This window comes from Mandrillus leucophaeus, unplaced genomic scaffold, assembly GCF_000951045.1.
Source record: "Mandrillus leucophaeus isolate KB7577 unplaced genomic scaffold, Mleu.le_1.0 Scaffold44, whole genome shotgun sequence".
NCBI classification, from domain to species: Eukaryota; Metazoa; Chordata; class Mammalia; order Primates; family Cercopithecidae; genus Mandrillus; species Mandrillus leucophaeus.
In genome coordinates this window covers 2,429,953-2,486,927 of record NW_012104698.1, presented here as the reverse complement: position 1 = coordinate 2,486,927, position 56,975 = coordinate 2,429,953, and the positions used below count along the sequence as shown (strand labels likewise).

Below are 56,975 nucleotides of genomic sequence, written 5' to 3'. Positions count from 1 at the left end.
CAAATGTCCATCAATGATAGACTGGATTAAGAAAATGTGGCACATATACACCATGGAATACTATGCAGCCATAAAAAAGGATGAGTTCACGTCGTTTGTAGGGACATAGATGAAGCTAGAAACCACCATTCTGAGCAAACTATTGCAAGGACAGAAAACCAAACACCGCATGTTCTCACTCATAGGTGGGAATTGAAGAATAAGAACACTTGGACGCAGGGTGGGGAACATCACACACCAGGGTGTGTTGTGGGGCAGAGGTAGAGGGGAAGGATAGCGTTAGAAGATATACCTAATGTAAGTGATGAGTTAATGGGTGCAGCACACTAACATGGCACATGTATAAACATGTAACAAACCTGCACATTGTGCACATGTACCCTAGAACTTAAAGTATAATAAATAAATAAATAATAAAAGAATACATATATTAATTGTCCATTATCTCACCATTAATAAATAACACTGTTAACATTTTGATGTGTTTTTGCCCTTATGTGCCCAATTGCACACCTACTTGCCCTCCTACTCCCAGAACCTGCATCCCTTTGTCAGCATCTCTGGACATTGGAATCAGTTCTTTCAGTGTGCATAGCAGGTAAGAAATGTCAGCGAATTAATGCTCCTTAGCACCCCAAGGGCAACCCACAACCAATAATTGATGGGAACGGTTACATAAATACTCTAGCTTTCTCCCCGCTTGGATAGAATAATTCTGAGGTTCTACACTGTTATCCAATATTCCCCAGTCAATTTCACCTCAGCTGCAGCTGCTCACAATGATATCTTAGTTGAAAATACAAAACATATTAGTTTTTCTCGCTTCCTGGTCTTGGTTCCCCACTCTTCTCTTGGTCTTTCCTGGACCAACCTCCACTATACAGTACTGTCCAAACCAAATCTATGGAGGAAAAGAGGGAAATTCAGGTGCTCATAGTTAAAATACTGCAGTAACCCTCTCCAGGTAATAAAATATAGCTATGATTCATCTTTGACTTAATATTATAGGTCTGGAGGAGATGTAAATGCTATGAATTGAGACAATGTTTTAAAATTATCTTATATAGCTGTGAGTCTTTACAGTTTTCAAGGTTACAATGTCAATGGTAATAAAAACGTACAAAGCCAAAACATTTTGTGTATACTTCTCTTATTTTCAAATAATAAACTATGTGGTAAGGCAATAAAGGCTTGCTATTTGTTGTCTTGAAGGTAAGGTTGTACCTATAATTTCCCATTTCATGGCTGAAGATTGTGGGAGAAAGATCTATTTCTTCATTTGAAAGATGGGACCACAAATACATAAGAGAACACATATGAAATGCCTTTCACTGTGTATGGTAGACAGAAATTAATTCATATACACAAATCTTCTCTTCATTTTCTTTGTGGAAATTATTTAGGGAATGCTCTCCTATTCCACATTCTTTTGCCTTTCCGGGAATACCATTAACCCTGTATTCTTGCATGAACACGTTGCAAAATGGAATGGCAGGAAGAAGTGATAGGATCTAGTGGGGCAAAGTTCTGCATTTTCCTCAACTGTTTAGATTGTTTTTACTATTATTATTGTCATTTTTAGCAAATTTGATAATCCACTTATTTCTCCTTTATACTTTGTGACTAGCACTGTAAGAAAAATCAGTGTGTTTTTCTCTTTGGCAATATGATATCTCATTGTTCACAAACTCAACTCATGTCTAAGAGGAGAAAGTGATAAGCATGAATGACCTAGTCTGGAAGTAAAAGAAATTTGTTGAAGTCCATCACACACCTTGAATCCATGTCTCGAATTTTAGGCTAGTAGGCTTGGAGTCCAGTTGTCTTCATTCCTCTTCTACCACATCCATGGCCACCGAATTGACTCACAGCCTTCTTTCTTGCTCCACACAAATCTGCTCTCTGCACAGGAGACGTAGTGAGCATTTAAAATGTATATTGCATACTATTTTACTCTTCTGCTTAAAACTTCTTCTAGGGTCAGCATTAAGGATCTAATTACATTTCAAATGACCTCAAAGCTCTTACATACTGTACAGTCTGACCCTTGTAGACTTTTACAATCTCTGCTCATTCTACCCTTCCATTCGCCTGCCCTATGTCAGCTACCCAATTTCCATTCAGGTCTTCACATCGTTGAGCTAGCTGAATCTGAACTTTTTTTTCTCACTTAGTACTGTGGTGCATGGCATGCAAGAGAAATCACAATCAATATTTTTGAATTAATGGATAAACAACTAAACAGTAAAGTATTTGAAGATGAGAAGGATTTTCAAATAAAAACTTGTCAAGAAATTGAAAGGGAGGATTTAGTACATTATCTGGAAAAACAGTGGATATTGCTAAGGCTTTTCAAGGGCCTGCATCTTCCCACACTGCCCCTGATTAGCCTGGAAATAAAAGTGGTCTGTTGGGCATGGTACAGAAAAAAGCTTCATGCATACATTCTTCCAGGTCAAAATATCGGGGCAGCTGTGCTGATTGTGTTTTTATTATGCATGTGATGTATACCATTGTTTGATGTTAGTAGTTTTCTGATCTTTCAGTTACTGTGGCACATGAAGTTGGGGAAGGTGACCAATGACTGCAATTCAAAGTAGTTTTGCCATAATAAAGTGTAATCTTGCTTATTTTTCTTATCACTACCATTCAGACTATCAGTACTACACAGAGAGGAAGGTATAAGGACAAAAAAAGTAGTTTTGAATTTAAACCACATCATTTAACAATAGATGACCTTGAGCAAGTTATGTAACTTGTTAGAGCCTCAGATTCTTCATCAGTAAAGATGTTTGCAAAGCCTGAATTATGGAACTTAGATTCTAGTTCAATATCATTCTTATAATCAATGCTCAGCAGTTATTTTTTTCTACTATTACTTTGTTTCTGCATTATTGCCATTACAATGACAATAAGCTGGTGGTCTTTGTGGGTCTGCAAAAGCCTACAATGAAGTTTCCAAGGTTTACCTAACAGTGACATTTTTTGGAGGATGGCAACCTGGGGAGACATGACTATTCTGGAGTGAAAATAACAACCCATGCATTAATTTAGCAACCATTTGTTAAGTGCCTTCTCTGTGCTAGGCATTCTCCCATGTGGCAGGATAAAACAATGAACCAAACACTCAAAGGTGAAAGATGAGGATCCAGTTTCATTCTTCTACATGTGACTTGTCAATTATCCCAGCACCATTTGTTGAATAGGATGTCCCTTCCCCACTTTATGTTTTGGTTTGCTTTGTCAAAGATCAGTCTGATGTAAGTATTTGGCTTCATTTCTGGGCTCTCTATTTTTTTGCCATTGGTCTGTGTGCCTATTTTTATGCCAGTACCATGCTGTTTTGGTGACTGTGGCTTTATAGTATAGTTTGAAGTCAGATAATGTGATGCCTCCATATTTGTTCTTTTTGTTTAGTCTTGCTTCAGCTATGTGGGCTCTTTTTTGGTTCCATATGAATTTTAGGATTGTCTTTCTAGGTTTGTGAAGAATGATGATGGTACTTTGATGGGAATTTCATTGAGTCTGTAGATTGCTTTTGGCAGTGTGATCATTTTCACAGTATTGATTCTACCCATTCATGAGCATGGGATGTGTTTCCATTTGTTTGTGTCATCTATGATTTCTTTCAGAAGTGTTTTACAGTTTCCCTTGCAGAGGTCTTTCATCTCCTTGGTTAGGTATATTCCTAAGTATTTTATTTATTTTTTTGTAGCTGTTATAAAAGGGGTTGAGATCTTGATTTGACTCTCTGGTCACTGTTAGTATATACAGGAGCTACTGCTTTGTGTTCATTAATTTTGTATCCTGAAACTTTGCTGAATTCATTTATCAGTTTTAGGAGCTTTTTGGAAGAGTCTTTATGGTTTTCTAAGTATACAATCATATCATCAGCAAACAGTGACAGTTTGACTTTCTCTCTACTAATGTGGATGCCCTTTATTTCTTTCCCTTGTCTGATTGGTCTGGCTAGGGCTTCCAGTACTATGTGGAATAGAAATGGTGTGATTGGGCATCCTTGTCTTGTTCCAGTTCTCAGAGGGAATACCTTCAAATTTTTCTCATTCGGTATTATGTTGGCTGTGGGTTTGTCATAGATGGCTTTTGTTACATTAAGGGATGTCTCTTCTATGCTGATGGTTTTAATCATGAAGGGATGTTGGATTTTGTCAAATGCTCTTTCTCCATCTATTGAGACAATCATGTGATTTTTTGTTTTTAATTCTGTTTATGTGATGTATCACATTTATTGACTTACATACGTTAAACCATCCCTGCATCCCTGATCTGAAACCCTCTTGATTATGGCAGATTATCTTTTTGATATGCTGTTGGATTCAGTTAGCTAGTATTTTGTTAAGGATTTTTATATCTGTATTCATTGAGGATATTTGTCTGTTGTTTTCTTTTTAGTTGTTGTTGTATCCTTTCCTGGTTTTGGTACTAGGGTGATGCTGGCTCCATAGAATTATTTAGGGAGGCTTCCCTCTTTCTCTATCTTATGAAATAGTAACAATAGGATTGATATCAATTCTTCTTTGAATGTTTGATAGAATTCAGCTGTGAATCCATCTGGTCAAGCTAGATCAAAGACTGAAATCCAGGACTTGAAACCATAAAAATTCTAGAAAATAACATTGGAAGAATCCTTTTAGACATTGGCTTAGGCAAAGACTTCATGACCAGGAACCCAAAAGAAAATGCAACACAAACGGTTATAAATAGGTGGGGCTTAATTAAACTAAAAAGTTTCTGCACAGCAAAAGAAACAATCAGCAGAGTAAACAGACAGCCAACAGAGTGGGAGAAATTCACAATGTATACATTTGACAAAGGACTAATATGCAGATTCTACAAGGAATTCAAACAAATTAGCAAGAAAAAAGAACAAACAATTCCATCAAAAAATGGGCTAAGGACATGAGTAGACAATTCAAAAAAGAAGATATACAAATAGCCAACAAACATATGAAAAAATGCTCAACATCACTAATCACCAGGGAAATGCAAATCAAAACCACAATGTGATACCACGTTACTCCTGTAAGAATGGTCATAATCAAGAAATCAAAAAATAACAGATGTTAGCAGGGATGCAGTCAAAAGGAACACTTTTATACTGCTGGTGGGAATGTAAACTGGTACAACCACTATGGGAAACAGTGTGTAGATTCCTTAAAGAACTAAAAGTAGAACTACCATTTGATCCAGCAATGCCACTATTGGGTATCTACCCAGAGGAAAAGAAGTCATTATATGAAAAACATACTTGCACACACATGTTTATAGCAGCACAATTATCAATTGTAAAAATATGGAACCATCTCAAATGTCCATCAATCAATGAGTGGACAAATAAATTGTGAGATACACACACACACACACACACACACACACACACACACACACACCACAATTATATATATAATTATATCTATATACTACAATTATATATATATATACACACACACACCACAATCTATCCACTCACTGATTGATGGATATACATATATATATATGAATGCCATTCAGCCATCAAAAAGAACAAAATAATGGCATTCACAGCAACCTGGATGGAACTGGATACATTCTAAGCGAAGTAACTCAGGAATGGAAAACCAAACATTGTGTGTTCTCACTCACAAGTAGAATCACCTAGGAGGATGCAAAGGTACAAGAATGATACAATAGACTTTGGGGATTTAGGGAAAGAGTACGAGGGAGATGTGGGATAAAAGACTACCAATTGGTTACAGTGTATACTTCTTGGGTGATGGGTGCACCAAAATCTCACAAAGCACCACTAAAGAACTTATGTAAACAAACACCACCTGTTTGTCAAAAACATATGCGAAAAAATAAATAAATAAATAAATAAATAAGACACTCAAAGCCCTTGTCTTCATCAAGCTTGTCAGTTAGTGAGCTAGGCAGATAAGATAAAATAATGTAAATGAGTTGCTTAGAATAAAAAATAAATCAGGGCAAGTGAGTAAAGAGTGACAATGGAGGCACGGGAAACTGCACCCTGAATAGGCACTATGTAAGTGTGAACTCAGAGGATGGGAGGGTGTGAGCCACAGAGATTTTAGAGGAAAGAGCTTTCCAGTAATGATCCTGAAACAGGAAAATGTTGGCATGTGCAGAGGTAGCTTCAAGCTTGGTGCAGGCTGATGAGAATCAGGTGAGAGCCAGTGTGGGAAGACATGAAACTGGACGGGAAGGCAAGATTCTGTATGTTGGGATAAGGACCCAGATTCCATTCTCATTGGGAATCCTTTGAAAGTTTTCTAGTCAAGAAGGGCCATGATCACATTTTCACCAGGAGCACACATTAGCCCACAAGAAGCACATGTGTGATCTGTTTTTCTTCCTATTTACCTCCCCATTAGAAATTGACAAACAAGGCTCTTATTCTAAGACTGAAAATAGTTCATGATTTCACATTATTATTATGTTTTGCACCTAAATATACATTTAAAGCTCTCAGAGGGTGATTTATGGGTTACTTCTCTTGTGAATCATTTTCTTCTACACATTTTACAAATAGGCAAGCTAAACTGAAATAAGATGTTAACTCTATTTTTAGGCAATGCTTTATCTGCTTTTTAAAATTGGGGTTCTTCTTTAGCTAAGCTATAACTTTCCATTCATAGGTCAGATGGTCATAGGTTCAAGTGTGAGTCTATTACATACTACTTGTGGAATACCTTGGGCCTGCGTATCACCTGTGTAATAACGTGGACAAGCTATCTAACCTTTCTTCTTCCTCTGAGTAATGGGGCTATTATTACCTACATTACTGATATGGAGCTAACACATTGTGTAACACATAATAATAGATGGCTCAGACCTTTCTCTTTCCATTTGAATCTAACGGTTTTTTTTGTTTTGTTTTGTTTTTTTTAAACTCTTATTTTAGGTTCAGGAGCATATGTGCCACTTTGTTATATAGGTAAATTGTACGTCATGGTGGTTTGGTGTACAGATTATTTTGCCACCCAAGTAATGAGCAGTTTTTCTGAGTCTGAGTCTGAGCATGAGTCACTATAAAGATTTGTTTGAATTTGAGAATAGTAAAGGCTGACAAAGGAAAATGATCAAGCACGGTGTAATAACCCTTGATTGTCTTATAATAACTACAGAAAGGTGTGCTCAGTACAACCATTGTCAGACAAAATATTTTGATCAAAGTCCCAGTCTGAAAGATTAGTACCTTCTTGAGAAATGGGCTGTGAATTCACCAGGACTAAATGAAGATAAAGCTTTCTATGGTGGCAATAGACCTTGCTCTCATAGTTCTGTAGCTGGACATAGCTCAGTTCTGACAGATGGTACTGGAGGGAGGCTATCAGTGTTAAAAAAGTTATTTATTTACAGCTACAGGCTATAATTGAGGTCGTTTAGTCTTCTGGTCTCCAGCCCACATGGGAAAGTGGTTAATTTGCAAAGTGGGAGAGTGGGCATCCCTGTAATGTTGGAAAAAACACAGAATTTCCAGGAAGAGGTCATGGTTCGTATTCTATTTCTGAGTCCTTTATTATGTACCTGATCTGTCTTTGCCCCTACCCCCGGAAGCCTCATAGTTCAGATCTGGCTCTGAGGTCCGCACAATCTGTCCAATTCTAATGCTCCATATGTCTATGAGAATGTTATTAAAAGTTACCCAGGTAATATGCAAAAATAATGGTGGATGTTCAACCCTGTAGTGATATTTAACATCTTAGAAATCTTTTCTTTAGGCTGTGACATCTATCAAGAAAGATGACAGTTCTGAAAAGCAATTAAGGTGAAAGAGGATTTATCAAACTTCCTATTAACTGCAAATTCGTGGGATGTTTGAAAGTTGTGAGTGAACTCTTAAGACCGTGGTCACGGGGTGGCCTTTAATGTGAAATAGATCTGTGGCTGAATTATGTCTTTAAGACCTGGCGTTTTAATGAGGTTTTATCCCATGTGAGCAGAGACAAGGAGGCCAGCAAAAATGCTATGTCTGCTAGACACTTGATAGTTTTTGTTCCGGGGAGAAGTGGTTAGGCTATGTTCGAGCCTACACAATTTTAGGCATTCTTCTGTTTCTTGAAGTACCCCAAAGCTTTCACGTGCAGGTCAACTATCTCATGTCCTCCAATGCCCACCTATATCTAAAGATATAGAGGTAATGGACATTTCCAAACTTATGGCGCCACATTGCCAAATCATTTACTTTCCTGACATTTCAAAGTGATCTTCTACCTTTGTGACCTTTAGAACAATAGATTATTTATGTAGGCATTTCAGAAGATGTACAGAAAGTTTAAATTACTGAAGCATTTTGTGGGCTGATGGGGACATGGGGAAGACTGAAGTGTGAGAGAAATGGCGATTCCCTTTCACTTACTTTTGAAATGGCTTAAATCATCACCAGAATAAAGGTTACACTAATAAATGTCTCATTTGTTTTAAATTCTCTGAAATGTGAACACTTTCATGGAACATATAAAATCATATACAGTAAATGGGCTGTGGTGAGATACTATGAATTGCAGTAATTCCTTTTCAGAGTTGCTCATTTATTCTCCTTCGCCTTGACCAAGTTCTAAATTGGAGTAGAGTGGGGGTGAGAAATACAGAGTGGCAAACACTGATATCTCTGAGATCAAAAATACTCTTAAAATGCAGAGTGATTCAAAATGTGGTTTTCATTATTAACATGGCATAAAAGAAATGATGTAAAGTGACCATCTTGTTCTTTCCAACATATCCTTCCATCCTTTTCTCCTCACCCATTAAAAGTGAATACCAAACTATAATTCCCCAAATATGCCGTGCCTTTGCACATGTCTAAAATGTCCATTCCCTTATCTTCTATTTATCCTTGGAAATCCAACTACTCTTAGAAGCACTATTGCAATGCAATTAATCAAAGCTTTTGCTAAATTAACTGTATCTTGGAATTGCATTTTCAAGCTGCATATTTTAATGCTTAACTGTGTGGGTTCTAAAGTCAGATTGTCAGATTATAAACCTTGGCTTCATTATATATTTGCTGTGCAACCTTGACCTTAGGTACATTTCTTAATCTACCAGTGTATCTTATTTATATCCAAAATATGGAAATGTAGTTTGCCAGTCCACATGGCTTTTGTAAGGATTGTAAAGGTATATACTAAAAAATTTTAAAAAGCAGTGCTTGACATACAGTGTTCAATAATTGTTAGCTATTGTTGTTGTATCTCTGTTATTGCATATGTAATACAACATCAAAATTAGGTGAAACCCACTACATTGGTAATATTTCACTCCTTAATACCTTCCCTGGAAAAATAATGATCTTTTGTACTACTCTAATTCAAGATCATACTGTTAATCCTTTGGCCTTGTCATTTGTACCAGTGCTCACTGCCTTCCAGCCTTCATTCATCTCTCAAGGAAATACGGACATTGGTTTCTTGATTTTCCATGCAAAGGTAAATCCAGTTAGGGAGCAGCCCTGTTTTATCATTTTTCTCCAAACATTACAAAGTAGGATTTCGATTCTTTGGAATATTTTGATTATTCCACAATTCTGCTATAACTAAATGGCTTACATGTTCCATAAAATTTGTCTTCTTTCCAACAAAAAAATTTTTTAAGGTAGAACTTAGTCTGCAACATTTTTCATGAATCCATCTGTTCAAAGCATTGTTCAAAGTTATGCATTGTGCTAAAACTGTGACTCATAACAGGTATGTATAGTAAGCCTAGAGCTGTTAGTGGTCCCCTTTGGTACTTCGAGAAGGTGTCGCTTTTAGAAAATAAAACAATAAGTCAGTAGAAATCAAGCTATGCTACAAGATAGAAAGAAAATACATCTCTGAAGACATCGTTTGAACACCCAGATCAAGTTATGTCACTTCCCATCTTTACGACCTTTAAATAATAATTCTTGATATCAGTAGTGTTAGTGAGGGCCATAGTAGCAGTACTTTGCTCATACTAGGTTCTATGTAGGGTCTGTCAACGTACGCTGGAATAATACTTCTCGTATACCTGACAAATTTCCTCATTTTAAAGGGATATAAAAATCGGGTATTTTCATTCTTCATATATGTTCCCAGTCCATGGTATATTCCTGATGCCACTTGAGGCATTGGGATACAGCAGTGAACAAGGTCTATACACTCTTGGGCCACACATTTTGGATGTATGTGACAATCCATGGGTCTGGCACATGGCAGAAATACAATAAAGATAGGTCCTTTCCCTTTTACTCCTTCTGAAATTATCTGGATAACTTAATACCTTTGTTATAAATCCAAAAATTTATAACCTGACATTCAAGAAAATGGGAATATTTAGCCAAGAAGGTGGAAGATATTCTAGAACACAATAGCCATCTTCGATTATTTGACACAATGTCACATGGTAAGAAAGTATACTGTCTTATAGAATTAAAAGGAAATAAATGATGAGGAACAACTAGAGACACATCATGGCTTCATATAAGAAATTCTTTTTTACAGGCATGAACATGTTCTTCATGAGGTCAGGAACGATGTCTGTCTTATTTCCCATAAATTTTACGCTTAGGACAGGAGGGGCACATGATGAGCTTCAATAGGTATCTGTTGAACAGAGTAATAAGAACTTGGGAGACTGAGAAAATGAATGATATAAGGCAATAAGCTGCCTCTTAAGGTTGCGTCTTTCCATTCACTTGAGTTTTCAAAAAGCATTTGGGCAACCTTGCCATTAAAAGTCCTCAGTAGCTGGAATGTAGAATCTGATTAGGGCTAAATGACCTTAGGGTCCTGTTTGCGATTCAATGCTTAGAATCCTTTTTCTATGATTCAATACCTTGTCATAGGTTATCCTCTCTCTCTCTTTTTTTAAATTTGCCAACACGGAGTTCCCCTCCATTTACATCAGCATTACTGCGTTGTGCTCTATTAGTTTCTTAATCTCTTTGCTAATTCCCATATGTTGCCGCATCATTTAATTAAGGGTCATGCTGCTGTGTGGCTGGGGCTCAAACAACGTCCTTTCCTGCTGCGAGTACAGCCAGGCTCTTGGGAATGTGGAAGGACTCGCTCCACGTGGATTTTAGAAAACCTGGTCCAGCTTACATTTCTTGAAAATTTTGCTGTGAAAGGGATTCATGCATACATCAAACACAATCAGAATCTTGGAACTGTTGTTGTTTATTCTGTAGTTTTTCAATCAGAAGAAGAAGAGTAAAAATATCCCAAAATAATAGTAGTGTTTTGTAAAGTATCTGATAGAGAGGTGGGAAAAGACCAGAATCCAATAAAAGGTTTAGTCATCTGTCTACTAATGGCATGACTTTGGGAATAGGAGTAGTTTTTCAGCACTACAGATTTCTCACCAATAAAATGAAGATGAGACAAGCTATAATTTTATTTTCTCTTACTATTTACAAATCATTCTACCAGATATTTTCAAAAATTAAATTGAATCCTTCAACAATCCCAAAAGGTAGGTTGAAGATGTGTTTGCATTGAAATTTACAGAAGCCCCGTTCTATAGACTAGAAAGTTGATATAATTTTAAAAACTGTATAGTGTAAAATGCTCTGTAAATTGTTGAATAAAACTTTAATTTCTTCACAAAATGTATAAGAATTACCTAATCTACTTTAACACCACACATACATAAAAAACCTGATAACATAGCTCATTATTTTTCTACACACTTACAAGAATTCTTTAAAAACAGAATGTTTCATAAAATCATCCAGAAACAGAATCTATTAAGTGTCCATGATATTTCCACTACCATAGTAAACACTGAGGAAAATGAAGACAAAATACTAAGCCTTCTAAAAACGCTATTTCAGGTCATTAATAAATGAGATGATCATTCTCTATATTACTTAGACTACATCTGGAATAGTGTATGCCAGTTGGGTTCATCCCAAATTAAGAGAGTAATTTTGTTCTTGGCAACCCTTCAAATGTTTTCAAAGGATCTGAAAATCATAAACTATAAAAAATATTTGAAAGAACTGGCATTTAACCAGACAAAGGAGAAACAAACCCTCAAAAGCGTATGACGGGCTTCCAGTTTGAGCTGGAAGAGCTTGGGTGTCATCAGTTCCATCCTTAACAACAAGAAAATGCTGGGCAAATTGAAAAACAATCATCTTTTGGGGGCTATTGTGAATAGAGTTAGCAGGACAAACCAATTTGAAACCTGGAGAGATGGGCAAATACAGAGAATCAAGCCAGGATCTGCTTACCTGTAGCAGAAGCTGCTGAAGCCACAAAGAAGTAGAAACATTTAAAGGGCAATTCTGATCAACTGCTAGAAGTTGACAGTGGACTAGTTTGGGGAGGGCCCCACATATTCATGGGCTTTACGTTCGGGAACATTACCAAGTGCTCTTGGTAAAGATATAAGAAAGATCCTCACATGGCCCTGGCAGGGGGAGGAATAAAGAATAATTGTGACTATGCCAAAATTTTTATTTATAACTCTCTAGGCAAAAATAATTTATCAGAGCCTGTCCTAGAGACATGGGAAAAGGGAATTCCTCGCCATGCAGCCACATAGAGTCTCTTCATATTACCTGAAGAGAGTAGAGGGGGCTATATATGAAGAAACATCTTAAGAAACATCTTGAAAGTCATAGGTAAGAAAAACAGACCCACTAAAAGATTTAGGTTTAATTAAAAGATTATATAGAAATTCCCTGCTCCAAACCTTACCACCATATCAACAGTGGATAACAGTTAAAGGAGCTGCAAGAAACAGACCCTCGGAAGAGTATTTGGGGAAGTTCAAAGTCAAGAAGAGAGACAAAAACAATGATACTAAAGGAAGTTAAAGCCTCTGAACTGTACAGCACCAGCAAACAGTAAACAAAGCCCAACTCCTAGCCAGATTCACAAAATCCTAACACTTGAGGCCTATGTTCTCCAGTTCCATGTTACCCAATATAACATGTCCAGCTTTAAACATAAAAAATTATAAAACACACAATCTGAAGAAACAAAATAAACATCAGAACAAAACTCAGATAAGATATAGATGTTGGAATTATCAGGCAAGGAATTTAAATAACTTTGATTTATATATTAAAGGCTTTAACAGGAAAAATAGGTAAGCTGCAAGAACAAATGGATAATATAAACAAGCGAGAGGAAAAACTCAAATAAAGAATCAGACGGAAATGCTGGAAATCAAGCACACTACAACAAAACTCAAGAGTGCCTTTGATGAGCTCATCAGTAATTAAAAATGGCCAAAGAAAAAATTAGCAAGTTTAAACATTGGTTAATGGAAATATCCTAAACAGAAATGCAAAGAGAAAAATAGATAAAAAGTACAACAGTATCCAAGAACTATAGGACAATTTCAGAAGCTGTAATATAGGCATAATTGGAATACTTGAAGGTGAGGAAAGAAAAAATGGAGTGGAAGAAATATTTGAAGTAATAATGAACAAGGACTCTTCAAAATTAATGACACTAAACCACAGACCTAAAAAGCTAAGAAAGCACCAAATAGGCTAATACTCTCTCCCCCAACAAAAGAAAGCCTATATTTGGGGATGTCATATTTAAATCCACAAAACCAAACACAGAGAGATAATCTTGAAATAAGTCAGTTGGTGGGGGTGGGGGAGACAAGTTACCTATAAGAAGAACAAGGATAAGAATTACAGTAGACCTCTTGCCAGAAATCATGCACTCAAAAAGACAGTACAGTGAAATAAAATGTTGAAAGAAAATAAAAACACAAATCTAGAATTCTACATCCAGGAAAATTGTGCTTCAAAAGTAAAGAAGGAATGAAGACTTCCTCAGGAAAAAAAAAAAAAAAAAAAAAAATTAAGGAGTTCTTTGTCAGAGACCAGACTTGCCAGAAATGTTAAAAGACTTCCTTCAGGCAGAAGGAAAATGATACAGGTTAGAAACTTATTGAAAATGCATATTGTAAACTCCAAGGCAACCATCATTTTTGTGAAGAATAGTATCAATAAAGGAGATATAACAGAATCAAATAAAATGCTGTTAAAACAAGAGAAGGCAGGAAAAGTAAAAATTTTAACAATGTAATGGAGAGAAAATAGTTACAACATATTTGATATTTATCCAGATATGTCAATAATCCTTTTAAATGTTAATTATCTAAATGAACCAATTAAAAGACAGAGATTAGATTTTTTTTTAAAAAAAAAGGAAACTCACTAAAAGAAACTCACTCTAAATGGAAAAACTCTGATAAGTTCAAAGTATATAAATCAAGAAAGATGAGCCACATTAATACTAATCAAAAGAAAGCTGAGTAACTATTAATTTCAGACACAGCAGACCTCAAAAGAAGGATGATTATCAGGAATAAAAAGGGGCCCTATATAATGGTGAAGTGATCGATTCTACAAAATTACAAAATAATCGTAAATGTGTCTGCACCTACCAACAGAACATCAAAATATGTGTGGCACAAACAGATAAAACTAAAAGAAAAAATGGACGAACCTGTGATAGTTGGAGATTGCAACACCCATTGTCAGCAAGTGTTAGATAAATCAGTCAGAAAAAAAATCAATAAAAGTATATTTCACCTGAAAAGCACTATTCACCAACTTGATCTAATTGATTCTTATAGAATATGTCTTTGAACAACAGCAGAACACACATTCTTCTCAGCTTGCATGGAACATTCACTAAGGTAGACCACATTTTAGGCACAAATCATATCTTAGCAAATACAAAATTATAGAAATCATGTACTATCTTTTCTCAGTCTACAATGGAATTGAATTATAATTCAATAACAGAAATATAGCTGGAATATCCCCAAAGGTATTTGGAAATTAACTAACACACTTCTAAATAACAATGGTCAAAAAGAAGTGTTAAGAGAAATTTTAAAATCTTCTGAAGTAAGTGCAAATAGAAACATAATGTATCAAAATGTATGGGACACAGAAAAGGCAATGCTTAGAGAGAAATTGATAGCATGAAATGTATATATTAGAAAATGAAAAATAATTTAAATCAATAACTGAAGCTTCCACCTTAAGAAACTAGTAAAATTAGAGCAAGTTAAGCATAAAGCAAGCAGAAGAAAAATAATAAAAATTAGAGCAGAAATTAATGAAATTGTAAACAACAGAAAACATCTGCTGAACCAAAAGCTGGTTGATCAATGAAATTGGATAAACCTCTAACCAAGAATAAAACAGAGATAACACAAATTATCAGACATAAAATATCAGAAAGTTTAAAAATGATTTTTTCTACTGATCCAATGAGCATTAAAATGAAAATACAAAAACACTACAAGCAATTCTATGCCCACAAATTTAATAAATTAGTGAAATGAACCAAATCCTTGAATGACACAAACTATGAAAACACATACAACAGAAAGACAATCAAAATCAATTATTAATAATCTTAAAAATAAATTACCAGACCCAACTGGTTTGCATGGTGAATTATAGGAAACAAGCAAAAATGTGGTACTAACTCTCCTCAATCACTTCCAGAAAATAAAATTAGAGGGAACACTTTCTGACACATTCGAAAATATCAGTAAGTGTTGGCGAGGATGTGGAGAAAAGAGAATCCTTGCACACTGTGGGAATGTAAATTAGTATAACAATTATGGGAAACAGCATGAAGTTTCCTCAAAAAATTAAAAACAGGTCTGTTTATGACCCAGCAACCCTACTACTGGGTACATAGCCAAGTGAAATGAAATCAGAATGTCAAAGAAATATTTGCACTCTCATGTTTATTGCACCATTATTCACAGTAGCCAAGATATGGAATCAACTTAAGTGTCCATCAGTGGATGAACGAGTAAGGAAAATATGAAATTTATACACAATGGAATACTATTCAGCCTTAAAATGAAGGAAATCCTGTCATTTATGACATCACGGATGAACTTGGAGGACATTGTGCTGAGTGAAATAAGCCAGGCACTGCAAGACAAATACCATGATCTTGCTTATGTATGAAATCAAAAAAAGTCTAACTCACAGAAGCAAAGTAGAACAATGGTTACCAAGTACTAGGGAGGGAGTGGAGGCAAATTAGTGAGATGTTACTCAAAGGATAAAGAATTTTGGTTAGACAGGAATAATAAGTTCAAGAGATCTATTGTACAACATGATGACGATAATTAATAACAACTGATTATATACTTGAAAATTACTAAGAGAGTAGATTTTGTGTTTTCACTGCAAAAATAAATTTGCGAAATGATGGTTTTGTTAATTAGCTTGATGTAACCATTTTACAACATATACCTATTTCAAAACATCATGTTGTACACAATACATAATTTGTATTTGCCAATTAGAACAAGAAAAGAAAATGTTTTAAAGTGAGCATTTCCCTAATACCAAAACGAGATAAAGACATAACAAGTAAATTAAATACTAATATCTCTCATGAATACAAATACAAAAATTATCAATAAAATATTTGCCAATTGATCTAACAGTGGATAAAAAGAATAAAGATGCCATAACCAGTTGGGAGGTAGTCCAAGCATCCAAGTTTGCTTTAACATTCAAAGATTAATAAATGTAACCAATGCAACAGGCTAATGAAAAAAAGTACATGATTATATTATCTGAAGCAGAGAATTTGACAAAATCCAGTATTAATTCATGAGGAAGACTCTTAGCAAACCAACGACACAGGGAAACTTCTTCAACTTGATAAGAACACCTACAAAAACTCTGCTGCAAACATTACGGTATTGGCAAGAAACCAGATGCTTTCTTGCTTAGATAGAAAAGAAGGCAAGATGTTTCCTGCCACTATTCTTATTTAACAGTGCACTGAATTACTAGCTGGTACAATAAAATAAGAAAGAAAACAAAAGTATACAGACTAGAAGGTAAGAAAGTTTTCTTCGCAGATGATATGATTATTTATCTAGAGTATCCTTCAAAAATCAAGACAACAAAACTTCTGTAACCAATGAGCAAGTATAGAAGGAGACAGGATATATGGTCAGTGTACAAAAGTCAGTTGTTTTCTATATACCAGTAATGAACAATTGCAATTTGAATTTTAAAATTATCATTTACAACAGCACAAAAATATGGCATATCTAGGTACAAATCTAAGAAAATACATATAAGATACATATGGGGAAAACTATAAAAATATTGAGAAGAATATAAAAATATCTAAATTAATAAATACTTCGACTGAAATAAATAGATATTCTAGATTCATGAACTGGAGGAATAAATCTTGTTAAGATGTCAATTTTTCCCAACATGCTCTAAAGGGTCAAAGCAATCTCAATAAAACCCCAGCACACTCTTTTGTAGATATTGAAAAACTAGTTATAAAGTTTATATGGAAAGAGGAAAGACCTAGAATGTCCAACACAATACTGAAGAAAAACAGAGCTGGGAGATTTACACTACCCAATTTCAAGACTTATTAAAAAGGTAGAGTAAATAATACGATATGCTATGAACTAAAGAAAAAACAACATATAGAAGTATGGAACATAAAAGAGAGACAAGAAATAGACTCACAAAATATGGTCAATGTATCTTTGATGAAAGAGTAAAGGCAATTCAAAGAAGAAAGGATAGTCTTTACAAGAAATAATCCAGAAACACTGAACACCCTATTAAATAACAATGATATACAAAATAATATTAACAAACCTAGAGCCAGACATTAAACCTTGCACAAAAACTCATTTCAATGAATCACAACATCTAAGTTTAAAATGAAAAGCTCTAATACTTTAAAAAGAAAGCATAGGAGAAAATATACACCACCTTGGGTTCAGTGGGGGAAGATTAAAATACAATATCCGTAATACACTATATAATAGAAAAACCCATAAATAGAACATTATTAACATTATGATTTAAAAACTATCTGCAAAAGATTCTATTAAAGAAACTAAATACAAGCCATAGGCAGGGAGAAAATATCTGCAAAAGACATGTCTAATGAAGAATTTGTATCCAAAGTAGACAAAGAATTCTAAAAACTCATGATAAAAATAACTAAAATATAGATAAAGGATTTAAGACACCACCAAAGAAGATATACAAGTGGCAAATGAAAGCATATGAAAAGACATTGAAAATCACTTGTCATTAGGGAATTAATTTTTTAAAAAATGTGATACCACTCTCCACCTGTTAGAATGGCTAAAATCCAAAAGCTTAACAATAGCAATTACTGGTGAGGATGTGAAAGAATGGGAACTCTCATCCATTGCTGACAGGAATGAGAAATGGTACAGCCACTTTGGAAGATAGCTTGGCAGATTTTTACAAAACTGTACAAAATCTTATTATATAATTCAGCAGTCATACTGCTAGGCATTTACCCAACTAATTTCAAAATTTATGTCCACACAGAAACTGGCACATAAATGTTTACAGCAGCTTTATTTGTAATCATAAAAATGGAAGCAACTAAGACGTTCTGCCAAGAAAGAATCGGTAAATAAACTGTGGAGCATTCATACAACAGAATATTATTCAGAGATTTAAAAAAAATGAACTAACAAGCCCTGAAATGACATGGATGAATCTTAAATACATATTGCTAATCAAAATAAGTCAGTCTGAAAAAGCTATATACTATACTATTGCAGTTATACGACATTCTGGAAAATGCAAAACTACAGAGAACATGAAGAGATCAGCGCTTGCCAGGAACACAGTGGGTGGGGAAAAGGAGAGGGCTAAATAAATAGAACACTGAACATGCTCAGGGTGGTGAGCCATTCTGTAAGCCACTGTAATGATGACTATAATGATGAATATACTTAATATATTCACATTTTCAAAAATGAATATACTTAACCTATGCAAATTTAAAAAAAAAAATTAAGAGGCTGGAGAATCCCAAGATCCAATGTAGAATGTGACAAAAAACAATTCATTACAGATTTATGAAACAACCTCACTGAAGTGGGTGGTGGGATAGGTGGAATAAGTTGCTGATACAAGTAACTTTAAATGTGAATAAAGTCTGTAGGACTAGAGGCAAAAGGAACTGTACATAAGTACTATATTCTAGTTGATAAAGTTGCTCCCCATAAGTGTACAAGTTAATGGTTCTAAAACCACTGTGTCATGTATACTGGAATTGAACAATTAAGTACATGGATGGCAGAGGTAGAAGCAAATTTTTTCACTGTCGGAAAGGGATATTGCAGATAAGTAATGGAAGATGAAAAGAGCATTTTATGTAGTAATGGATCTGAATTGGAGACCTCAGTATAAACTCATGTTTAGCTTATTATAGGCACAGAAATACTTGCAGGTATGTGTGTGTGCCTGGGTTAGCATACACACATACCTCCTTGCTTTGTCAACTAAGAGGTCCTGGAAGCTGTGATATCTCAGTAGCAATGAGCACATCCAATACTCAGAACTTGGTTTTTAATATCATTATCCAATAAAAAGAATGAGGATTTCTCTGAGAAATGTCTAATTTTATGACTGGGATAAGACATATACAAGATGAACTCGGAACATCTTATAGATCCAGAAGGTAAGGAAGTGATAAATACACACACACACACACAGTCACTAAGGTATGTGAAAGGGACACAAGAGCAAACTGAAAGAACTCACAGTGACCAAAGCTGGAACAATTTGAGCAACATCATAAAGTAGTGATGAATTATAATCCAAAATATAATATAAATGTCTATAAGTCTAAACTGATATAAATGATTAAATAAATAGATAGTAAATGGGAGACAGACAAACCTCCAACGCAGAAGAATTGCAGTTTGTGAAGACACTTCACCTTTAAAGAAGCAGAGCATGTCTCCTCACTCAAGTGTTAATTACATATAACAACTGCCTTCCAAAGAATACAGTGTGGAATAGGAGAAAAAAAGAATAACTTTCCAATGGAGACACCTGACAAACACAACATCTACAGGTGATTAATATTAACATCAACTGTGGTAAGTCATGTTGAAAGTATGTGCCCTTGATATGATGTGATGAGAATGGTATTTTACTTCTATAATCTTCATTTGAAAACCCAAAACTCCAGTCGAATTATGAGAAAAGCTTCAGACAAATCCCAATTGAAGGACAGTCTACAAGATAACTGACCAGTAATTCTCAAAACTCTCAAGGTCATTATAAATAAAGAACGCCTGAGAAACTGTCACAGGAAAGGAGTCTGAAATAACATATTACTAAATGGAATTTGGTATCCTGGATGGGATCCTGGAAGAAAAAAAGAGACATTTAGGGAAAAATCAGTAAGCCTGAATAATGTATGAAATTAAGTTAATGATAATGTATCAATATTGGTTCATTAATTGTGACAAGTGTACTATTCTAATATAATGTTATAATAGAAGAAACAGAATATGGAATATGTAGACCGTCTCTGTATTATATTTACAATGATATTTGTAGATATAAAAGTGTTCTAAACTTTAAATAACAGAATATGGCAGCTGTCTTCAAATACTGGAGAGGATCTCACATGAAAACAGTTGTGTTCTCCACTGTGCTTTCCAAGATTAGATCTAAATTAATGTGTGGTCACAGTCCAGACATATAACAAAAAATGACAATTTCACATCGCACACACACACATCTTTATTTAGAAAAGCTTGACCCAGATGGTAGTGAGATATCAGAAGAATTTTTTAAAAGGCTGGATGATGAACAGTGATGTGGTACTATAATTCTAGCAGCACATGGATATTATATTACTGTCTATTATGGCCTGTGGGCTGGCCACCTGTTTTTGTAAATAAAGTGTTATGGGAACACAACCATGATTGTTTGTTTATGTATTATCTATGGCTGCTTTTATACTATAATGGCAGAGTTGAGTAGTGATAACAGAGTATGACTTTCAAAGCTCACCATATTTATTACTGGTCCTTTACAATGAAACTTTGCCAATCCCTGCATTAGAAAATATCACCAACATTTTGGGCCTTTAATTACCATAATTCCACATTCTCTTCCTCTCCACATGAGCCTAGGTTGAATGCTTATCTGTTATCAATATTCAGTCCACACTTACTCTATTGAAGGTTCTGCTTAATACGTCGTGCTTGCCAGCATGGCCTATCAACTTAATTAAAGAGAAGGCAAACATTGCCTCCAAATAAACAATGATGATCACACAAAACCATGACATCAAATGTCTCATCTATGTGGTCCCTGAGGACAGGTGTAAAAAGTGAATAATCAGATAAGCAGTGAAGCATGTAATATTAGTGTATGCAACATTACCCGTAGTACATTGTTTTAAATCCATTTCTGCCCCTTTCACCCCAGACCTCATCTCCTACCAGTAGTAGAGAGGTGACACTAATGCTACAAAACACGTGATTTCATAAGCATAGAAAGTATGAGTTGTTTATTCTTTGTCTCCAATTTTTCTAACAGAAATCTCCTTCCTTCCTCCCTTCCATTTATCTTCTCTTCTTTTCTATTTCCCTTGTAATAATTTCTTTGTTCATTTATCTTTTGAAAATGTATTGTGTATAAAAGTGACATCCAGAGTCAATGACACAACTTCTTCCCTAAGGAACTCATCTCATTTTGGAATAGTCTGAGAACTACTCCAAAATGTATTATGACTTATGAAGTAGTACAACAAAGGTACAAATAAGGCCCTATTATGAAAGATTTTCAGAGGAATTGAGGTGTGTGCAACATTTTTTATTACTTCCTCCTACAAGTACCAAATAAAGAAGATATTTGGCCTTAAAGTTTTAGCACAGAGCATCAAGACTCACTCACTGCTTCCCACATAAAAGTGGATTATAGAAATAATAAAGTATGATTAATCATTATGTTTATAGTACATGGAAGTTCACAAGTCATTTTTATATTCAGTATTCCAAATACAGGCTTGTGCAAAACAAAAGATCTAACAGACAGAAGAGGTGAGTATGTGGTATATATGCATCCCTGCTGTCATTTTATACCCAAATCTCTGTTCCATAATGCTGTTTCCCACAGAGTTCATTCATGACTTACATCTCTTCTCAGCAGGAGGCTCTACAGCCCCACAAAATCTGACATGCAGGTTGAAAAAAGTGTGCAATCTTTTCTGTAAATTACATCTTAAAAATATGAAAGCTACTATGTAATGGCACCTGTTGCTTGGAAAGTGTAATCAAGTGAGAGTGAGTAAAAGAGAATGAGAATGAGTAAGCTGTGTAACTCTGGGGCTTTTATGTGCAGCTCCTAGAACCTTATTTTTATCAAACTGAATTTACCTTGAGGGTAATTATTACATCCTGCAATCCTTGTTTTCTTAGCCTATCACAATGTTCAGTACCAAAGTGCTCAAGTGAGTTTGGCTTAATTGAATGAATTTTATTTTTCCTTGACAGTGTCAATTCTCCTCGGCATCCCCTGGTGACAATGTCTCCCTTGATATCTTAGGGGCCTTTTCTTTATTTGCCAGGGCTAAATTCTGTAGCTTGAATAGTCATGGATTTGACGTCACTGGTCTTTTTAAGTTATGCTGGCTCTACCTGTTATTTCTGAAGAAGTGGGCTTGCTTTGTCAGGAAATGGGGTGGAATAGTTTTCTCATCCATTATTCTCTTTACTCTTTGCACTGCTCTTCTTTCCACCAATGTTGTTCTACCTGTCAGGAAAAAAGATCACCACCTCCAGTATTAATATTTTCTGATTTGGTGCCAAAGATGTAAGCTTTTCTCTTTTAGGATCTCACTCTAAACTTAGTGTCACATTTACTTTGCACATACCAATCTCCATAATTTTCATCCCATCCAAAACTTCACACTGCTTTTCTTCTTATTTTAAGTTGTCTATTAAAGAAAATGTAAAAACTGATGCAGCTCTCAATTCCACTCCTAGCCAGATTTCTCCCTAAAGCCTCTATTTAGAGTAGGCTGATATAAATGACTCTGGATTAAACCCAATGTACCACTTCACAAGATGTAAAACTCCAAATTGTCCCTCCCTTTTCAAGGGGCATCTTTGCTCCACGCTACAATGGGTTGAACTGGAGGGTATACAGTATTCTAGACTAAGCCAAGTATTTAATAGATGAGTTATCAGCATAACAGAGATACTCTCAGATAGATCAAGGGGACTGACACTCTTCCTTCCCAAGGGTCTCACATCCAGAGCAAACCATCCTGTCTATAATACTAGAATTGTGTTTCCAAGAAAGTATTGTAGCAATATGAAGGTCACTTTGGTAGTAAGTCCCTCCCCTGTATCTATGATTTAAAATAACTCAGGCCAGTTCATAGTAATTTTTTGGACCCTATCTGCTCTTTACAATTATAAATATCAAGACTCCAGAGTGCTCCCATGAAAATCAATACTGGTCAAAAATCACTTATCTGGACATTTAATTATCTCATTCTGTCTCACTGTCATCTCTACATCATAAATTCTCTGAGCCTCAGTACCTTCACTTATAAAATCAGTATTATTATATTCTCCTTCCCAAAGGATCATTTAAAAATCCAAAACGAGTTAATGCAAGAAAAATATTTCTCACAATGATGCGCATTTATCAAGGGCTCAATAAATAGTAAGTGCATTGTACAATATAGAAAAACTGGAAAAGGTCTTTAAGGGAACAATCTATGTTCTTTTCATATAGATAAGAATGAGAAAGTATCTTTTAACTTTCTCACCACAACACTTTTTACAAATAAGCAAATGGTCCATTTGGCCAGGGAAATACTACTTTGTAGAAAATCTAAGCCAGGCATGGAAGATGACTAGGAAGATCAATTTTTCACCATATTAAGACAAGAAAAAATTTACTTTATGAAGGGAACAGCTTTGAAAAATGTTAAAATTTCAAGTTCTTTCATTTTCTTTCCCCTCTACTCTTCAAAGTTACAAATGTTGAGACTCCTAAATGCTCTGTGAGTTGCAACATTTATGTTATTTCTGTTAAAAATTCTCTAGCTGAAAATCTTCTGGCTTAGAAACATGTTCAATATTCTTTGCGCACAACTGAGTATCAGGAAAAAAAAAAGCAAAAAGAGCTCAGGATTTCTAAACTGTATGTTGCAGAGGGCACGCACTGAGGTCAATTATTCTTTGCTAAAAGGGAGTCTCTTGGATATTCACTCAGAATCCATGTATTCCTGTCTTGCCACAATTGTGATAATGGTTGCTATTTGATATCCTGGTTTACAAAATACTTTTAGTATCAAATTAAAAATATCAGTTACCAGAGTGTTCTGGGTTGAGCTCGTATATATGCAAACCTATTCCCAAAGGCTGGGGGAGATGAGAGGCCAATGAAAGAGGCTGACAAATACAGTTTTTCAGAAAGAAATAAAGGAATAGGGACTAACGAACAGAAATGATGCCTTGGATGACTGTGAGACAGTGGATCCTCTATATTCACCATCCAGAAAATAGCCTTTAAGTAGCAAGTTTTTAGGATAAGCCAGGTGAAGCTGGTCATGTCTTCAGACTTTCTTGTCAAAGGATCATGAACATTTGGGTAGGTTAGAGAAGCATCTTTATGAGGTGTTATCTATGCTACAGGCACTGTTTAAAGACCTTCCTGCAGAACACCTATGGGAGGGTCAGACAGTGGTCATCATGGCAGTTTTGCTTCAAGGTGGCATTACTCTCACCATGCAACATGCTGTTTTCCTACACCTGAGTTAGGCACACTAAAAGATATTAAGAAATTTAAAGGAACAGGAAAAGAAAGAAGTAACAGACTAACACTAAAATTAATCAGAAGAATTTCAATGTGAGGAACATTGAGAAAACAAACACTTAGGAATCCAAACACCACCATTGTTCCCCAGGAAAGTAATTATCGTGGTTTGAAACATTAACCTGGGTGATATCAGCAACATGACAGAAGAGTAGGCTCTGGACTCTCCCTCTAGCTACAGATACACTGAATAAACAGCTACACATGGATCAATACCTCTAAGAGAAATCCATAAACTAGTTGAGAGTCTCCTGCACACTTGGTAAATGAGAAAACTACTCCACATTGACATGGGTAGAAAATGGGTAAGACACACACTTTTGTCATAAATCTCATTCTCAGCACAGCACCATACAACTGGGAGGGAATCCCTAACTCCAAGCTTCTCCCTGAGGAGCAAAGAGTGTGTTGAGACTACACATCTAGCACTACAACTTTTATCACTGCTCCAAGGGACTGGCTCCAAGCCCACTCACCTATCTCTGAATGAGGTTCAGCATTTACTAGTCTCCGTGGACCACAAAGAAACAAGAGGTGGCTTTAAACAACTGCATAGAACTTTCCTTGCCTTTTCCTCCTAGCTCATCACTGAGCAAGCAGGCAATAAAGATGAACTCTCAGCTTCTCCCTGGAAGAGGTTAGACCGCACATCCAATGTTCTGACTTTTCTAGCTGCTTCCAGAGGATCTGGCTTCTAACCTGCCTGTCTCCAGGAACTGACAGGACAAGAAATCACCAGTTTCCTTGAAATTGAATGGGTATGTGGACACTTCCTGTGGCCTAGAGATTGAACAGGCATGTGAGCATTTCCCTTGGCTCTTCCCTTCAGCTCATTCCATTGATAAAACCAAGAATGCAGCTTCTCACTATAAGGAACTGAGCTACACATCATACGCCCCAACTTTTCTGGCTGCTATCCAAGGACTGACCTCTAACTTGCCTGTCTCTGAGAACTGATAGGGCCCAGCATTTGTTAGGTTTGTGGGGGACAGAGAGCAAAGCAGTGGTTTGAAATTGCATATGATCTGAAGGAGAATGCAGGTATTTGCCACAATTCTTCTCCATGCTCACTACAAACAGATGATAAACTTCAACTCCTAGCTTCTCGCTGATGAAAGAAGGAATTGGGCCATGCGTCTAGCACCTCAACTTTTCTGTCTGCTACTCAAGAAACTGGCTTCTGTCTCACCTGTGTTGGTGCACTGATGGAACTTGGCATACTCTTGTTTACTGGGAGCTACTAAAAACAAAGGCAGTGGTTTGGACAAGCATCAAAGAAGGCAAGCACTTGGAAGAAGGCAAACAGAATCTCTGTCTGGGCTGATTGGCGAGGTTCATCTTCTGTACAAGGCAGTCTGTAAGGAGGGGCAAAGACAGATATTTTATCTAATGTGTAGCAACCAAAGACAGAATTAAGGAAACTAAAAAAATGGGAAAATACACTCCAAACAAAAAAAAAAAACAAGATAAATCTCCAGAAACCAATCCTAATAAAATGAAGGTATGTAATCTATCCAACAAAGAATCAAAATAACTGTCATAAAGGTGCTCACTAAAGTCATAAGAGCAATGAATAAACAAACTGAGAATTTCAACAAAGAGATAGAAAAAACTTATTTAAAGTACCAAGCAGAAAGCAGAGCTGAAGACTATGATAACTTAATTAAAAATGCAGTAGAGGAGTTTAGCAGCACACTCAGAAGAGAGGATGAGTGAACTAAAAATCACCCAGTCAGAGAAGCAAAAAGGAAATAAAAATGAAGAACAAAGAGTGGAGAAAAATAAAGAATAAATACAACTTAAAGGACTTATGGGACACTATAAATAGACTAATATACTAATATACTAATGGCTTGGAGCCAGTCCCTATGAGAGTTCTATAAGGACAAGAGAAAGTAAAAGAAGCAGAAAGCTTAATAAAGAGTTAATGGTAAAAAACACTTCCCAAATCTGGAGATGGAAATAAACAAACAGATCCAGGAAGCCCAAAAGACAACAAATAAGATGAATCCAAAGAGACCCACATTGAGACACCTTATTATTAAACTGTCAAAAAATAAACACAAAAAGAATTTTGAAAGCAGCAACAGAAAAGTGACTAGTTTTATACAAGGGAATATCATTAGACTAGCATAGAATATTTCAGTAGAGAACTTGAAGGTTAGATGGGAATCAGATGAAGTATTCGAAGTGTTGAAAGCACTTTAAGCAAGTAGTATTTATCCCTGCAATGCAGTTAGTTTAACATACACTCATCAATCAACATGATACATCACATTAATAAAATAAAAGATGAAAGCCATATTATAACCTCAATGATACAGGGAGAAATGCTTAACAAAAATCAACATCCATTCATGATAAAAAATTTTCAACTAAATAGGTATAGAAAGAACTTATCTCAACACACACACACACAAAAGGCCATTTAGTGAAAAGTCTATATCTGGCACCACAATCCATGAAGTGAAAGTAAAAGCTTTCTTTCTAAGATTCAGTAGAAGGCAAGGATGCCCACTCTTGTGACTTTTATTTAATATACTACTGGAAGTCTCAGCCAGAAATATTAGGTTAAAAAAACTAATAATAATAGACACCCAAATAATAAAGGAAGACCAAAAAGTCTGTGTTTGCAGACATCATGATTATATATGTAGAAAACTCTAAAGACTCTATTTTAAAAACTGTTGAAATAAACAAATTCAGTAAAGTTGCAGGATATAAAATCAAAATACAAAAATGAGTAGCATTGTTTTTAACATCAACAGTGCACTATTTAAAAGGAAATCAAGAAAACAATTATATTTACAATAACATCAAAAGTAACAAAATACGTAAGGAATACATTTAGCCAAGGAGGTGAAAGACTTGCAAAATGAAAACTATAAAACATTGATGAAATAAACTGAAAAATAAATAAATAAATTGAAAGACATGCAGTATTTATGGATTAAAATTAATTTTGTTAAATGTCCACACTTACCAAAGCGATCTACAGATGCAATGCAATCTCTGTCAAAGTTCTGATGGTATTTTTCACAGAAATAGAAAAAAACAATCTGTTCTGGAAAAACTTTCAAACCATATTTTTCCTCTGCTCTCCTACCAACATAACAACAATCAACACAGAAAACTTCTGTGATCCCAAAATATATGAGGATTTCTCCTCACTAGCAAGTAAGCAATCAATTGTACGGTGGATATCAGCACAATTCAATTATGACACTATCTGCCTAGAGATAATGTCAGATGCCACAGGTTCAGGGCTAAGTTCCCAGGACTTCCCATAATTGCTGCACTGCACCATCCTGACGCCAGTCGTCAAGTCTGGGCCTCTGGAACTTCTGACAGACTGGCTTCAAGTTGAGGCTCCCATAACCCCCTTTTTGTGTATGATTAATTTGCTGGAGTGGCTCCTAGAACTCAGGGAAACACTTACTTACATTAACCAGTTTATTACAAAGGATACAGATGAAGAGATGGGTAGGGCGAGGTATGGAGGAAGGGGCACAAAGTTTCCATGCCCTCCCTAAGCATGCCAGTTTCCAGGAATATTCACGTGTTTAGCTGTCCACAACTCTCTGAACCATGTCCTTTGGGTCTTTTATGGAGATGTCATTGCTTGACCATGATTGAAGCATGGACAACCATGTCAAAATGTGATTGGACAAAAAGGGTACGATCTAAACCCAGCAAGGCCTGTCTGTACAGATTCTTCTTGATCTCTCTGTTTAGCATTTCCTTTTCCAAAGTATGAGCAGGACATTTTCTGGAATAAGGGTCTTATGCGTCAAAATCAGATTAGAGTCTTATCTTAGGCAGGTGAAAGGAGGGAAGGATAAGGTCAGAGAGAGAGAGAGAGAGAGAGAGAGATTCTATTTCCTGAGGTCTGCTCCTAAGGCTTAAAGCACCCAAACATTATAACAAAATATTGTAACAAAGGCAATGGGTGTTATAAGCCAGGAAACATGGACAAAAAACTGTATATATATATATAAAATCACCTAATATCACACAGTATAAAATTCATATGGTACAACAAAAGACCACAGGTAGTCAAAGTAATCTTGAACAAGATTAACAAAGCTGGAGGCATCATACTTTTTTATTTCAAACTATATTATAAAGTTATAGTGATTGAAATAGTATGTATTGGCATACAAACAGACACAAAGACAAGCAGAACGGAGAGCCCAGAAATAAATCCATGCATATTTGATAAATAAGTCTTTCACAAGGGCACCAAGAATGCATAATAAGGAAAAGACAACCTTTTCAATAAATGACGTTGAGAAAACAGGGTCTCAACATGCAGAAGAATTATATTGAATTTTTACATCACACTATACATAAAAAGCAACTCAAAATAGATCAAGGACTTAAATGTAAGACCTGAAACCATAAAACTCCTTAGAAGCTAACATAAGAGAAAACATAGAAAAACTTAAGAGAAAGATCCTTTCACATAAATCTTGGCAATGATTTTTTTGGATATGACACCAAAAACAGGTAACAAAAGCAAACAAACAATTGGGACTATATCAAACTAAAAATGTATACACAGCAAAGGAAATAATTAACAGAATGAAAAGGCAAGCTACAAATTGGGAGAAAATATTTGTAAAACATACATTTAATAAGGAGTTAATACCTAAAATATATAAGGAATTCATGCAACTCAAAAACACAAAAACACATAACCTTATTTAAAAATAAGCAAAGGATCTGAACAGATGTTTCTCAAAAGAAGACATACATATGACCAAAACGTATAAGAAAAAGTGCTCAACATCACTAATCATCAGGACATGTAAATCAAAATGACAATGAGATAACACATCACTCTTGTTAGAATGGCTATTATGAAAATGTCAAAATGTAAGCGTTGGTGAGTATGTAGAGAGAAAGGAATCCTTTTACACTGTTGGTGGGAGTGTAACTTGGTACGGCCATTACAGGGCTTTTTTAAAAAAATTAAAAATGGATCGAGCATATGATCCAGCAATGCCACTACTGAGTATATATCCAAAGGATATGAAATCATTTTCTCAAGCATGATGTCTGCAATCCTATGTTTATTGCAGCATTATTCACAATAGCCATGATAGGGAATCAACTTAAGTGTCCATTGACAGATGAATGAGTAAAGTGAGATCTATATATATGTTCACAGACAGTTCAGTCTTAAAAAATAAGGAAATCTCATTATTTGCTACAACATACAGAACATTATATTGAGTGCAATAAGACAAACACACAAAGATAAATACTGTATGATCTCACTTATATGTAAGAGAAGTATACACTTTAGCATGAAACTAAAGGGAAGTATACAACAATACTAAGAACATCATTTTAAACACGTCTTTGGTAACTTTAAGACAAAACATCCTTTGGATTAGTTACTAGAAATGTCATTGACCAAAAGTAGGTGCTTCTAACTTTGATGTATAGTGCTGTCTACTTCTCCACAAAAACGTAAACTGAAAAAAAATAATTCCAAGTGTATCATGCATTGGTGGATGCTCACCTCTAAATTATACTCCTTGTGAGAATGAGAAATCACACTGTTAACTATTAGAAACAGGCTAGTCTTGATTTAAGGCCCAAAGTGATTACAGTCAGACCAAGAAATTAGCTGTGATTTGGATTCCTTTTTAAATCATTTTAACCAAGAATAAAGGAAAAGTATGCAATTAAAAATCACCATTCACGGACATAAAACTTATATTTAACCTTTAATATGTTCCAGACCCTCTGTACAAAATGATGTGCTTAACTTGAAGGAGATTATCCAACATGTTGGTGAACTGAATAGACTGGTTGCAACTATGGCTACAATTATTCCCCTATCCGTATACAGAACCCTTCGTAATGTGACTCTGTGGCTCCTCCCACCAAGAGGTAGACTTTATTCCCCACCTCGAATCAGTGCTGTCCACGTGACTTGTTTTGACAAGTAGAATGCAACATAGGTAACATTTTGCCGGTTCAGAGTCAGTGCATCAGCTCACTCTTGGAAACTTGTCTAGTCACTATAAATTGGCCTACCCTGCTGAATGACAAGAGGCATATGGCCAGTTTTCCCCATCACTGCAGCCAAGGGCCAGCCAAGTCTCTAAAGCAGAGCCACAGATGCATGAGTAAATCCAGCCAAGACCAAAAGACCAACTAGCTAAGCCCAGCTCAAATTGCCAAACGACAAAAGCAAAAGCTAATATATGGTTGCCATTTTAAGCAATTAACTTTGGGAGTGGATTTTTATACAAATAAAGTTAACTGGTACATTGAGTATCTTTCTCATAAAATTCATTTAAGAGTAAAGAGAAGAGCTCCCAGAACTGGGAGAATAGGGAAATATTTTTTCTATAAAACACAGCTTTTGGGCTGATCCTTGAAGGAACTAAAATTCAACAAATAATATTTACAAAGGAGTATTCCAAGCAAGTAGAACCATCCCATAGTTATCAACTCTGGGGGATATTAGAGGAATGTTTTATGGACACTGTTTAAAAGATGGAGAATATTACACTATAGGGTGAAAGCACTTTTAGCATAGGATTATTGTAAAAATAAACAAATCAAAATATGTTGAGCACCAGAACAGTATCTAGTATGTAGTAACTGTTAGCTATGTCTTATGTCTAGTTAAGAGTTTGATTTTTTGTTAACCTATCAGACTGTTTTGTGCCATGTGTGCCCATGCACACATGGATATGTGTAGGAGGCAGCCAAGCACAGAAGGTAGGGAAAGAAATTTCTGGGAAAGGTGGAAGCATGAGCATAGAAGTGAAATATTTGGGCCATGCCTCTACATAGTGGCTTGTAGTTATACAAAGAATTTTCAAACCGCTTTTTGCTCACTGTCTACAGCAAACTGAATAATTCAGCACATGCATATTTGTGACTTTTACATATCAGGCACTGTGCTAATTAACACTTGAATAATGTAGGATCAACTATAGGTAATATCAAATTTATGGACCCCAAAAGTCTTGTATCTTACCAAGAGTTCCTCTTTAAATTTCCTAAGAGGAAACTTAAATAAAATATTCAGCCCAATTCTAGTAAGTGTTCACCTTTGTGTATTAACATTGTCCCAATTTAAAATTATTCTTCTATTTTTATCATTTTTAATACACCAAATTAGTGTCTTTATTTCAGGTTCCCAATTTTTTTTAAAATAGGGAGAAACATTAACACCTAGTGAAATAAATTCTTAGCCAGATTAGTCACTCCTAGGTTTTTTGCTTTGGAAGGTGAGTCACAAGCCTACATTTGAAAGCAACTTTTTATAAACACAAATCTATAGATTAAACTGACAGGAGAATAATGTAGATTTGTTTGCATTTATAAAGTTTGCCTCCACACATTTCTTATGTCAGAGTTACTCCTTACTGTATCAATATATTGATGTTTCAAAATCTTCTTCTTGATTTTTATTATAGATTTAAGAAAGGGTTTGTCATCCATGGCACTATTGACATCTTAGATTGGATGAGGGGAAGAGGCTTTCTATAGGATGTTTAGCATCATCTCTGAAACCTGGTATGGGAATTTTGCTTCATTCATTTATTTGTTTTATTTAGAATATTGTTGAAATAGTATGGAATAATCCAAGAGTCTAAGTGACCTCTAACAATCACAGCTGGCAAGAACCAAATTCATGAAATTACAAAGTATAACAATGACTTTCAAACTGTAAAACATAAGACCAAACTGTCTTTAGAATGATCAATTTGTAACAAAACAGAAGGAAGTGTATTTCCCTTCTAAAGAAACAGATATATTTCATTAATTATCATGTTAAGAGAAAAAAGGCCCTATTTGTTTAGCAAACAATAGACAGAACTACATGTTTTTATCAAGGATTTTCTTCTTTTCCTTGCAAAATACTCATTCAACTCCGCTGAGTTTTTAATGTGCAGCATTTCATGTGCAATAAAACCATTATGTTAATATAACAGATGTCTTTCAAACTGTCAAACATTAATTACAATTAACCAGAGTGTTTTTAAAATACGATTAAACTGTGACTTATTTTGAATTATGGTTCAACAAGCTAATGTTCTTTTCTCAAAGACTACATATTGACTGATCATGGTAAATAGTGATTGCAAGATAGATTTTTTAAACACTATACTCAGAAAATAATGTGATATTTTGTGCACTATCTTTGAAACGCTTCTCAGTCCTTTGCATATAGTGCAATAGATGTTTACTATATTTAGAGCAAAAACATGTCTGTATTAAGCAGAGGCTGAAAAATGCCAATTTAAAAATTCTTATCAAGAAGCAAGGGTTCTAAAACCACTTAGCAATCTTGGATATGTTTGTAATAATTTATTTTTGGTAATATTTAGTGTCTGCAGAAAAGGAGATTGCAATCTTTAATTTTTAGATTCTTCTAGCAAAGCCTCAAAATAGTAAGTAGACATTGATCTGGGTAGATCAATGTTTGTCTTGTAAATGTTAAAATCCCCAAAATGCACTTGCATAATGCATGTCAATTTGACTTGTAAACTTTTGACTAATATTACTAATTTGTATTATAATTTAAACTGATATTGAACTTAAACATATTAAATCTATATAATAAAACAGGTATTCCCTAACTTAGATATTATTTGATACCTGCTGACCATACTATAAAATACTATACTATAGTATTCCATTACTATAAAATAGAAGAAGTTAAAATTATGTGGTACCCTTAAAACATCACTAACTCTAAAACCAAATTTAGTCTCAAATTCCTGTCATATCACTTACTATGGATGTGAACATGAGCAACTCATTTGACATTTACTTTCTAACTTTCTCATCTATACAACAAGACAACTGGCTGGGCGCAGTGGCTCACACCTGTAATCCCAGCACTTTGGGAGGCTTAGGCAGGCGGATCACAAGGTCAGGAGATCAAGACCATCCTGGCTAACACGGTGAAACCCCGTCTCTACTAAAATACAAAAAATTAGCCAGGTGTGGTGGCGGGTGCCTGTAGTCCCAGCTACTTGAGAGGCTGAGGCAGGAGAATGCCTTGAACCTGGGAGGCGGAGCTTGCAGTGAGCCAAGATTGTGCCACTGCACTCCAGCCTGGGCGACAGAGAGAAAGTCCGTCTCAAAAAAAAGAAAAAACAAGACAACTAAAATAAATTCTACCTCCCACTTTGTTGTTTTATTTTGTTGTGTATTTTTCTCAGGCCCATTCTGGCACTTGGTAAATGTTGGATGAATATCAGCTCCATTAAATTTCCATATGGGGAGTTCCAAAATTTGACGTGTGACATGTTAGAAAATTCTTAATGTATTTCTGGTATTTGTAGTTGAGAGATCAAATAATTCTAATGAAAATAATATTTTCATTAGAAAACACCATGCATAAGAAATTCTGTGATGAACAGAATAACAAGTTCCCAATGATGTCCAAGTCCTAATCCCACAAACCTGTGAATACATTACCTTACATGACAAAATAAACTTTGCAGATGTGATCATAGTTAAGAGCCTTTTATTTAGGGCTTATTTTTCAAACTATACAAATAATAAAATGAAAGTTATACCTCTGACATTAACTTCCAAAATGGATGAATCAGCCCTGTACCATTTCTCTATTAAAACAATTTCAGACTTCCTTTCTGCTAAAATCGTTTTGGTGGAACATATCAGATTACTGTTTGTTCCTCTAAAAGTAGGGAACCAAAGCAATCAACCTCAACCTCTTTCAAAGTCATCAATTTTACCTAAAAAATTTTTTTCAAAATCCAATTCCAACACTTCTAATAAGTCTCATAATAACTCTGGTTTCCTCTTAATACTTATAGTATTAAGTACTGTGTTGTATTGAATATCCTATAAAGCACTTACTATTCATCCTATAGTATTATACATTATCTGGTAGACTTTAAACTCCTCAACTGTTACATAAAATTTGTTGGAAAAAACATATACATAGGTATAAATAGTATTTATTTATATATTTTATAAAACATTTATTTAATCCCACTACATGCAGGCACTGTTCTTTTCAGAAAAGAGTAGAAATGCTTAACAATCAGAAGATCCTTGTAAAGAAAACTCTGTTTGTTTAAAAAGATTATTATAATCTGATTAAAAATTTTAGCAAAGTTACACACTATACATAATGTATGAGTAAGACCTTCAGCAGGAAAGAAGATCCAGCCCAAGAAACCACATATAGGGGGAATACACACATGTACGTGAACAGAGTTAAGGGATACTGAGGCACCCAAAGACTAGCAACAGTAGTAATGCATTATCATCCCTAAGACAAAAAGAGCAAGAAGACATTTATGCGCCCAAAAAACATACTTAAAAAAGCTCAACATCACTGATCATTAGAGAAATACAAATCAAAACCACAATGAGATACCATCTCACACCAGGCCGAATGGCAATTATTAAAAAGTCAAGAAACAACAGATGCTGGCGAGGTTGGGGAGAAATAGGAATGCTTTTACATTGTTGGCAGGAATGTAAATTAGTCTGACCACTGTGGAAGACAGTGTGGCAATTCCTCAAAGACCTAGAACTAGAAATACCATTTGACCTAGCAATCCCATTACTGGGTATATACCCAAAGAAATATAAATCATTCTATTACAAAGATGCATGCATGCATATGTTCCTTGCAGGACTATTCACAATAACAAAGACATGAAATCAACCCAAATGCCCACTGATGATAGATTGGATAAAGAAAATGTGGTATATATACACCATGGAATACTGTGCAGCCATAAAAAGGAACGAGATCATGTCCTTCTCAGGGACATGGATGGAGCTGAAAGCCATTATCTTTGGCAAACTAACACAGGAACAGAAAACCACATACCACATGTTCTCACTTATAAGTGGGAGCTGAACAATGAGGATACATAGACACAGGGAGGGGAACAGCACACACACTGAGGCCTGTAGATTGGGGAACGGGGGGAGGGAGAGCATCAGCATAAGCAGTTAATGCATGTGGGGTTTAACACCTAGGTGATGGGTTGATAGGTGCAGCAAACTACCATAGCACACGTTTACCTATGTAATGAATCTGCACATCCTGTACATCCTGTACATGTATCCCAGAACTTAAAATAAAATTAAATTTAAAAAATAATAAAAACAAAAAAGACATTACAAAAAGAGCAAGAAAAAATAGAGAGTTACTGGAGCACAATGTGAACTGCAGCCATGGAGGAAAGGCTGTGTAACAGGAAAGGGGCCACGGAAGGACACAGCCATGCCAGGAACAAAGCTTAAAATAGGTAGAGCACAGGAAGGAATGGCCTCCTCTTCCACTGACTCCTGCATCCCACAACTTGTGATTTTTTTCTGGGTGCCATAGTCTTAGCCCAAACAAATGACATAAAGCAAGAGTAGGGAAATGGGGGAAGCACGTGGAATCAGACTTCTGAGCACTGGGGCAGGAAAGAAAAGTCTGGACCATGAATCTGAGTACATAGAGGTAGGGTTGCGCAAAGGCAGGATAAGAAGCATACATACTCAGTGTAGAAAAACAGGTATGCCAGTTATATTTGAATAGAAGGGAAGGGAGATCTACAGGGAGAAGGTTAATTGGAAAGACAGCAAAGGCATTCCAAGTAGAGACAATTGCACAAACATGTGAGAAGACCTTGGAATAACAAGAAGGTCAGTGTGCCTCCAAAGAGCAGGTATTGGCTGGAGGAGTCTGGGAAAGTATCTCTAATCTGTATCATGTTACCTCTAGTGCCTGAGCCACAAATGTGAGCAGATATTCACTGACTAGTGTTGGGTGAATGAATGACCAAATGAATTAACTGAAGTTTCTTTTATGCTGATTTTTACGCGAATCAAGAACGGCACATGCAGTATTTCTGATCATCATACCATAGTTCTAGTACGTGCTCTCTTGTGAAATATGTTCTGATAATTCAACTTCAATGGATTTCAGTTGTTTTTCCCATTAGCTTTTTGTTGTTGTTTGTAATGAATAATACACTCTGGCCTTGAAATGTTGAGTACAATTTCATACCAAGATATGCATATGCTTTTTTGTAATATTTTAAATTTCAAAGGAAATTGAAATTTTGTAGTAATAACTATTACTACTTTTATTTAATTAAAATGAAGTTCAGAAATATAGTACCAGATAAGATAAAAATAGAACACAAAATATAATGTTAATGATTATTAGAAATAAAATAAAAATTGAAAAAATGAATATACAATCTCACAATATTTTTTCATTTCAATACCTCTAAAGTCTGTTGGTACTAATTAATAGCCTAATGTCTTAAAGTTCATGAAAAAAATAAGATCTATAGGCTACACGAATTAAACCACCTTAGGAGAAACTGATATTTATCAATACCCAGTATAAACCTTACGTTTATCAGCTCAGGCAGATGTCATTGTATTATATCATCATCACAACATTTCTTGAGTTTTTCTAATGCTCTTATTTCTATGACAAAGACATTGTATGGGCTATTTCATTTAGATATCATAATAATCCAGTGAAGTAGGGACATTTATCCCCACTTTAAAGATGAGAAAACTGCTTCAAAAAGTTTGAGTAGTTTGCATTAAAATAGATTAAACTGTAGTGTCAGAGGCATTAGAAGCAGACTGATTCCTATTTTGAGTGGAAGCTGGGTAAAATGAGGCTGAGACCTACTGGGCTGCATTCCCAAGACATTAGGCATTCTTAGCCACAGGATAAGATACAGGTCACAAAGACCCCTCTGATAAAGCAGGATGCAGTGAAGAAGGCTGCAGAAACCCCCCAAAACCAAGATGGCGACGAAAGTGACCTCTGGCCATCCTCACTGCACACTAATTATTGTGTATTATACCTAATTATAATGCATTAGCATGCCAAAAGACACCCACCAGTGCCATGACAGTTTACAAATGCCATGGCTACTACGTCCAGAAGTTACCCTTACATGGTCTAAATGGAAGGTGAATCCTTAGTTCTGGGAAATCCTCATTCCCTTTCCCAGAAAACTCATGAAATAATCCACTTCTTGTTTAGCATATGATGAAATAACCACAAACATAGCCAACCAGCCTTCAGGGCTGCTCTGCTTATGGAGTTGCCATTCTTTTGTTTCTTTACTTACTTAATAAACTTGCTTTCACTTTACTCTGGACTCACCCCAAAATTCTTTCTTCCGTGAAATCCAAGAACTCTCTCCCTCATGAGGTCTGAAGCAGGACCCTTTTCTGGTAACTATAGGGCTGGTATTCAGACTGAGATCTGACTTCACAGTCCACACCCCGAATCATTATGCTTTCCTGAATATGTGGCATACTTTTTAAAACTAGAAGTTCTACACCTATTTTTGTATGCACATAATCCAACTAATCTTGAGAATCTGGTTGAAGTGGCCTGTTCCCTGAAATCACTGCCCATTGCCTCAGTCAGAAGTGATTGTTCCCCACATTTTGAGGCAGGAGGTAGGTGAGACTCCATTGGGGACTAGGTTGAAGACTGGCAGAAACTGGAAAGAGGAACTGAAAGTACCTTTTCATAAGACATGCCCACCAGCACCATGACAGTTTGCCATTGCCATGGCAACACCTGGAAGTTACTGCCTACTTTCTAGCTTTTTCTGAATAACCAACCCCTTAATTAACATGTCCGTAAAAGGGGGTATAAATATGACTGCCTATGGAGTAACCTTGCTCTGCAGGAGCTCACAGAACTGTAACACTGCTGTCCACCTCAATAAAGCTGTTTTTTTTTTTTTACCACCAGTTTGCTCTTGAATTTCTTCCTGAGTGAAGCCAAGAACCTTCCCTGCTTCACTTTGAGTTTCTAAGAGTTGTGATTTGAGTATAACAAATATTTGTTTTGAACATACCATGATGGAAGCACTGCTTTTCAAAACTTTTTTGATTTTTAAAACAATATATAAGTAAAAATAAAATAAGTATACAGCTTATTGAATTTTCACAAAGAAAACATAGCACTGTAACTAGCATCCAGAACAAGAAACAGAATGTTACCAAAATCTCAGAAATCTCCTATTGCTCCTTTTTTAAAAAATTATATTCCTTCTTCCATTTCCAAAGTTAACTGTTACTCTGATTTCCAAGAACATAGACTAGTTTGGGGCAGATATTATTTTAAGTACTTTACATGTAACTTGCTCAATACTGTTGAGTCCTATGCACAGAGATAATCTATCTATACTTCTGTATGGTTCATGTGGCAAATAATACCTTATGCCTTGTTTTCTCATTAGTTGTGGCTATACCTATTTATTCCATATAGACAATAAATTCCTAAAAGATAGGGTTTATATTTAGTTCATTATAACTTGTTTAACATTCAGTGTAGTGTGGGGCCTATCCACTTAATAAATATTTGCTGATTGACTAAATGAAGGAATAAATAAAATGAAACAAATACATGTTTATTTAAAATGCTATGCAATGACACTCTAGAACCTCGGCAATACTAAAGCAATTTCCTCTCACAGCTGAAAGCACTGCTTTTTATTTCTCATTGCCACCAAAGAACACATTCCGTAAGCCCCAAGTCACTCAGTGTTTTCCAGTAATTGCGTATTTTCCATTAAATATAGTCATGTAAGCAGTAAAAATCTGTGCAGAACATGTAATGTTGTCTGATGGGATTTAGAAGGGAAGAATTTTTCCTTAATATGAATCGTCACTACTCAGGCAGCATCTTTCAGCCTCAGATTACAAAATACTTAACTGTTTTATTCGCTTTTTTCCTCTGCTGACATTTCTTATTGTCATAAGCAAGATGACTTTGATAAATCCCTCTCTACCACTTTCTCAGAAGTAGCAGTTCTGTTAGTTGTTAAAATACATTTCTCCCCAGTACTTACAAACTAATATTTTCATTACTATAAAATATTAAGCAAGAGAGGCAACATCAGTAAATGTCAAGGCTAATCCTTCAGAGTTACTACTGGTTAAGATTTTAGAGGTTGATGAGCTGAGCTCACCTCTTCACCCAGAGAGGTGAAGTGAGTTGACTAATACTACCAGCTTGCTGAAAGAATTGCACACCTGGGAGCTCTGTCATGTTCATTCCACTACTCCACTAGAAAGGACTATCTTCTCCTTTCTAGTTGAAGGCCAGGTGATGAATCACCTCTCTTGATCTTGCCCTGAGATCCTTGTTCATTTCTTCTTAACTTAACCAGGGCAAGAGGGGTCCCTCTGCTTCAAATATTGCCCTCCTTTTCTTTGCTCTGCCTCTCACCAAAAGGGTATAAATAGCCCACACATTCTGGGCCATGCAGTACTAAAACAGAAGTCAGAAATGGATTGCAATTAAGATGAATGTTTATTTATCTTACCCTATGAGAGTCATGGAGCCTATGCTTCTATCAAAGGAAAGGTCCAATTTTTGTCTCAGATTCCACTTGAAAGTTATTCATTGCACAAACCAAACAATGCAGTTTTGACCATTAGTGATAGCAAACACTGAAGATTTTTTGCAAATAGTAACAAAGACATGGATTTGAATTTTGGCAAGCTTCATGCGATAGCCCGAATAGTGCCCCACCCCCAAAGATGTTTTAATCCTAGTCTCAGAACCAATGAATATTTTACCACACATGATAAAAGGTACTTTGCATATGTGATTGATTTAAGGATCTTGGGATGGAGAGATTAACCTGGGTTATGCTCATGGGCCCATTGTAATCGGGGGCAGGGGAAGGATTAGAGTCAGAAAAAAGTGATGTGTTGGGCAAAGAAAGACAAAGATTGGAAGATACTATGCTGCTGGAAGAAAGTTAGGGCCATAAATTAACAAATGCAGGAAGCTTCTGGAAGGTAGAGAAGGCAAAGGAATTAATTCTCTCTTGAGACCACAGAAATAGCACAGCCCTGCTAACCCATTTTAGATTTCTGACCTCTAGAGCTGCAAGAGTGACAAATCTGGGTTGTTTAAAGCCACTACATTTGTGATGATTTTTTACAGCAGCAATGCAAAATAATGTATACACTTCATGTTAAAAATTATGGGACAAAAGACTCGGATGTACAGACTGAGGATCAAAAGAGATGAAGAGAAACCTGGAATAACAGAGAAAAACAATTTAATAACTAAAATAGGTTAGGAATGTACATCAACTATTTAGAAGGAAAAGAAATAGAAAAATACTGGAATTCACTTCTTTATCCTTTATAGTATTTGAACATAATGCTCAATTGTATGGAATAGTAAAATTCTATGTTGTTTCTTCTGTACAGATTGGTTTGGTGCATTTCAAACTAAATAAACATTTACATCTTCATATAAAATCTTGTATTGAAGAACTCCTGCCAGATTCACTATAGATTAATGCATGTCCTCAACGGATTTTTGTAAAATTATAATTGTAAGTGGAAGATTTACATTATGCTAACAGGCAGATGTGTGTGTATTTGTATGTGTGTGTGTTGAATCACCATCTGGTTCTATATTTAAAAAGTTACTATTAACAAGAGTAAATAAAGCCCCTTGAACAAAATTTAAATTTCAGTGTCATATATTCTCCTACATGAAATTATTTTAGTCAGCTAAATTTTAAAGTTTCCAGAATGTCACACTGAGGCCTGTTACACAGATAACTTTGTACAGAGTTGGAAAAGGCAAAACCAGAAAAAGAGAAGAAGCATGTGGTAAGCTAAATAATGACCCCCAAAATGTATCCACATCCTACCATCTGGAACCTGTGAATGTCACCCTACATGGCAGAAAAGGATGTTGTGGATTTGATTACATTAAAGATCTTAGAATGGGGGGATTATCTTGGATAATCCAAGTGGGCCTTCAGTGTAATCCACATGTGTCTTCATGAGAAGGAGGTTTGACACAGAAGGAGAAGGAAATGTAGCTGCAGAGACAGAGATTAGATGTACATGGCCACAAGCCAAGAAAGGCTGGCAGCCACCAGAAGCTGGCAGAGGCAAGAAGCAGATTATCATTTAGAGCTTCCAGAGGGAGTGTAACTCTACTGATACCCTGATTTCAGCTTAGTGATATCTATTTCAGATATTAGATCTCCAGAACTTGGAGGGAACAATCGTTTCAAGCCACCAAAGTTGTGATAATTTGTTATAAGAGTCATGGGAAACATACAGATTTTGGTACCTAAAAACTACATATCTAAAACCTGGAACAAATATCTAAAATGTTATATTTAACTAAATACCTAAAAACTGTCTTTAAAAATCTTGTAACAAATACCTAAAAATGTGAACATGGCCTTGGAATTGAGTAATAGGTAGAAGCTCAAAAAATGTTGAGGTACTAGAAAGGAAAAGCCTATACTGCTTTAAACAGACTATTGGTAGAAAAACGTGTATTATAGGCCCTGTTGATGAGAGCTCAGGAGTAAGTTAAGAGAATAGGAGAGAAAGTCTCTATCATCTTAAAGTAGATGTATATTACCAACAACAGAATGTTGGTAGAAATATGCACATTAAAGGCTTTGCTGTTGAGGGCTCAGAAAAAAATAAGGAACTCGATCTGGGGAGCTGGAGGAGAAAAGACCCTTATAATATAGAAAGAGAAAGCCTAGCTGAATTCTGTCCTACAATTACGTGGAAGCACAACTTGTAAGCAAATAACTTGGCCGTTTTTCTGAACATTTTAGGCAACATGTTGAAAGTACAGTCAGATTTCTTCTTGCTGCTTATAATAAAATGCAAGAGGAGGGAGATAAATTGAGGAAGACTATCAAACAAAAACCAGGATTTCATGATTTGGGAAATTCTCTGCTTATTCATTTTGCAAAATAAGCTAAAACTAGATTTATTCTTAGGAAAATGTGTTCTGAAGAGAAAGTCAAGGGTGTGGTTAAACAACTATTACTCAGTGTCTCAAAAAGACCAAAAGGTGAGTGTATGCTCTCACCCGGAGAGTTCTTTGAGGAGATTAAGCATGTGACTCATGGATCCATTGAGCATCTCAGCAGAATCCAGGAATATAGATGAGAACACATAGGAAGGATCTTAAAAACCAAGCGAACAATACTTCCCGGGTTCCTCCTAAGTTTTATTCTTCAAGTCAGTAGTTTTAATATACATTATTTTATATATTTTAAAAAACTGGGCCGGGTGAGGTGGCTCATGCCTGTAATCCCAGCACCTTGGGAGGCCAAGGTGGGCAGATCACTTAAGGTCAGGAGTTCGAGACCAGCCTGACCAACATGGAGAAACCTCATCTCTAGTAAAAGTACAAAATTAGCCGGGTGTGGTGTCACCTACCTGTAATCCCCGCTACTCAGGAGGCTGAGGCAAGATAATCACTTGAACCCGGAAGGCGGAGGTTGCGGTGAGTTGAGATGGTGCCATTGCACTCCAGCCTGGGCGAAAAGAGCAAAACTCCATCTCAAAAAAAAAAAAAAAAAAAACCTGATACCACCTTTATGAGTGAAGTATAATCATTCCCATTTTACATGTACAATATATTAGTTACAGTTTCACATGTACAATATATCAGATTTTTGATTGCAAGCAACAGAGACCACGGCAATTAACTTAAAAATGGGTGTTAGTGGAAGGTTTGTAGGCAGCTCATAGAACTGAAGGAGAACGTAAACAATCAGATACTGGAAAGAGAATACAAACATTGCAAAATTCGGACATTGGAATTTTGGAGGTGTAGTAACCAGGACAAATGGATAGCGCTTTGGGGATGACTACCAGAACACAGCAGTTCTAAACCTTTTCCATACTTGTGTCACTTCGCTCAGGACTTCATTTCCCTGTACGGAGAGACTGGTGAACTTAGCTTGTGGAAACAATTAACATTGTGTGCCAGAGGAGGGCAGGATACCTGAATTGAAAGTCCCGTCAAGACCACTGCACTCCAGCCTGGGCGACAGAGCGAGACTCCGTCTCAAAAAAAAACCAAAACAACAAAAAAAGAAAGTCCCGTCAAGAGCACACGCAGGAGTGACTGAACTAAGTCTTCGCGGCACCGAGTTTGCCCTACTGCCGTCACCCGCACCACGGCTTGCTTGCGGTTAGGGAAATCAAGGCCCTACCGAGCCTCCGTAGCCACCTCTCTGTTGTGGGCGTGGCCGAGGCTGGGGTGACCGACCCTTCCGGAGCCACAGTTGCCAGCGACACGTTAGAGGTAATTCAGAGGGGTCCGTGAGGCCAGCCAGCCTGAGCTTGTTCACCTTCAAAGTCTGTGCAGCACCGAAAAAAGACTCACCTCCCAAAAATTCCGTGAAGATTGACGAGCTTTCACTCGACTCAGTTCCCGAGGGTGAATCACAGTGTGTGGAGGAGTCGAGGAACCCGCTTGAAGAAAGCATCTCACAGCTCCGACACTTATTGCGAGCCATACACAAGCTGGTGTCAGGACACGTACTCCCAAAGTAAGCCCAAGATGCAAAGTTTGGTTCAATAGGGGTTAGACAGCTATGACTGTCTCCAAAATGTACCTCCTGGATTTTTTCCGAGACTTGGTGTTAGTGGTTTTGCTGACCTTATTGAACTCCTTTTGGCTAGAGGTCCAAAAATAAAGAAGCTAGCGTATCCGCCTGGTTTCGTGGGATTAGCTGCCTCCCTGTATTATCCACAACAAACTATGGTGTTGGCCCAGGTCAGTGGGGAGAGATTATATGACTGGGGTTTATGATTTGTGGAAGGAGAACTTTCAAAAGCCAGGAAACGTGAAGAATTCACCTGGAACTAAGTAGAAAACTCCATGCTTTGCCCATCTTAATCAGTTGTAGGTAAACATTGGAAACTCCATAGAGTAAATCAGTATTTCTACAGAAAAATGGCAGAGAAGTCAGTATTGAATGTATTAAATTGGCTTTCTTCTTCAGGAAATACTAGACCAGACCTCTGTTATTTTGGGTGGTACCATCCTACAAGCAAACTAATCTGAAATCCTTTAACCTAGAGATCATGTACAGACCTTAGAACTCCTCGTTCTCATGTTGCTATTTACGTACATAATTAAAACCCAAATTAAAATAATAATAATAAAAAGCACGGGCAATTCAAGATTTCTGTAGTTCTCAAAGAATAAAGTGAGGTGCTGAAGGAGGGTGGAATAGCTGCTGAACAGACTAAAAACACACATAGGGTAAATGAATATTCTCTACAATGATGCCCAGAGTTGTCCAGTGACTTGCCCAAAACCCCTATCAAGAGAGTAGCTTAGCCCTTACTCTGACCACTCAATTTAAATTAAAGAGTTCATGTGTGTATAATACACATGCTAACCTTCTCCTATGGGATTTCAGCCCTCCCATACACATGATGAGGGAATTGGGCATATGTGACCTTTCAGGGTTCTTGTAACTTTCAGCATTCTCCTCAAATGAACCAGCCTGTTGCTTTGAGGCACTGAATGGCTGTTTCTATCATTGACAACAGATATACTCACTTCATTCTTATTTACATAGACAGAAGCTGTGTAGTGACAAGGTCTCTTCAAGGCTGGAATACTTCCTTAATAATATGAACAAAATAGCATCTGGTATCAATCTTGTTCCACTGACTTGACTGTAGTGATTTAAAGCTTTCATTCTTTGAATTCAAAATCTAATTTTTAATGCACTTTCTGTCAGCTGTCTTCATGGATTCTAAATGAGTTTCTGTCATCCTGACAGAGTCCCAGATAAATTGAAACTTAACTAGGGAAAAAAATAAGTGTTAAAAAATGATTTGTTATGAATAGAATAAATGTGATATATATTTTGTTTATTTTCTCCCTAAATTGTCATTGGCTTCTCTCTATTAGTGAGCTGATGGGCATGTGTGATGATCAACTGCTTCTGTAATTTACTGCCTGACAATAGTTTGTAGGCAAATTGCCAGACTGACTTTGAACCCATTACACATTATTTCTTTTCAAGTAAACTGACCTGAAGAAAAGACTCAAATAAAATTATTTTTTCAGCATAATGTAAAATTACTGAGTAGTCCAGCTATTATTTCCTCCAGGTGTTCACTTTAATTGGATGTGTAATCATTTTACATGAAGAAATGCCATTATGATGGCCAAAGGTGGGTGAGAAGGCAATATTGTGGTTCTCTTTCACTGGTATGGAACCAGGAGACAAGAACATTAAGCCAAGGAGAGAGCAGGATGAGGAAAAAGAAAGAGGGGAGAACAGAGAGGAAGAGCGATTAGGCATGTGGCATTTTATGAGGTTCAACCAGCATACAAAAGTCTAACTACCCAAAGCGTTCTGTATTAATACCCCGAAGTGCCTGGTTCTCTCAAAATGCATATAACCATCCAAACTTGTAAGGCAATGTACTACTTAAATGTAATGTTACTTCCCTCCTCAGAGTCTCAAAATGCAATTTAAGCATGAAGAGCTTTATTTATAAATTAGGACCTGAGGTTTCCTGAGGACAAGTGATTTAATCTATGTCACACAGCTGGTTGATGGCAGACACTACATTAGGACCAGGTCTCTGCCTCCTCAACCCAATGTAATATCCATATCACCTCATTGCGTTTACACCAGAGATCCTTAATTAACTTCCACCAGATGTTAATTACATTCTTCTTTTCTTGAAACTTTCCTGAGACAGTTTTTGTTGTTGCTTTTGAGAATGTTCTGCACCAAGTAACACTAATTTCTGAAAACAGCCTTGAATTCAACTGATGTTGAATTGAGGCCACCCTACCTTGCTGGTTAACAAGATGGGACCCTGGTACAATCTTAACTAAAGAAAATTCCTCAGTTTCTCGAAAAGCGTCATGTGGGCACCCTCGGCTTGGATCATCTGAGTTCTAATATTTCATTTGTTATTTGTTTTTGAGCAACACACTTAAAGTATTTAGACTTCATGTCATTAACTCTATTCTCTTAAGAAATGAGCTAATTCATGGGAAAACACACGTAAGATGTTAATGTTAATAAGACGACATTTCTCCAAAGGGAGGGCCAATATGTACTTCAAATACTCTTTGTGATGACTGAGCATTGTGCAGGAATGGAAAGTGTCTGCTGCAGAATATCTGTAGCAGATGCTGTTAACACCTCACCCACATCTCCTCAGGACGTACCAATCCCATACTACCTGTGGCTTCCAAAAACAAGCACTGGAGGGCTTTCTCTGGCATTCTGGGCTGGTGATAGATACACAAGGATTGCAGGGTTTGATATTCCCGAGAAATAGCTGTCTGTCAATGATAGGTAAGAGTTGAAGGACAAATACTCAGCTGCTTCTCACTTCAGGTGGAACAGTTCTAAGGAATCCTTTTTAAATTACAATGCTTGTTGTAGTACAATGTTAATAATCTTAAAGAAATAAGCTCTAAAGCAGCTGAATAAATCAAATGGGATATTTTCATGCTTACTCTCTCTTCTCAAGCTCTCTATGACCCTAAGGTCATAGAAGCAGAGGGAATGTATCTTAATAGCCACACTTGTATTTTAAGATCTAATGACTGTCTAGCATTGTTGCCTTCATGCAGACTATGTAGACATGGTGGATAACTAACCATGGCATTTTATAACCCTATGAGAAGACTTAATGCCAAGGGTGTATACATATTAGAAAATTTTTTCTGCAAGTTATAATACTAAACTTATTGGTGGAGGTATAAATCTTGAAAAATTAAACAGAATCGCCTGAAGGTCTTCTATATTTTTTAAATGGTTGATAGGCTGAAAGGAGGAGAAACTAGAGTAAAAAGATGGAAATTTATTTCAATTTCAGAGACTATAAAATCTGTGTTTTGTTTATTTTGTCCTAGCTTCAAGCTTGAACTAGTTCACTTCCTGACTCATGAGACATATTAAATGTCTTATGACCAATAAAATATTATTAAAAATCTTCTGGTCTAGTGATCTATTTCAAGTGTCTATTTTAAGTTACTGCAGAACACTGAGGTCACAGAAGCAGAAGGGATGTATCCTAGTGTCCACATCTATATTTTTAGATCTAACTTTATCTGTGTCTCTTATCTACATTGTTATATATTTATTCATAAAATAACCCAACTACACATACGTATGTAAGTGTGTGTGCATATATAAAATATGTAGAGATGCACACTTTTTCTTTAAACCAAACTGCTTGTGTTTGAATCCCAGTTCTGCCACTTGTGATCTGTGTGACCATAAGCGAGGTACTTAATATCTCTGTGTGTCAGTTTCCCTTTTGAAAAATAGGGATGACAATAGAATATGCCTCTTAGCGTTATTGTAAGAATTAAATATGTTAATATATATAAAGTCTGTGATACGGTTTGGCCCTGTGTCCCCACCCAAATCTCATCTTGAACTGTAATCCCCACATGTAGAGGGAGGGAGGTGATTGGATCATGGGGGCAGTTTCCCCCATGCTTTTCTCATGAGAGTGAGTTCTCATGAGATCTGATGGTTTTATAAGTGTTTGACAGTTTCTCCTTCACATGCTTCTCTCTCCTGTCGCCTTGTGAAAATGTCTGCTTTCCCTTTGCCTTCCACCATGATTGTAAGTTTCCTGAGGCCTCCCCAGCCATATAGAACTGTGGGTTAATTAAGCCTCTTTCCTTTATAAATTACTCAGTCTCAGGGAAGTTATTTATAGCAGTGTGAAAATGAATGAATACAGTCTGGCACAGATTAAGCACTATTAACACTTATATTATCTTAGCATATATTCTATCAACCCATATATATATATTTTATATATTATATATTTTATATATATCACCAGTATGCATATATAGATAGAATTTGTCTATACATATTTCTGAATCCTATACAGGTGCAGCATAATTATCATATGCACATAGCATAATGAGTACACAATGTGACTTTGGTGATGATGCTGACTAATCCTGTTAAAAGGCAATCTCCCTCCTGTGGGGAGTTAAACAGGGTCTCTCTGGGTGCTCCATCATAGATCCAACCCTGAATAATTAAAAACCTTCGTAGCACCACTTGAAATACATCTTCCAGAACCATTATTCAATTCTTCCCTTACTGGCTAAATTTATTTGCTTCCAGTTTCAAATGAAGCAATCAATCCCTTTAAAAGAAATAAATAACAAAAATAACAACATAAATAATCATAAGCTGTCACATTAATTGGAGTCATTTTCCTCCTGGGTGTCTCTAGATGGTATATTCCTTCCCTGATCAGCCTGCTGCTTTCAGATTAATATTCAGTGCACCCTGCAGCTGTTCTTCCCACAGAGTTGTGAGGTGAAGGATCTGATAGGGGACAATGAGAAAACTCAGCTGTTCAGCATGATGGTCACTGAGGAGATTCCCTGCCATATTACTTATAGAAAGGACTAGAGAATTACCGTTGTACAGAATTGAAATTACTATCTATTGGGGTAAAGATAGCAAAAGAAAAACATGATAGAAAAATAGAAATCGTAATTTAAATTGTCCCCATGGCTACTTCCCTGGGTTTATCTCTTCTCCCTTCCTCTAGCCACTAAACTCCAGACCATGAAACTAAGGTCACCTAACCAAGTTTTGTCACATCTTTCTTACCTTTGCCTAGCATTCCTATAAATTACTTACCTATTCTACACAAGGAATTCAAATACCATCTTCTTATTCGAATATTTATATTCTAGATATGTTTATATGAAGATAACTGCAGGCTTGATTTGGATGGAGAAAGGCCAAAGGAAATTAATGTTTATTTAGGGCCAACTATGTTTCACACATTTTATTTTGTGTGCATTATTGTATTTCATCCTCATCTCAATTATTTGAGATATTGTTATCTCCGGGGCATAATTGAATGATCAGAGGCTTAAATGTGTTGAATAATTTGTACAGTGGCACATACTGATGAACTACACAACCAGGATTTGAACCCAGGCTTGTCTTACTCCCAAGTCCAAGCTGTTCTATTTCTGCTGCGCTACAGAAATAGCAGCCATCAACACAAGAAAAAAAAAATCTGATTTCTGTTATCAGAAATACAAGAGCTTGTCCATGATCATTTCATGAAGTTTTTTTGTATGTTAAAAGTAGCCGTATGTACAATGCAAGTGTAGAATTTCAAAACATTGCTCCAAAATTCTTTGATATTCCTCCCATTTTCCACAATAGGCAGGGGCTATGTGCCCTGGCCTAGAATCTAGAAGAGTTGTCACTGCTTTTACTCATAGAGTGAAGCAGAAGTGATGCTCAGTGGTTTCTGAGAAGGGCCATAAAGGACACTGGGACTTTCTCTGTGTTTGCTGAACACTTCCCCTTGGAGACCAGAACTACAATAAGAAGTCTGACTTCCCTGAAGCCACCATGCTGTGGAAAAGTCAAGTCACATGGAGATGCTTTGGCTGGCAGTCTTTGTCTTTGAGTCACACCAGCCAGAATCCACATATGATTGAATGAAACCCACAGCCCTTTAGCCTTCCCGGATGAAGACCCAAACATTGTGAAACACAGATGGGCTCACCCTGTGCTCTGCCTGGATTCCTGACCTCAGATTCCGTGAGCATAATAAATGAGTTGGTTTAAGCTACTGAATCTTGGCATATTTGTTGTACAGCAAAAATAATGGAGACAAATAAACAAATTGAGATCCAACAGAATGCAAAGCACAATTCTAAATATTGTGAAGAAAACAAAGCTGAAATACTTGTAGTCTCTGAATATAAATCTACAAAGAAAAAAAGGCATATATGCTGTTATTTCTGATTCTGAAAGAAATCAAAAAAAGAAAGTCGCTTTCAAGTTAGGTCTAAAAATAAAAATAAATAAGTAATATTTATAGAGAATCAAGAGTAGACAATAATGTTCCAAAAAAGGAAATCATATGAACGAGCTGCAAAGCCTGTTTTGGAAACGACACTTGGAACAGAATAATCAGAATATTTAATCTGTGGAAGACAGTGAGAAGTCAAGGCCACGCCATTGTGAATTGCTGCTTGGAAATTTGGGGTTTATTCCATAGGTAACAGGGGACCCTTGAAGATACTGAGCTTTACAAGCATATTTTCTCATAATATCCAGAGGCTAGACTGGAAGTCAAGAAAAGGATGGTAGAAAAAATAATGAATAGCTTCTTTCAGTTTTCCAGATTATGGATGACAAATGCCCAAATAAAGTCAGTAATAACAGGAATAGAAGAAATGGAAATGTACAATGTATTTTTTTAGAGCACATAGAAGTGACTCAACCAAAGATAAAAAGAACAGCGTGAAGCACCTGACAAGTCATAGTAGAGGAAATGCATGGTAATAAGGAAAAATAATTTTAGATATTCAGTACATTGTAATACCAAAGAAGCATGTTTTTCTATTTTTATATGTGTAAAGAAATCCAGTCACTGCTGATGTAAGGCATAAAGTACGTTAGAGATTACTTTTATTTGACTTGTCTTGAGTCAATATGATGCATGTGCACTGGGCTTTTGTGTCCCTTTGTTTTTGTTTCTAGACATAACTCATGGAAATTATTTTTATTTCTCATCTACTCACATTCTTTCAGTACAATTCCATTGTATTAATACTTAAAATCATTGTCTTCAAATGACTTGGTTAATATAATTTTTTTGCATTTTCCTGTCTTAATTCCAATATATTTGAAATTATAAGCCTAAAAGAGGGGAAAAAAAAAAAAAAAAAAACTAAAGCAATCTCTTCTTGCCTTGTTTTGTAGAGACCAATGTGATTTCCTAACCATTGAAATGCATTGGCCATATTCTATCGTCCTTGCATATTTTCTTTTAGACCTCATACAATTTGTTGCATCTGATTATTGTTCAGTAAAATACTTAGAGATTGATTTGCTTGCAGTAATAAAGCTTTAGAGATGAAAAATAAATTTTAAAAATATAAAAATAGGAAATGAAACAAATATGTAAGAATAAAGACAAGAGAAAATAATTCTTAATTAACTCAACAAACACTTATTTAGTACTATTTGCCAAATACTGTTGTAAGTGCTCAGAGTACAGTAGTCAATAAAATAGAGAAAGTACCTACCTTCAGAAAATTTACAGACTCATGGTGGGAAGGTTTAGTGAGAAAATAAGTAAGTAGAACTCAAGTATGTTAGATGGTTACATGTACATTGGCAGACAGTAAGCAGATGAAAGAGGAGAGAGACTTTTGGAGGCAGACACGTGGGAGGTGGGGACAATGTGACATTTGATCAGATACTCAAATAAGCAGAAGGAAGTTAGAGCACATCACACAGACTTTTTGGGAGAAGACATTTCAGGAAAAACAACAAATGTAGAGTCCCTAAGGCACAAGTGAATATACTTGACATATTTGGTGAAGAGTAAAGAGACCTGGGTGGCAGGAGAGGAGTGATCTAGCAATGAAATGAAGGAGATTAAATTAGAGAAAGAATGGGCAGTGAGAGGCTGTCAGATCATAAATGGTCTTCTAAGTCAAAGTAGCTCCAAGTGAAATGAAAGTAGATTGCACTGTGATTTGGGTCCTGTCTCTGCTACTGCCTAGCTCCATGATTTTAACAAGTTACTCAACATCTGAGCCTTAGTTTTCTCTTCTTTTAGAGATAAAATTTGATTTCACTTGTAAGTTTCCTGTGTGGGTCAAGTCAAATAATATAAAGTAACCCTTAAAAAAAGTGCTTAGTAGAGTGACTGAAAAACAGAAAAATCCCCAGCTAACAGTATTACTATTATTTTAGAAGATAATATGTAATGAGAACCTTAAATGTACTAATTTGGGGAATGATGTGGTAAAGGTAGTATCCTCAACTTTTAAACTAGAAAATAATAAAACCATTTTAAAAGACTCCTCATATGCTTCTATGTGATGTCACATGAACTGATCAAGAAATGGGATGATGAATGGCAAGAATGAACAGAAATGCACTTTACCTTCGTTTCCTACCTAGAACAATCCTCATCATCATACATGTCCAAGGCATCTTCATGATTGAATGTGCCAGACAGAAAGTATGACCTCCTACAATAAATAAAATCATTCTCATCCCTATCAGTTCTATTTGGTGCTTTGTTAAAGCTTGAGGAACGGCAAATATTTATCTTGGATATTTAAAAGAAGTGATCATTTAACTCATTTTGCATTATATATCATTTTTCCAACTTTTGAACTCAAGCTGAAGTCCGATTCTTTGGAATTTATTTCTATTCAAAGTAGTATTACTCTTGAAACTTATTTGACATTTGGAAATTTTCATAATTTTTAGGGGTGAGTGTCAACCTTAACCTTGACTTTTTTGTTTCCCACTTTGCAGTGGAAAGTCCTAGCCATTTCTTTCTGTCCTGCATTCTACACATGGATGGTGATGAGTGGGATGGGCTTGAAAAGGAGAAAGATGTCCGACCCAAATATTACCCCCAATTGAGGTAATGGACAGAGGTGCCCAAGTACTTGGCGACAGTCAAGTATACCAACACCAGCCCTACTGGCTCTACAGGCAGAGATTCTTACTAACTACATCAGCCTCTTGAAGTATTTTGGGAATTCCCATATTTCCAGGAGCTTATTTTACTTCTGATGCATTTTCCTCTATACTCTTCTTTAAATGTAGATATGTCTCTTTCTTCTCTGTTCAGTACCTGTATGGTTGAGATTGGGAAAATACTATATTTTTGTCAAAAGCTTTTTGGGGCTGTGTACTGTCTACAAGAGTTTTTTCTCTTTCTGTGAGATAGCATCAGGTTTTACATCTAAACAGTTCCATTGATTAAATAGGTATAGGAAACGCAGGAATAAACCAAGGTAATTTGATTTCTTAGTGAAAGACTTCTCAGATCTGCTTAGACACTAATGTACATTTTAACTTCTCGAGGGGGAAGATATCAAGTCAGAATCTTCTAATCGTGTATATCCATGGGTCACATTTTCGAGGGACAAATATGGCTACTAGTGTCCTGGGAAACTTACTTTGGGGATTTCTAAGTTGGATTTCAAGATTTTTCACTATTTAGTACAATTTACATCCCATACTTTTTCTCACTCCTCCTAGCAGTTTTCATGCTTCCACCACACAGAACTAACCCCGTTTCTTGAATATAAGGTGCTTTTCAATGCTCTATGCCTCCAGTGCAGAGAAGACACTAACAAGTAAACAAACCTTTTTAATGCAAAGATTAACTTTATGTCTTTCTTGTATTAATCCGAGAGCCTAGCAAAGCCATTAGCACTTGATTACTAAAATCAATAAATACTTGAACTAATTTATACAGCTACAGATACAGTTAACCTAGAGATTATTCTTATTTCTCATATTTCTTATTACTTATTACTTAGGTATTTAATTTTCTTAACATCATAATCCAGATCTTTCATTTTGATGAAAAACCTACATACAGAATCATTTTTCATGTGAATGTAAGAATTAGCACTTTTTTCCTGAAAATATACAATGTAAACTTTTCTGCAAGATTTGATTAATTTATTTGTAGTTAGAGATTGTCAGTGTAATTGTATTACATTTTCATATTTTGGTTTTCATTACTGTGAACCCATTGAAAAAAGTCTACTATGTAATGAAGAGACAAATAAGGGAAGGAAGGAAGGAAGGAAGGAAGAAGGGTGGGAGGGAGGGAGGAAAGGAAAGAAGAGAGGAAGGGAGAGACTGAGGGAGGGAGAGAAAGGAATTTGTAAATATAAGGAAATAGATAAAGTAGGTAAAATATCTCCTGGTAATTTAGTGATGTATACACAAATGGAAAATTGGAAATAAAATTTGATCCCCAAAATTTTAGTCCTAGAAATGTAGTTCAAGTAAATAACTGCAAGTGTGGGTGAATATATGTGTAACGCACACAAACACATATATGTGTGTGTGTGTTTATATATGTATGAGAAATAATTACAGCTTTACCTGTAACAACAGGAAAAAGAAACAAAAATGGAAACCATAGCATTTTCCAACAATAGGGGATTAATTAAAGAAATGAGATTAAATTATGTGGATATTTTAGGTAGCCACAGAAATAATAGTATCGAACTATCCTTCAAGCTATGTGTAAAGGAGTCATCAGGGAATAACTGATTTAATCTTAATCTAATGATTTTGTTTTATAAATGTGTGTAGTCTTTTTTTTTTTTTTTTTTTTTTGGAGACACAGTCTCACTCTGTCACCCAGGCTGGAGTGCAGTGGCGCGATCTCAGTTCACTGCACCCTCCACCCTGGGGTTCAAGTGATTCTCCTGCCTCACCTCCCAAGTAGCTGGGATTACAGGCAGCTGCCACCGCGCCCGGCTAGGTTTGTATTTTTAGTATTCTAGTATTTTTGCATTTTCACCATCTTGGCCAGGTTGCTCTTGAACTCCTGACCTCATGATCCACCGCCTCGGTCTCCCAGAGTGCTGGGATTACAGGTGTGAGCCACTGCGCCTGGCCATGTAGTCCACTTTCTAAAATGACCCAACTTTGAAAGCCTTCCAGGCATTCTGTGAATATGGAATTATTGTTTTGCATACTCTTAGTGTCAAGATGTGCACAAGGTGGTTGTTAGTTTTCTCTCATTCACATTCTTTCTTACCTCAGGATTCCATGACCTGAGGATTGGGATTCTTTGGGACTGGTTTGAAAGTAGAAGAAAGTAGTAGAAAGTAGAAGAAGGCTCTTGTCAAATGAGCTGTGTCTGCTGTGCCTCATGGTCCTATTTGAAGATCTGGAACAGATGTGCAGGAAGATTCAATTTACCTTAATTCATCCCAGTTTAATTAGCAGCTGAGTTACTCCTGGCTCCAGAAAAGCAAGAAAATGACAGTTTGTGTAACGTAGCGTCTGTCCTCTGGAAACAGCTTTCCCTCTGGAATGCTACTTGATCAATAGAGAAATCTTACCATGTTGACGCCAGAAGGGACATACATCTACCATCAGTTAATTCTAAACAAAACCATTCTCAGCTTAAAGTAATCTTATATCTTATTTGATCATATGCTATACTATTGGAGGGAAAATGGCAGATGAATTAAAACATAATTCTCTACCCAGCCTTGAGAGTTCAGTTCACATTTGCAAGTTCTCCATCATTGAGAACTATTTTCAGGAGCATAAGCTGTTATGAAAATAAAGTTAAGGTAGAGTGAACAAGTTTAGGAATAAATCTATTATATCATTAAGTAGAGAAATCGGGAGAACTAACTAAAGACTAGTCAAATTCCTCAAGCCTTAAAAAAATCACTATTTCTTTTTTACGTGTTAAGCCATTGAAGATGAGTTTCCTGGAGGTTCTCAATGAAGTGTAAACTGTGTTCAGTTGTAGGAGGATAATATGACTGCTAAGAGTCTCCTTTGTTTTTTCTTTGTTTGTTTTGTTTCATCTTCCTGATTATGTGATACATTTACAGTTAACTCCTGTCTCCAAAGGTTAACTCCTGACTCCTGTCTCCCATCTCCCCAGTTTCCTTTTCTAGTCCTTTTCTACGTGTGTGTGTGTGTGTGTGTGTGTGTGTGTGTGTGTGTGTGTCTTGGAATATTCTTTCTCACATACATTATAAGACCACAAGCACAAGTTTACCTTGCTCATTTTCTATATGGGCCCACAAATTGTTTGACTTACATGAAAATTCATTTCCTTCAGATTGCCAAGAAGGTGTACAGAAATACAACAACATATATTACATTTCTTATACAGGAAAATATCTGATAGGAATGCAGTAAAATGTCAGGGTACATGAAAGCATTAAATACTTTGAAATTAGACTAGCCAAGTATATATAGATAATGCTACTTAATATTTGTGGACATTTTCACCCTGAATTTATGTTCTTACATTGTGTTTACTGCAAAGATATAAAGGCAGATCACTTCATAATACAGGTATAATCAGAATACGTGGTGGTTTAAATGAGTGAGTCATAACCAAGAAGTAACTGGACAACTAAAGTCAGAAGTCACTAAGAGAGGAAAACACTGCAAGATCATCTCACTAACTAGAATATCTAGCATACATCAAATTGCTGAGGAATTTGGGGAAAAAAATGTGCTGAATACTGTACTTCACCAGTTGATCCTACCTAGAACCTGATCTTCTTTGGGTATCAGGCCAGTTCATTTTCACTCAGCTTTCCCCAGTTCATGCTTTCCTCACATTGTTTATCCTGTAAACATGGGTCCTGGTAGAAACATGTGAAATCCTTCCATATTGCTGCTTCCAGCATCCATCCAGATGCTGAAGATGGCTTCATCCAGAAGATTGCTTCATGCTCTTGGTGGGCATCCCATGTACATGATGTTCTCTTTACTATGATGCTGCTATGTCACTTGTTCTGTTGACATTGTTGAACTCTCTAAAGTCACCTGTGCTCTCTCAGGCTATTTATTATTATTATTATCATACTTTAAGTTCTAGGGTACATGTGCACAACATGCAGGTTTGTTACATGTGTATACATGTGCCATGTTGGTGTGCTGCACCCATTAACTCGTCA

General features: G+C 36.1%; 1 pseudogene; it reads left to right on the top strand.

The window, feature by feature from the left end:
* The first annotated feature begins 35,525 nt into the window (after nt 1-35,525).
* On the top strand, nt 35,526-44,352 carry LOC105549450 (annotated as a pseudogene).
* The last annotated feature ends 12,623 nt before the right edge of the window (nt 44,353-56,975 follow it).